Source organism: Octopus sinensis, linkage group LG10, assembly GCF_006345805.1.
Source record: "Octopus sinensis linkage group LG10, ASM634580v1, whole genome shotgun sequence".
In the NCBI taxonomy this organism is placed as follows: Eukaryota; Metazoa; Mollusca; class Cephalopoda; order Octopoda; family Octopodidae; genus Octopus; species Octopus sinensis.
Window position 1 is genome coordinate 45,251,885 of NC_043006.1, and position 72,089 is coordinate 45,323,973.

At 38.9% G+C, this 72,089-nt stretch overlaps 1 protein-coding gene across 1 annotated transcript; it reads right to left on the reverse strand.

Moving 5' to 3' along the window:
* Positions 1-2,921: 2,921 nt before the first annotated feature.
* Positions 2,922-58,858, reverse strand: LOC115216796. Its single transcript, XM_029786376.2, has 10 exons — positions 58,503-58,858; positions 54,992-55,449; positions 53,488-53,726; positions 26,148-26,283; positions 23,370-23,465; positions 16,518-17,026; positions 14,741-14,879; positions 11,741-11,881; positions 9,964-10,127; positions 2,922-4,633 (listed from the first exon to the last, which is right to left on the reverse strand). The coding sequence occupies exons 2-10, from the start codon at positions 55,442-55,444 to the stop codon at positions 4,498-4,500; spliced, it is 2,013 nt and encodes a 670-aa protein (XP_029642236.1). The 5' UTR covers positions 55,445-55,449; positions 58,503-58,858; the 3' UTR covers positions 2,922-4,497.
* Positions 58,859-72,089: the final 13,231 nt, after the last annotated feature.

Sequence of the window (72,089 nt, forward strand, 5' to 3'; positions counted from 1 at the left end):
TAAACACACAGCCATGTCAGCACTTAGATATCTTTTTCTTTTAATGTGTACATAGCACATAATATCAGACTTGATTCTTACTAGGAATCCTTATTTCTAAAAAAAAAAAAAAAAAGTGGGTAGTGATGGTCATATCAACTAGTCCCTTATGCTTAAACATTGACAAATAAGACTTTTTTTTGTTTGTCATTTGACTGCGGCCATATTGGAGCAACGCCTTTAGTCGAACAAATCGATCCCGGGACTTATTCTTTGTCAGCCTAGTACTTATTCTATCGGTTTCCTTTGCCGAACCGCTAAGTTACGGGGACGTAAACACGAACATCGGTTGTCAAGCGATGATGGGAGGGGAACAAACACAGACGCAAACATATATATATATACATACACACAAGTGATCAAGGAGTTCGACCAGGTTTAGACAGGATTTCAAGCAGAGTTGTATGTTTAAAAAGTTTGCTTTGCAACTGGTTTCAGGTTCCGTTTTACTGTGCAATATTTTGGGCAATTGTCTTCTACATCCATTGATGACTCAAGATTGAAGTTTCATACATGGAAACTGTATGAAAATCTATTGAAGGGTCTTCTGTTCTTACAAGATTGACATAATTCTAATTCTTAGAGAACTGGCATCATTGTCTGGTTTAACATTATCTTTTGACCCATGGGTGCCTTTTAGCAGAGTTCATTCTGTTATAAACATTAGGACTAAGCTTCCAGTCTGAAGATGACTTCATTTCTTCCTATCAGTTTCAAGAGCCTTAAAAATAGCTGTAATTGCTAGCCTTCCTTCTGTCATGTGAAAAAAAAAGAGGTTCTCTGTTGCATTGAACAGATCAAATGACTACAGAGATATTTATCACAACTATCACCTTATCTTTGAAATAAGATCTACATATTTTAAATATTAGAACATTATTTCCACAATAAAGATCACATGACAAATAGTTAGGATCACCATTCAAATTCTTTGTATAATTGATTATTGGTCCATATTTACAATTACCCAAGAAGTGATGACCAGGGCTACCCAACAAATACAGTTTAGTAAAGTGAGATTAAACAAGGCATTCAGAACAGAAGGCAGGAATTCTAAGTCTTCAGGGTAGCTTATATATTGAGCACATCTGGCGATAGCAAATCAGATCAAACTGAAGATCTAAACCTTGAACATTTGTATATGCTCTTTTACTTGTTTCAGTGATTTGACTGTGGCCATGTTGAAGCATCGCCTTTAGTCGAGCAAATCGACACCAGGACTTATTCTTTGGAAGCCTAGTACTTATTCTATCAGTCTCTTTTGCCGAACTAAGTTATGGGGACGTAAACACACCAGCATCAGTTGTCAAGCAATGTTGGGGGGACAAACACAGACACACACACATATATATATATACGACCGGTTTCTTTTAGTTTCCGTCTACCAAATCCACTCACAAGATTTTGGTCGGCCCGAGGCTATAGTAGAAGACATTTGCCCAAAGTGCCATGCATTGGGGCCGAACCCGGAACCATGTGGTTGGTAAGCAAGCTACTTACCACACAGCCACTCCAACGTCTATTTGTATATGTTAACTGTAACAAGGTTAAAAAGAACAGGATCTGAGAGGAGAGGGAACAGGGGACACTAAACTAGTTGAATTGGAAACAGAAGTATAAGGAAAGTTAATGGAGCTAATGTAGAACACTTGAAATAGATTCCATACAGTTAGAATTGGTGTCAATATGCTTGCTGATAAAAACTAGTTGGTTGTACATATATACTCATTTCATTTGGTCCTGCACTTTCAAACATGATTCCTTAACACATTGATAAGTTATTTTGGTTGCATCATATATCCAGACATCACCACTTATTACCATATATATTTAAACATGTTCCTTTACAAAACAAATTAAAGCCTGCAATAGTTACAATGTTATCTGGACAAATATAACTAGAGCAGTAAAAAGTTGTTCAGTTTGTCAGATAAATTAAAGTTTTAAATAAAATCCATTAAAAAAAATTTTTTTTTTCTTTTTTTTTTTTTCTTTTTTTGATTAAACCATAAATTCAAAAAAAAGTTTTTGTGAAGCTCAAACAATTCAAAATCTGTTGCAAAGTGAAATTAGTCCATTTCATTGGTAACAAATATCAGGTTTTTATGTAAGGTCTTACTTTTGTATTATTATAAGTTGCTGGTTTATACTAACTGCTGAAAAATATTGATACTCAGAATACTCAGAGAGAGAGATATATATTCAATGTGAACTGCTGCTCAATGAGCAATAGTAATCAATTTTCATTAAATATGAATAAACACTGTATAACAATTTTCTTTTGTCTTTGGTCAGTAAGTGTTATTTCCTATTTGTTTCCATCTAGAAATCAAAAGAAATGGTAACTATTCCCTTCATACTTTGGTTTTGTGATCTGGACATCAATGTTTTAAAATTGACATTTTCCATTACGTTTCAGACATATTGTTAAAGCAAATATTCTGCTCAGTATCACACATTTGCTTGTCGATTGCTTGACCATAACCACTTGAGCATGTCCCTTAGTGGCTGACAGTATATGCATCTCTGACCATGAGCAACAGTGGTGGGGGAGCATTATAGCCATGCATTGGGAGGGATTCTTTGGGGTTTGAATAAATGTAACAAAAGCAAAGTTTAACGGAAACATTAGCCATTTTTCATACCTTCTAGGGGTAAGCAGACAGGAAATAACAGTTGCTACCCAAGGACAAAAATCATGTTACACAGTGTAATGTTTTTGTATTCAGATACCTATATATATTGTTGGAACAATTTTCTCAATTATAAAGTAACAATTACAAAAGATATCTCCAGCAATTCAATTGGTCATACTGTCAAATTTTGGTCATTAACAAATTTAAATATCTTTTTGACTAGAGTTCAAACTCACCAGCATTTTCTCTCTCAGTAAAAAGAAATTATAAAAAAAAACCCAAGAGGTTAACTGTTTGACTTTTTTTGGAATTCAGAGATTAGTCACGAAGGCACCAATTTTAATAATACAAATAAACTGTGATATCAGCCTCCTTTGAAAACTTATGAATGGATGTGAACTCTGCACAGCAAGCTAACAAGCCTTTGTCAATTACCATACTGCATACAGCAGTAGCTTATACTTCCCTATGACACTTATTTATAAAGCAAAGTTCACAATGCACTCCGAGACAATAGCACATGCCTCTCTATTATACTTATTTATACAACAATGTTCATATTGCACTCTGATATACAGTGCCAGTGAGGGAATGAAAATACCATTACTTCACACAATGAACCATCACACTAAAAAATTCAATAAGCTGTTGTGTATTTGTAGCCTGCAATACAAAAAATAAGTTCAGATGTTGCTGTAGCCATTATGCTGTGCTCTTAAGCAAGATAAATATTATTCTTGCTGCAACCAACTTAGCACTCATCCATTATTCCTAGCGACAGGTGAAATGAAGGGTGTCAACTTGGAATGTTATTTACTTCATCAGGTATATAAATAGAAAAGTTGCAGAAAGTCAACACCATTCGTGCTACTGTGGAAATAAAGGTTGTAGAATAGTTTTAAATAAAAAGTTAAGAAAGCAGAGCTCCAGCATGACCACTGTCAAATGACAAACAAACAAAAAAAATACAAACAATATCAAGCATTAGACTAACTGAAATGAAGACCTAGATTATCCCAAAAGTATATTCATACCAACTTTGTTAAATTGTTCCATATGCTATTCTTACCCTTTTTAATATATATCTATGTGCTGAGTTCCTTAACTATTTCATCCTTTTGGTGCTGACCCCCTTAAGACAATCCCAGATTATATAATACAAAACTGTCCATTTTAAAATGTCCACATTTAAATTAAAACCTTCCCTCATAAAATCATTTAAGAACCCTTTTTTGCTATGTTCCAAACACCAACGTAATAAAAGGTAAGTTATTTTAGTGCAACCCCTCCAAATTACAAATAAATTTTATAACTGAAATACATTTTGAATGTTTCATTAGAAATATTGTCACAAAATGGTTAAGTTATTTTCGTTTTATATTTTCAGCACCAATTTCCTGCAACTGCTAGAAAAAAAAAAACTTAACTGATATTACATAACATTTCCAAAAGAATAAACTGCAGCAGACTCTTATCACTGCGAAATATGTACTGTTTTTGCTGTACAGATTACACCTTTACAATAAAGAGCTTGGTCTTGTATCACCTATGATGGACTGTGTGAGAAATATGTTATATTAATTTAGATGAAATAATTCTGTGTTGGGTTCATTTGCTGGAGTTAAGTTCGACTTCTTCTAAGTATGAACTTGTACTACTTATATTGTCCGATTTCACAGATGTTGTTGATGTTTTCATAACTACAGCTTTGGAGAAACTTAAGCTTCAGAAGAATACCATTTCAAATCTCTCTGGCACTATTGATCAATCAATGGAGCTAAAAAAGACTCAACTGTGATGTATACTCTGTCTGGCACACCTTTCAGTCAATGTCTTCAGGAACCTGATCTTCAGCATGTAATAACCAGGTAACCACTATGATTGAGAGAAAAACAGTTGTTGCATACATCAGGGTGTACAAATGGCTGGCCTTTTTCTCAATGGAGAAACCAATGTACCTGAATAATAAAGAACATCAATCATTGAATATAACAAAAGAAAAGAAAATCAAGGAATTTTGAAAACATACAATTCTTGAAAAATTATGCTTGAAAATAAAACATTTAACAACTGCCATCGCACAGATCTATTCAATCAAAGCTAACTGGATTTACTTACTAAAACATCTGCAACAGATAAGTCATTATTCATTTGTTTGAAATGGATGACACTTCATCATCACCATTTAATGTTCCCTTTTCAGGCTGGGTTGGACAGTTTAACAGGAATTGGTATGACTGAGGATCACACCAGGCTGCATTGCCTGTTGCGGCATGGTTTCTAAGGATGGATACTCTTCCTACTATCCATCACTTTACAGGGAGTAAACGTCTCACTTGTATTATACCCTTCATATTCCGAGAAATTGAAAACTGTTTTTCTAGTGAGTCTTTTAAGCAAATGGCTTTCTTTTACCTACAGTCAAGAATGCTTCTCTCACTTTCTGTGTGTTTGTGGTAGAAGTACTTAAACAGTATTGTACTATTTAAGGCGGCGAGCTGGCAGAATCGTTAGCACGCCGGGTGAAATGCTTAGCAGTATTTCGTCTGCTGCTATGTTCTGAGTTCAAATTCCACCGAGGTCGACTTTGCCTTTCATCCTTTCGGGGTTGATTAATTAAGTACCAGTTACGCACTGGGGTTGATATAATTGACTTAATCCGTTTGTCTGTCCTTGTTTGTCCTCTCTGTGTTTAGCCCCTTGTGGGTAGTAAAGAAATAGGTATTTTGTTTGCCGTTACGTTCTGAGTTCAAATTAGAGTAGGGTGGAGCTAATAGGCAGTTAGCTAAGATAAGAGCTTCCTATTCTAGACAAAAGCTTTGTTGCTGTCAATGTCAATAATATTTACTTTCATTAGAATTCTCAAGAGTCAGATAACAGTGTGTGTGTGAGTCCATTAGATCCAGATCTATAAAACCTATTCTGGGCATCACTGAGAATCCGTTTGCACCCGCTCACATCACTTTTAAGGTATTTGAAGTGAGGTTGATTAAGCCAGAATGAGAGATGATTTGACATGACTGACTGGACATTCAGCCAGTTTTTGCAACGGAACTCTTTGATGATGAACCCAAAACACACGCACACACACACACAGAGGAATGTACATATACAGAGAGAGAGAGAGAGAGAGAGTGCAAGGGGAAAAGAGAGACATTACAAATCATTGAACAAGACTGACATAAACACTTTTCCTCTCCACGTACACAGAGAGAGAGAAAGAGAGATAAATATGCTCACACACAGAGAGCAAGGAAAGAATGAGAGAAGCATTAAAACATCTGATGTCAAATAAGTCAGCATCAAATCAGTGATGCCAAATAGGCATCACCACAACAGCTGTGCCAAAACGTCTCGGAACATACCCTAATAAGACAAGATGAGAGAGGGAGAGAGAGAGATAGCTTGCCCCTTCTGGTGCAACAGACAGAGCTGTTAACCACCAACAAAGACAGATGGACAACAGGTCTATGTCAGCACAACATGAAACAGGGGAGAACCAACAGTTCTATAGAGCTGATAACTGCAGTTTGCTATAGAGCAGAGAAGTATGTGGACCATTGCTGGTTCTATGTTAACAGCAGTTTATTAATAGAGCAAGCACAACATGAGTTAGTTGTAGTGGGAAGTTAGAGTGAAATGGATAACAGACATGGATACCATAAAATGGAACATAGGTTTTATGCTAACATAACATCCTGTACACCGAGGCAGCGGAAGACAGATGCTACGGTGGTGGTGGTGGCAGAGGGTGGAAGGTAGGGTGCCAGGAGGGTGGGTGAGGTGAGGGGCACAGCAGAGCTAATTAGGTGATGATAAAACCCAAACATTAAGTTCTCCTGTACTGGTGGGACGAGATAGACACTAAAAGAAAACAACAACAATAAAAACAAAAATTTTTTGACAATAAAATTGCAAAACAAAACAAAACATTAAAACTCAAAACAACAAAAAAAATTTACAATACTGACAGTAGTAGTAGTAGTAGAAATAGTGGTATGTATTGTTAGTGATCACTGTGGTGGTGGAGGTGGTAGTAGCAGCAGCAATATGAATTGTTGCTGCTGATGATGATGGTGGTGGTAGTGGTACAGGTGATGATGGGAGTGTTGTTGTGGTGGTGGTGGTGGCAGCAATACCAACAATATTTTTTGTTGTTGGCAAAGATATATGGGTGCCGGTGATGTTAGTGGAGAGTGGGGGGGACGGATGATGTTGATGAAAGTATCCATGGACATGACAATATTGTTGCTGTTGTTGACAATGGTAACCACGGTGATGATGTTTTTGTTATTGGTGGAGGTATATGTGGCACTGTTGTTGTTCTTGTTGTTGTTGGAGGTTTAAGTGATAATGGTGGTGGTAGTGGTGCTGGTGGAGGTACAGGTAATGGTCTTGTCAATGGTGGTGGTCATGCTATAATCAGTGGTTGTATTTTTGCTACTGTCACTGCTTGCTGGTTGTTTAGCATCAGATACACACTCTAATCAAAAAGCATTCCAACCATGACAATCTCATCTTTTCATACACTTAGAAAGTCATTGACCAATGTCTCCATTTTCATTTTAAGAACAGTAGGGTGTCATTTGAGGGAATTTTGCAGTTAGTTGCTATTTTTAGCATGTTAAACCACCACATAGTGGCACCTCCTTCATTAAACTGTTTGTTGTTGTTGGTGTTGTGATAGTTGTGGTGGTGGTGGTGGTTGTGATTTGTGGTTGGTGGTGATGGTATTGGTTGTGGCAGTATAAGGCGGCGAACTGGCAGAAACATTATCACGCCGGGTGAAATGCTAAGTGGTATTTCGTCTGCCACTACATTCTGAGTTCAAATACCGCCGAGGTCGACTTTGCCTTTCATCCTTTCGGGGTCGATTAAATAAGTACCAGTTATGCACTGGGGTCAATGTAATCGGCTTAATCCGTTTGTCTGTCCTTGTTTGTCCCCTTTGTGTGTAGCCCCTTGTGGGTAGTAAAAAAAGAGGTATTGGTTGTGGCAGTATGGTGGTACTTTTATCATTGGTGTTGTTGTTGTAGTAGGTGTGGTGATATTGGCAGTGGTGGTATTTTGTTGTTGTTGGTGGTGAAATGTTCATTATAGCTTTTGCTGTTGTTGTTGTTGATATTGGTGGTAGTGTTGGTGACAATTATGGTGGAGTGGCAGTATTTATGGAGGTGGAGGAGAGAGCGTTTGTGTAGGAATAATACAGTGGGAAGCAGAGATAGTCGAGAGACTATAAGTAGCAAGGGAGGGGTAGTAATTACAGGAAAGAGAGAAAGAGGGGGAGTAAGGAAAGGAAATAGAGAGAACAGGAAGACAGAGAGAGAAGGGAAGAGGGTGACATAGAGGGCATGAGATAAAGTAAGGATGGAGAGAAATAGAGATATAGATAGAGTGAGAGAGAGGTGAGGAGTAAAAAAAATACTGACAGAAGAAAGGAGAGATGGGGGAAATCAAAGTAGTGAGTGAAGGGGAGAGAGAGAGAGAGAGAGACAAGGAGAGAATGAGCGAAAGAGAGCAGAGACAGATAGAGATGGCAGTAGAGAGAAACAGTGAGTGTGTGGGAGGGAAGAGAGAGAGGAAAATAATGAAACCGTATACAGCAGTGACAAAAACTGAAAAAAGAAGAGTAAGAGAAAGAAATGGATTAACAGCAAAGCGTGTGTGAGTGCAGACAAGACAATAAATATTGGTGAACCCAAAGCTGCATGGTTAAGAAGACCACTTGGCAACCATATAGTTTCAAGTTCAGTCCCACTGTACAGCACCATAAGTAAGTGTCTCTTCTACTATAGCCCCCAGGCTAACCAATGCCATGCCAATGAATTTGATCAACAGAAACTCTGCGAAAACCAATCTCTCTCTCTCTTTCACACACACACACACACCATCCTCCTCATCAATGTCATCATTTAACATCTGCCTTCCATGCTAGCATGGGTGTGACAGTTTCACAAGAGCCGGCCAGGCAGAAGCCTGCACCAGACTTCTGTGATAGTTTGGGCAGGATTTTTACAGCTGGATGCCCTTCCTAACACCAACCACTCAGCAGAGAGGACTTGGTGCTTTTAACGTGGCACAAGCACAGGCGAGGCCAGTTCTGGCAAGATTCTTACAGCTTGATGCCCTTCCTAAAACCAACCACTCAGCAGAGAGGACTTGATGCTTTTAACGTGGCACAAGCACAGACGAGGTCAGTTCTGGCAAGATTCTTACAGCTTGATGCCCTTCCTAAAACCAACCACTCAGCAGAGAGGACTTGGTGCTTTTAACGTGGCACAAGCACAGGTGAGGTCAGTTCTGGCAAGGCTCTTACAGCTTGATGCCCTTCCGAACACCAACCACTTTACAGTGTGGACTGGGTGCTTTTAAGTAGCACCTGCACAGACAGGATCACCAAGTACTTGCAAAAAGATGAAAAGCAAAGTTTCACCTTGGCAGCATTTGAACTCAGAACATAAAAACAGAAAAATTGCTGCTAAGCATTTTGCCCAGCATGCTAACAATTTGGCCAGTTCACCATCTTAATGAAAACAACAACAACACAACTATGATTTCTAAAAACAGCCAGAAGGGAAGGTTTAATAAAATGAAATACTTGGTCATCATCATCATCATCGTTTAACGTCTGCTTTCTATGCTAGCATGAGTTGGATGATTTGACTGAGGACTGGCAAACCAGATGGCTGCACATTTTATAAATCCCTGGAATAATCTGTCAAAATGAGCCGTGGCTTAATTTGACTTTCATTCTTTGACATGTTTAAGTTGTTTGACTGTGGCCATGCTGGAGCACTGCCATGAAGGGTTTTACTCGAACAAATCAACCCCAAGACTTTCTTTTTTTTTTTAAGCCTAGTACTTATTCTATCGGTCACTTTTGCCAAACTGCTAAGTTATGGGGACATAAACAAACCAGCACTGGTTGTCAAGTGGTGATGGAGAGACAAACACAGGCACAAAGACACACACACATAGATACATACATTATATATATATATATACACACACACACACACACATAACAGGCATCTTTCAGTTTTCGTCAACGAAATCCACTCACAAGTCTTTGGTCAGCCTGATGCTATAGTAGGAGACATTTGCCCAAGGTACCACACAGTGGGACTGAAACCAGAACTATGTGGTTGGGAAGCAAGTTTCTTACCACACAGCTACACCTGCACCAAAGAGAGATAAATAATAAAAGGCATTTCAGTTAAGACTCAGCTACACACCGATAACACTAATAAAACAACATGCACCAAACATTGACACTAAAATTACTCACCCCATTTTGCATGTGAGAATTATATCCTTCCATCCATCGTTGTTGAAGTCTCCAATAACCAGTGGAGCGGTTGGATGGCAAGGTGTGGAATGAGATGCAAGGATGGTACCTTCCTTGAGATCAAGCAATGTGAGCCGTTTCCACCCAGCAAATACTAGGGCATCCTGCAGAAAGAAAAACAAAAATTAAGTAAAAGTGAAGGACAATTCAAAAGAAGGCATTACATTTTAGAACTAGAAAAGCACTCGGAGAGCGCGCAGACCTCTGCCAAGCTCATTTTAAGATAGATACGCAAGTAAAATTAAAAATAGGGAAACAAAAATAAACTTTGGAAACAGCAACGCCACCATAGGTTACATGGAAACAATGAACGTGTTTTCAAGGGAGATAATCAAAGAACGCAACATTGTAATACTTCATGTAAAGTAAATACAACAAATGAAAAATCCTTCAAGAATCCATAAAAATTCCTGGATCACTACCAAAATTTCATTATCTGTTCGTTGTGTCATTACCAACTTTTCCTGCAAGTTCCATCAAATACCATTCACAACGTTTTGAGTTATTTTGCACACAGACGGACAAACCAACGCTGATGAAAACATAACCTCCTTCCTTGGCGGAGGTAATTTGTTGCTTAATTACAATGTCAGGTCAGGTTATCCTCAGTGCTATGAGTAACATGTAATCCAGTACAACTTGTTACATTTATGTCAGGTTACTTTGAGAGCCACTAGCAAAATGCAACCAAGTAAAACCTGTCACAAGGTTGGGTTGTTAGTAACTGAACCAGCAACCCTATTAAGCTTGCTTGCTTGTAAGAAGGGTGGTTTTTGTTGGACATACTACAGGATGAACAACAAAACCTGTCAAAATCTGGATGAACTCAGTAAAGCCAACAGCTTTCCAACATCTTACCATGAAAGGCTTCTTGTCTTTGTTTAGACATCTCTCTAAGAGAAGGAATATTCTGATGTAACACTTGCAACTTCATTTGTATTCAAAGATATAGACAAGTCCTTCTTTTTGGACAAATACATTGTTTAGAGAGTGAGATTAGCCCTGTGCAAAGCCTTTCCTTGCTCAAAAAGCTTTAGATACAGACATCACATGATTCCTACCATCTCTATTATATGTTGCACACTATGGTGCGAAAGTGCATGGCTCACTGATTAGCATGTAGGGCTCACAATCATGAGGCAGTGAATTCAATTCCCAGACTGGACTGTGTATTGTGTTCTTGGGCAAGACACTTTATTTCACATTGCCCCAGTTCACTCAGTTGTAGAAATGAGTTGCGACATCACTGGTGCCAAACTGTATCAGCCTTTGCCTTTCCCTTGGATAACATCAGTAGTGTGAAGAGGGGAGGCTGGTATGCATGGGTGGCTGATGGTCTTCATAAACAATCTTGCCTGGACTTGTATCTCAGAGGGTAACTGTCAAGGTGCAATCCCATGGTCATTCATGACCGAAAAGGGTCCTTACTCTTTGTCCTTTTTTTTTTTAATATATATATATATATATATATATATGCATGTTTGTTCACCCCACCACCACCAGCGCTAGCTTGTTTACATTTTACATCCCCATAACTTAGCAGTTCAGCAAAAGAGACCAATAGAATAAGTACAAGCCTTAAAATTAAGTACTGGTATCAATTTGTTCAACTAAATCCTTCTAAGCAGTGCCCCAGCATGGCTGCAGTCCAATGACTGAAACAAGTAAAAGATAAAATATGTACAGAACAGTGAAAAATGTAAACAATATATATCACCTTGGTCCCATAGACTTGCAGAGAGAGGGACTGATAATTTGGTAGGAATGATTTTGTGTAAATCTCCCAGCGCTCTATGTTTGAAACTTTATCCTTTAGTGCAGCACGACCTTCTTCAAACCAAGATGATGAAGTCTGCGTCTGTAAACATCAAGATTTTCATACATATACATATGTTATATAACTATATTTAATACATAAAACATCTTGGGACAGAATCACCCTCAAGCAACTCAATCATCATTGAATGACATTATTCATGATAGTATATATAGGACTAAATATTAAAAAATTATCAAAATTAATACCTTCAATTCTTATTCTAAATCATATACATTACATTATATAGACTACATGCGTTTCATGACAACATACATATATAGATACATACATACTTATATATACATATATGTATGTGGTTGCCTACACGCGCGGAGTGGTTGGCGTTAGGAAGGGCATCCAGCTGTAGAAACACTGCCAGATCAGACTGGAGCCTGGTGCAGCCCCTGGCTTCCCAGACGCCGGTCGTACCGTCCAACCCATGCTAGCGCGGAAAACAGACGTTAAATGATGATAATGATAATATGAGGGAATATTATTCCAAACTTACAGGGAAAAATTCAATTTAGAAATACTAAATCAAATTTGACAAAATATAAAACTGTGGAAGTATGCTGTGCGTGAGAAGACCCGGCAAGACCAGTGAGAACAATCAAAATCAAATCATATATCCGTGTCCGCTGCCAGCCTCATCTGGCACCCGTGTCGATGATACGTAAAAGCACCATTCGCTCGTGGCCGTTTGCCAGCTCTGTCTGGCCCCCGTGTCGGTGGCACGTAAAAGCACCATCCGTACGTGTTTGTTGCCAGCCTCGGCTGGTCCCCGTGCCAGTGACACGTAAAAGCACCGTCCGTTCGTGGCCGTTTGCCAGCTCTGTCTGGCCCCGTGCCGGTGACACGTAAAAGCACCATCCGCTCATGTTCGTTGCCAGCCTCGGCTGGCCCCCGTGCCGGTGACACGTAAAAGCACCATCCGTTCGTGTTCATTGCCAGCCTCGGCTGGCCCCCGTGCCAGTGACACGTAAAAGCACCGTCCGTTCGTGGCCGTTTGCCAGCTCTGTCTGGCCCCGTGTCGGTGACACGTAAAAGCACCATCCGCTCGTGTTCGTTACCAGCCTCGGCTGGCCCCCGTGCCGGTGACATGTAAAAGCACCGTCCGTTTGTGGCCGTTTGCCAGCTCTGTCTGGCCCCGTGTCGGTGGCACGTAAAAGCACCATCCGCTCGTGTTCGTTGCCAGCCTCGGCTGGCCCCGTGCCGGTGACACGTAAAAGCACCATCCGTTCGTGGCCGTTGTGCCAGCTCTGTCTGGCACCTGTGCAGGTGGCACGTAAAAAACACCCACTACACTCGCGGAGTGGTTGGCGTTAGGAAGGGCATCCAGCCGTAGAAACACTGCCAAATCTGACTGGGCCTGATGAAGCCTTCCGGCTTCACAGACCCCAGTTAAACCGTCCAACCCATGCTAGCATGGAAAACGGACGCTAAATGATGATGATGATGATGATGATGATGATATATATATATATATAAATTAGAAAAAAAACACCTTTTATCAATCCAATAATGAAAAATTAAATTATACCATTTAGAAAAATTACATATTATAGAAAGATTAGATATACAATAAAACATATAACAATGATTAAGTAATTGTGCAAAATAATAAATAAAACATATATACTTGGTAGAATAACATAGGCTTTCCATTTAATTCTAGTAATAAAATCTTTAATATTATTAATAAGTTTTAAAATATATTCCTTTCTAGATGGTGTAGGAATATCCTTCAAAGATGAATTCCCAAAAATATAATAGGCATATACACACTATATATATATTATATATCCCAGTGTAGATATGGTAATATATGCTCTCTCTCTCTCTCTCTTTCTCTGCACACATGCAAATGCATGAATGCATTTATTTGGATATATAAAAGATGTCATCTTTTAATATCTTATTGCTTAAGGCCAACTGTTCTCAAACTTTACTTGTGATGCACTTTAGAACAAGCAAACATATTTCACTGTACTTTAGTGATAAAATACAGTAAGCATTTCTATATTTTAGCCTAAGACTATATATAATTAAAATTATTTACTTCATCTTTGCTTCTTCATTAAATAAATGAAGCATAATTATCAAGATTTTTTTCCTATTTTAAATTTTAGTTTGTCTTCACCTTTCTTTTTTTCTGTATATTTAAAAAATTTTTTTACAGTACACCTAGATACAATTATGACACAATGTTTTGGAAACTATATGGTTCAGCCATCCTTACAGATTATCTTAGTACACTGAATTTGTTCAACTACACCCTACAATTCTATATTTAAGAGATGAGGAATTATGTACATTATTTACATTTGACGGATATTTGTCCTCATCTTGTTTGTTGTTAAAACAACGGTTCGGCTGATATATCCTCCAACCTTCATCAGGTGTCTTGGGAAAATTTCAAACCCGAGTTCTCATTCCTAAAGTATTTTTCTATGTTATTATTATTATTATTATTATTATTATTATTATTATTATTAAAGTCACTGCCTGGAATCGAACTCGGAATCTTGGGGTTAGTATAATAATAATAGGCATAGTGATTAAGAGTGTGGGCTACTAACCCCAAGATTCCAAGTTTGATTCCAGGCAGTGGCCTGAATAATAATAAGAAGAATAACAACATAGTAATATACCTTAGGAATGAGAACCCAGGTTCAAAATTTCCCCAAGACACCTGATGAAGGCTGGAGGGTATATCAACTGAAACGTGTTAATAACAAACAAGATGAGGACAAATATCCATGAAATGTAAATAATGTACACCCTACAAAATGGTGCCCAGCATGGCCACATTCCAATGTTTGAAACAAGTAAAATGATAAAAAAAGATACAGAGAATAATCGTTTTAACCATTTTTGCTGTTTGTTGGTTGACCTTACCTGCCATTGGTAGGCTCCATCCGAAGAATGAGAAGTCACTCTCCCAGAACTGGACACAGTCACAATATCATAGGCTACTTTATTGGTCGGTAACCTGTGCCCCATCAAATGCTGAAGAATACCAGATTTTTTGGCCACACTACAAATATAAACAAGTAGTCATAAGTAAGTACACAAGTATAACAAAATAAAAGGTGGACAGGTTCTTGCAAGGCATCGAGTTATTTATAGCATTTTTATACAGAAAAGAATATCAAAATATACAAATTAACAGAAAACCAAGAGAATTCAGAGAGTGGAAGTTCATAACGATTCCTCATAGACAGGTACAAATCCAGGAAGTTCATATATTAAGATTGTTGATGAGAGAGAGAATTTGAATAGTCCTTTCAGTTGGTTCAACTAAGAATTCTAAGAATTATGAGTCAAAATATTGCAAGTAAAGGAGTGGAAAAAATGTAGATAGTTCTTTACAGCTGTTTCTGGGATATGGTGTTTATTAGAAGCACTTATGTGTATTGTGCCTATATATCATCATCATCATCATTGTTGTTTAACGTCCACTTTCCATGCTAGCATGGGTTGGATGATTTGACTAAGGGCTGGTGAACCAGATGGCTCCACCAGGCTTCAATTTTGATCTGGCAAAATTTCTACAGCTGGATGCCCTTCCTAACACCAATATATATACATATATATATATATATATATTTATATATATAAAAGAAGAGTGTTTATGATATGTCCTTTGTAATGCATTATTACATTCCTTTTTAATTATTTAATTTGTTGACTCATATCTGGTATTTTGCTGTGTCTCAATTTACCAGTCTTTTCTCATAAACACTGAGCATGATGTTGGAATTCAGAATTTAAATATGTAGATAGAGGTTGACACATTATTCTTGCTGGTCGGGATTCTTATAAGCCCCAAGGTAAGATTTTGTATCAATTTGTATCTATAGGAATATTCTCCTGAAGAGAGGAATGGAACCATTATCTTGTTTATTTCTGTTATTTTATGATATGGTATATAATATGGTATAATAGGTTCCTAACCTTGAAATTGCAATAGAGAATTAACCTTTTATTTTTAAATTGTGGATTTTATAGGTCATGTCACTCGCAGACAGCTTTATTCTCAGGAGAAATAATATACATACATGTATCATCATCATCATCACCACCATCGTTTAACGTCTGTTTTCCAAGCTAGCATGGGCTGAACGGTTCGACCGGGTCTGGAAGCCAGGAGGCTGCACCAGGCTCCAGTCTGATCTGGCAGTGTTTCTACAGCTGGATACTCTTCCTAACGCCAACCACTCTGTGAGTGTAGTGGGTGCTTTTTACATGCCACCAGCACAGGGGCCAGAAGAGGCTGGCAATGTCCACGATTGGTTGGTGCTTTTTATGTGCCACCGGCACAGATGCCAGTCAAGGCGGCACTAATTATAATATTCATGTTTTAACAATTTATTTTTCAAAATCAGGTGGATCACACTTTTTTTAACTCCTACTCATAACTAATGTAAGTATGCATTATAAATTACTTCTCTCTTAGTAACATTTCTATAGGCAGGGACTTACCCAACCCTTTTTTCTTTTTCTTAGTTTTTGTAATTAACCCATGCAACCACTTTAGGGACAGTATGAACAATAAAGAGTATTTGGGTATCACAAAGTTTGTCTAGCAGGAACATTTCCAAAATGAAACTATGATTCATGGAACTACTAAAGATTCATGGATTATGTTTCTGAAGAAAAAGTTGCTACAGACCTTTTCACCACTATCGGAGCAAGAAATCGGTTAGCATCTTCTTCGTAACTCCAAGAACGGGACCAAAACAGTCTTTTAGTCACGCATACAGCTATCTGATTTATGCTCTCTTTCTCGGGGTAAAATCTGTGGACATCAATATAACATGGGTTACGACCTCCAGCGCCACCAGAAGAAACAGCTTCGATGCTAAAATCACCATCAAAATTCACATAGGTGGCTCCCTCTACTGGCAGAGACAGTCTAGTTATAGGCCGTCCCGATACCAAGTTCAACACTTCAATACCAAACTGGTTGTAGATAATCACAGCATTGGGCTCAGGGATGTGGTCACTGGGGTTGTGTGGACGCTGGCCTCCATGGGCATAACCAGCTAAATGTTCAGATTCAAGAGCACTTCGGATAGGATGAGGCCGGCTCTCAGTGTTGTCCTTGCTTTGATCATCAAGCTGCTTTTCCATCCGTGCTGCAACAAACCTAGTATCTCTAAGGTTGTTCCAAGAATGAGGCTGAAATAATGAACAGAAATCAAATGAGAATAATGATATTCCCTTCAAATACAAACTATAACAACATTAAGAACAACAAACCATAGGTGTAGGAGTGGCTATGTGGTAAGTAGCTTGCTTGTGGAGGCACATGGCCTAGTGGTTAGAGCAGCGAACTCACAGTCGAAGGATCGCTGATTCGAATCTCAGACTGGGTGATGTGTGTGTTTATGAGGGAAACACCTAAGCTCCACGCGGCTCCAGCAGAAGGTAATGGCGAAACTTCTGCTGACTCTTTCGCCACAACTTTCTCTCACTCTTTTCTCCTGCATCTTGCAGCTCACCTGCGACAGACTGGCGTTCCGTCCAGGTGGGGAACCTATACGCCAAGAAATCGGGGAACTGGCCCTTATGAGCCAAGCACGGCTCGAGAAGGAACAGACAAAAAAAAACAAGTAGCTTGCTTACCAGCCACATGGTTCCGGGTTCAGTCCCACTGCATGGCACCTTGGGCAAGTGTCTTCTACTATAGCCTCGGTAGATGGAAACTGAAAGAAGCTAGTCGTATATATGTATATATATATATACATATAACTGCTAGGTTATGGGGACTCAAACAAACCAACACCGGTTGTCAAGTGGTGGTGAAGGGACAAACATAGACACAAAGACATACACACACAAAGATATACATATATATATGACAAACTTCTTTCAGCTTTCATTTACCAAATCCACTCACAAAGCTTTGGTCGGGCCAAGGCTATAGCAAGGTGCCACATACACATTATTTACATTATTTACATTTGACGGGTATTTGTCCTCATCTTGTTTGTTGTTAACACAACATTTCAGCTGATATACTCTCCAGCCTTCATTAAGTGTCTTGGGGAAATTTCAAACCTGGGATCTCATTCCTAAGGTATTTTTCGATGTTGTTGTTGTTGTTATTATTATTATTATTATTATTATTATTATTATTCAGGTCACTGCCTGGAATCGAACTTGAAATCTTGGGGTTAGTAGCCCGCGCTCTTAACCACTACGCCATATGCCCATGGGAATGAGAACCCAGGTTCGAAATTTCCCCAAGACACCTGATGAAGGCTGGAGGGTATATCAGCCGAAACATAGTGTTAAAAACAAACAAGATGAGGACAAATATCCATCAAATTTAAACAATGTAAATAATGTACATAATTCCTCGTCTCTTAAATATAGAACTGTAAGGCACATACATGTATAGAAATATGCACACATACACAAATACATATACAACAGGCCTCTTTCAGTTTCTGCAAACCAAATCCACTGATCCCCTCTCGTGGTTTTGGTTAACCTGGAGTTATAATAGAAGACAAACATTTGGGCAAAGTGACACACAGTGGTGTTGAACCTAAAACCACATGGCTGTGAAGCAAACTTCTTAACCACACGACCATTCCTGCACACACTAATTCACAGGAGAGAGCATAAAACCCTAAAGCCATGTGGAAACAGTTGTGCTCAGTAAGCAGAGGAGTAGTAGATAGAAGTTGCATAGTATGCACCCTATCAAAAAAAAACAGGTGCTGTGTTATTTTCAAGTAGGCAGAGAGAAACAGGATACATACATAACAGATGGAGAAGAAGTTAACAGTAATCCCAGCCAATCACAACCAACCCCGGTGAAATGCAATCTTTAAAATAGCCAGAAGGATTCAGTAAGAATAGTTGTCAGCTTCTTCTAACGAGGTAACCTAATCAGCAACAGTGGGAGTTGACTGTTACAAAAGCATTGGAGGTTAGAGTTGCAACAAGATGAAAAAAAAGAAATATTTGATGAAGTCTTACATCTGCTGGCAACTAAGGATTTCTCCCTCATTACTCTCACCTCTTCCCTCCTCCCTCTCTCTCTCTCTGACTGAGAAGCAGATTATATGATTCTTGTATGCGAAGCAAATGCTATGATGAACAGATGTGGAATCATCATTATCATCATAATGTCTACCTTCCCATACATGGGTCAAATGGAATTTGTTGATGCAGGTTTTCCAAAGCTGGATGCCCTTCCCATCGCCAACCCTCATCCGCTTTATTTCCTATCGTCCCAGCTGATCTCTACCCCTCCCCATCTCTAACTCTCCCCTCACACTCTTATAACCCCACCACACACCCTGCTTTCCCCACTCCTGCTCAACTCCTTGCTCCTTAAGGATTTACTCTGGCACCCCATCACTACCATCGTCTCTTTTCTTCCTAGCTACTCCCATCTACCCTTATATAATTCAGGGTAGCCATATATCTCTTCCATAGGCCTTGTCCTTCTATCATACTTTAACCTCACAACACCTGGTACAAAGCCCTTACTTAGATGAGGCAGGGGGTCCCTTTCTCTTTTCCTAGCTCCCAAGTTATTTTATGACCTTACTAGAGAGCCATAGAAAGCATGCCAAAGCTGACAAAGGAACTTGCTATAGCTCTGTTCACCAGACGCTGTCAAAGCATCCAACCCATGCCAGCACGGAAAACAAATGTTAGATGATGATGATGATGACAAATATCAATGTCAAAGTAGTATCGATGAGAGGACATGCAGATACACAAACACATCTTTCATTCATTTAGTTTACATCTGGTTTTCCATGCTAGCATGGGTTGGATGACTACATCCTCATTTGAGGATTTGTTCTACAGTTGGATGCCCTTCCTCTTGCTAACCCTCACCTTTTTCTTTTAAGTATAGAATTTTTTTTAATCCACCTGTTCTTCAAAAGCAGAGGTAGAGGATGATTTGTTGACAGGGAATGTCAAGAAACATATTCATTTACACACATATGTACAAGCATATATACATACATATATAATCTAAATATATATATATCTTATATAAAATCCATTCTGTCTGTTCTCGGATCTCAGGCATCCTCCATCCAATTGCGCTCAAATTTGATATGTAGATACCGACAGTATCAGGGCATGTATAAGTCTTGAAAAAATTACAGAAATCGATTCCAGGTGAGAATGCGATTGATAAAGCCGTTTTTGTCTTGCTTTCCTTCCATCAACCTGTACATAACTGCTTCTTCCATTTTCTGTTGTTTTTGTACTGCTTAAAGGCACATTTCTTTCCTGCCAAGCTTACTGTTTAAACCATGTTTGTGTTCTCCTAGTCAACAGCCTTATCATTACTGGTACTTTAAACTCTTCGGTTACATATTTGTGTGAATAAAATCGTTTTTCTTTGGAATAGAAAAAAAAGTCTATCTTTATTTCTTCTTTTGCTGGTGTCTCAATTTTAGGTTAAATCAGTGTTTCTCAAAGGGGAGGCCTATGGGACGGTCAGACAAGTTGTTCTGAGAAAATTTGGTTTAAATGTTTGACAACTCAGCACTGTCCATTGGACAGGGGGCATTTTTCTCGTATAAATATATATATTCAACATGAATGCATCATTCAAAATACTGCTTGGATTTGCCTGGAATTATATCTAAGGGCCTATACTTTCATGGAAGTACGGACCAACCTCCATACCTTTTGGAAAAAGATGAACTGTGAACCTTATTCTCCTGTCTGTATTCTTCTATCTACTTTTAATCTTTATTCTTCTATTTTATTCCTTATAATCTGTGAATTTCCCTGTCTAGGACTTTCATACATACTCACCTTGTCTCTGATGACTGAATACTCAGTGTACAGACATGCTAGCCTATCACTTGGGATAACCCAGAAACATCTGTAAGACTTCAAATTCACCTTACCCTAATTAAATTATTATAAAAGACTTGAGATATTCATCCTGCCTTGATTTTTGCTGTCCTTTTCGTCTAATATATACTCTCTTTTACTCTTTTACTTGTTTCAGTCATTTGACTGTGGCCATGCTGACGCACCGCCTTTTAGTCGAGCAAATCAACCCCAGGACTTATTTTTTGGAAGCCTAGTACTTATTCTATCGGTCTCTTTTACTGAACTGCTAAGTATATATATATATATATATATACTACAACGGGCTTCTTTCAGTTTCCGTCTCCCAAATCCATTCACAAGGCTTTGGTTGGCCCGAGGCTATAGTAGAAGACACTTGGTGCCACGGTGCCACGCAGTGGGACTGAACCTGGAACCATGTGGTTGGTAAGCAAGCTACTTACCACACAGCCACTCCTGCGCATATATATATATATATATATATACATGCATATATACATACACTGATGCATGCATATACACATTCATGCATACATACATACACAGATACATACAGCAAGCTTTCATACAGTTCATCAACCAAGGTTAAACTAGAAGATGCAATGCAATAAGATATAACTTGAGACCACACAGTTACAAAACAATCTCCAAATCCATACGTCCATGCCTACATCTTACACACCACACACACACACATACATACAGATACACTCACAAAATTATACATATGCATATGTGTGTGTATATATATATATATATATACACACACACATGATGCATGTATGCAGGCCAATTTATCTGCACAACAAATGCTACAGATATACCAATACAGATAAACAAGACATCCGATAAGTATTTTAATGCATCAACCAAAACACATGCCATGCTTTACAGGGCATTGCCCTATGGTAAATAGAAATAACAAGATAAGAGAGAAGCAGTCGAACAAACAAGAACCTGTCGACATTGAAATACTGAGTAGCTTTTCAAGCATCTGTTTGCAGTGTGGAACTCATCCTTTGAAAATGATGAGTATCTTGACGAAACGTGGAAACAATATTTGGCTAACGTGGTTTAATTATAATAAACTACTAACTCATATAAACAAAATTAGAAGCCAACCTTTTCAAGATTATAGTGTAGAGAACCACAAAATTATCGGTCTAGGTCTCCAAAGTTATAATGGGGTTTTTACAGGTAAATGCAGGTATGGCTGAATGGTTGATAAGTTTGGTTTGCAATCATGAGATATTGGGTTCGATGCTACAGTGTGTCATCTTACAGTAAATGCATTTACTATAGGTTTGTATCCCTATCAAGTATCTATACTCATCTTTGATGGTACAAAGCAGTAGACAATTTGACAGGGAAAATGATATCACTGCTTATAGCTTAGCAACTTTTGGAGAAGCACAAATGTAAACAGTCACACACACACACACACACACACACACACACAAATGCACACACACACACGCACACAAGCATAAACTCATGCATATGAGTACCTATGATGTTCTAGTAGTACCTGTGATAGCAGGTACTAGATCCTGCATTCAGTGGTTATCCTATTTCGAAGAATAAATAATAAATAAATAAATGCGCACTTTTAAAGCCTAGCCAGGCTCGTGGGCCCAGTTTTCCAGTTTCAATAGTGTATAGGTTCCCCAGCTGGATGGGACGCCAGTCCATCGCAGTGTTACTCATTTTTGCCAGCTGAGTGGACTGGAGCAATGTGAAATGAAGTGTTTTGCTCAAGAACACAACGTATCGCCCGGTCCAGGAATTGAAACCACAATCTTACGATCATGATGCTGACATCCTAACCACTAAGCCACGCGCCTCCGCACATTTTGAAGAATAGTCATATCTATAGCCAGAAATGGCTCTGTTGGTTAAGAAGGTTGCTTCCTAATCACATGGTGCCAGGTTCAGTTCCATTGCATGGAACCATGGATAAGTGTCCACTACAGACCTAGGTGGAAATGAATATGCATGGAAACTGAAAGAAGCCTGTCATAAATATGTGTGTGTGTGTGTTAGTAAGTTAATGTCTCCTGTCTTGACATCACATGATTGTTGTTGTAAACAAGTGTTACCATCATACAAGCAGTGATCTTTGTTTCCAATCTTCCATGGAAACATGAGCTCATCATGCTCCAGCGTGGCCACAATCCAACGAGTGAAAGCAGTAAAAAACTGAACAAAGTAAAAGATAGCTGCAAGAGATTACAAAGATAACAATCAATATCATTGTGTTGATGGGGGCGAAAAATATCCAGCGGTGATGGTCAGGATGGCAGGGAGTGTGTTGGGCTTAATCGGTGGATCTCAACCTGGGGCCATATGGCCCTTGGAGGTCCATATAAAATTTTTTGCAACTTGCATGGGGACTTCACAAGTGCTGGTGGCATGAAAAAACGCACCCAGTAAATGCTGTAAAGTGGTTGGCATTAGAAAGGGCATCAAGCCATAGAAACCATGCCAAAAAAACCACCAGAGCACACTGCCATCAAACCATCTGACTCATGCCAGCATGGAACATGGACAATCAGTGATGATGATAATGAAGGTCTTAAAATCAAACCCTCCAGTATGTTAATCACAACATGTCTTGTGAGGTTTTACAATGCAAACTGGACACTAAAAAATAGTTGTATAAACCTGGGGTACTTACCAAATGTTGAATCAAGTCCGTTCTGTAATGGTCCCATCCAAGTTCCCCAATATGCAGACCGTTCTTTCGGAGTGCTAACTTCCAGTGATGTCCTGTCTATAAAGATATTAACCATTATAATTAAAGTCCCAAGCTTTTGGAAATCATTTCATATGACATGAGAAATAAAACACCACATGCACACATAGGTATGAGTGTGTATGTGTGCATACATACACAAATACATACACATACATATATATATTTATGTATATATATGTGTGTGTGTATATACATAGACAAATACACACATACATACATATATATGTGCTTATACATGTGTGCATGCATACATACACAAATACACACACATACATATATATTTCTATGTATATATATATGTGTGTGTGTGTATATACATAGACAAATACACACATACATACATATGTGCTTATACATGTGTGCATGCATACATACACAAACACACACACACACAATATATATATATATATATATATATATATATATATAATATATATGTATGTAACACACACACATACTTTATTATTCTTTTATTCTTTTATTTGTTTCAGTCATTTATTCTTTTATTTGTTTCAGTCACCGCCTTTAGTTGAGCAAATTGACCCTATGACTTATTCTTTGTAAGCCGAGTACTTATTCTATCGGCCTCTCTTGCCAAACTGCTAGGAGACAGAGACATAAACACACCAGCATCGGTTGTCAAGCGATGGTGGGGGAACAAACACAGACACACAAACATATACATACATATATATACGACGGGCTTCTTTCAGTTTCCATCTACCAAATCCACTCACAAGGCTTTGGTCGGCCCAAGGCTACAGTAGAAGACACTTGCCCAAGGTGTCACAAATTAGGAATGAACCCAGAACCATGTGGTTGGTAAGCAAGCTACTTACCACACAGCCATTCCTGCGCCTATACCTATATTATCATCATCATCATCAAATTCCAACATAGTCCAATCTTTACATTTCATTTTAAAATTTTTACATTTTTTATATGTACTTTCATGTTTTAACCTTTTAGTATCCAGATTATCCTGTCAAATGTTTTGAATTAATAATGCATAATTTCACAGCTTCATGATTTCAACAATCTGATTGCTTATGCTTAGAGCGACATTGTAGGGTAGGTGTGAGAGACCAGATCTACTAGCTTGTCAAAACATAAAACAAGTAGAATAATTGGGCCAGTTTAAATGCTAAAGGGTTACAACAAGTTTCAGGTTAATATTTAAATATCAGCATCATTAACAAACAGCTAGTGTGCTTTACATTGTGAAAATACAGATACAACTCACTTTTGCCAGCTGAGTGGACTGGAGCAATTTGAAATAAAGTGTTTTGCTCAAGAACACAAACTGCTGCCAGGAATTGAATTCATGACTTTACAATTGTGAGCCAAATGCCCCAACCATTAAGCTATATGCCTACGTGTAATTGGACCCCGCCTCACACGTGTGCCTACATGTGTGTGTGGGGGGGTCTAATAAAACCATTTCAATCTAGGGTGGTGCATTGGCAGAACTGTAAGAACCTTAGACCAGAAGCCTGTGTCAAGCTGAATCACCCTGAGAACTACGCTAAGGGTACACATGTCTGTGGAGTACTCAGCCACTTGTATGTTAATTTCTGTCGGCAACAGGGCATGGATTTCATTATCGGCAGGACCTAACAGATCAGATTCTTGGCTTTGAACTAGCAGGATGTCATGCAGAGGATCTTGAATACAAGACAATGAATGAAGCCCTAATATTCCTAGTTAGATGGAAACTGCAGGACCACATGGAGCAGTGCCCTGTGACTCCTACAGTATGCGCAACCAAAACCCCTATGGAGGGCATACTATGGGACGACCTAGATGAGAGATGTTCCATTGATCAGATCAACTGGAACACTCGTTGTCATAACCAATGAAGTGCCTGTTATTCTTTTCTACTCTAGGCACAAGGCCTGAAATTTAGGGGGAGGGAGCTAGTCAATTAGATTGATGCCAGTATGCAACTGGTACTTAATTTATCAACCCTGAAAGGATGAAAGGCAAAGTCGACCGTAGCAGAATTTGAACTCAGAACGTAAAGACAGACGAAATACCACTAAGCATTTTACCCAGCATGCTAACGTTTCTTATTTCTTTATTGCCCACAAGGGGCCAAACATAGATGGGACAAACAAGGACAGACAAAGGGATTAAGTCGATTACATCAACCCCAGTGTGTAACTGGTACTTAATTTATTGACCCCCAAAAGCATGAAAGGCAAAGTCGACCTCGGTGGAATTTGAACTCAGAACATAATGGCAGACGAAATACCGCTAAGCATTTTGTCCGCCATGCTAACCACCTTAATGAAATGCCAGTTACTGACCCCTAAATGAGTGAAGAGGGAAGTTGAGCTTAGCAGTACTTGAACTCAAAGTGGTAAGAATCAAAGCCAATATCATGAGACATTCTTTCTGATGCTCTGCCAACTCTATTTTGAATTAATCATGCATTATCTCAAAGCTAAAAGATTGTTTAGTTTTAAAATGACATTGTAGGGCAGATATGAGCAGCTGGAACTGGCAGATTTAAACACTAAAGGGTTAATAATGGTTGACTGAATATACTGAATAATGAGTCAAAATGAAAAACATCTGACCAATCAGAACTGACCAGACAGGCTAAGCACAAAAATCTGACCAATCAGAACTGGTCACACAAGCTACTCACAAAAACCACCGCTGAAACTGCAATATAAATTGTTGATAGCATACCTTTGCCTCTGATCTTTTACCACTGAAATCACCGGGAAGATGGTGCCATCGAATAGCTCCGTCTAAGCCATTCAAAGCAAACGTAGAGAAATGTGTGAGAGTATCTTGCTGTTCTGAAGACTTTGGTTCCGACAAGCTGCAATAACAAATTATTGTAAGGTCATTTGGATGGAAAAACTTAACAAGAATTACATTAGTAATATTGCTTTTTATTTTTAAATTATAATTATTCAGATTATCAAACTTTATCCTTGGAAATAAAAGATTTTGTTTTCTTTCAATATTTGCATTGACCTTACATTTGACCAGGCTTGTCTTTGATAATCATCATCAAGAGTGTTATTCCTGGATGTTCCTATTTATTAGGTTCTCTGAATTTAGTGGTAAATGCTCCTCATTCAAATAAAATCTGGTTCAGTGAATGTACAGAGCAACAAATAAGTGCCCTCATGGTTGTTCCAGATGATCATCGGGGGAGATCCTCTGCGCTACTGAGGCTTACAGGATCGTCTGGGACAATCACGAAGGCACTAGTTGCATCATTTACCTTTTGTTTCAATCATTAGACTGCGTCCATGACAGAGCATCAGCTGGAGGAATTTTAGTCAAATAAATTGATCCCAGTACTTTTTTTATTTAAGCCTGGTACTTATTCTATTGGTCTCTTTTGCCAAACTGCTAAGTTACAAGGACATAAACAAACCAACACTCGTTATTAAGAAATGATAGGGGACACACACACACACACACACACACACAGAAGTATGGTGCAGGCTTCTGCATGGCCAGCTCCTGTCTAACCATCCAACCCATGCCAGCATGGAAGGAGGACATTAAACGATGATGATATATACATATATACTCTTTACTCTCTTTTACTCTTTAACTTGTTTCAGCCATTTGACTGTGGCCATGCTGGAGCACCACCTTTTAGTCGAGCAAGTCAACCCTATTTCCAATATTCTGTGAGAACATGTCTAGCCATAGGGAAGTATTGGCTTGCTTGGAAGCAGATGAAGGTTGGTGACAGGAAGGGCCTCCAGCTATAGGACTTATTCTTTGTAAGCCTAGTACTTATTCTATCGGTCTCTTTTGCAGAACCGCTAAGTTACGGGTACGTAAACACACCAGCATCGGTTGTCAAGCGATGTTGGGGGGACAAACACAGACACACAAACATACATATATATATATATATATCAACCGTCCAACCCATGCTAGCATGGAGAACGGACGTTAAACGATGATGATGATGATATATATATATATATCCATACATATATACAATGGGCTTCTTTCAGTTTCCGTCTACCAAATCCACTCACAAGGCTATAGCAGAAGACACTTGCCAAAGGTGCCACACGATGGGACTGAACCCGGAACCATGTGGTTTGTAAGCAAGCTACTTAACACAGCCACTCCTATGCCTAGCCACTTACCACAGGTGTATTAAATATATATAATACACCTACACACACAAACATGTCAGGCTTCTTTCAGTTTCCATCTACCAAATCCTCTCACAAGGCTGTAGTAGAAAAGGCTTGCCCAAGGTGTTACTGTCATACAAGCAATATCATTTATTTCCAATATTCTGTGAGAACATGTCTAGCCATAGGGAAGTATTGGCTTGCTTGGAAGCAGATGGGGGTTGGTGACAGGAAGGGCATCCAGCTATAGGAAACCTGTCTCAATAAACTCCATCAAATGAACCCAGAACCAAGTGGCTGGGAAGCACACTTCTTACGCACAGTCATACCTGTGCTTGCATACTGCTCATATTTAAGTGGGATGAGATGCAATGATGTTTTCTCGATATGGGTAGTGTTTGTGGATTTTTTTTTTTACCTTTGGTGGTTCAGACAAGACTGGCATGGCTCCATTGGAAGATATTTCTAAGTTCTTTGTTGAAAAGTCTATATTTGATTTTATATCATCATCATTTTGAAGCCTACTTTGTCATATTGGATGGAGCTTATTGAGACAGGTTTCCTATAGCTGGATGCCTTTCCTGTTGCTAACCCTCATCTGCTTCCAAGCAAGCCAATACTTCCCTATGGCTAGACATGTTCTCACAGAATACTGGAAATAAATGATATTGCTTGTATAACAATGACACTCATTTACAACTATCATATGATGACAAGGACACACACACATGCACATAACAGGCTTCTTTCAGTTTCCATCCATCGACCAAATCCACTCATAAGGTTTTGGCCAGTTTGAAGCAATAGTAGAAGACACTTGCCTAAGGTGTGCTACACAGTGGTTGGGCAGCAACCTTTTTTGCACATGGCCACACCTATATCTGTGTCTATCTATTCATACATAGGAGTGGCTGTGTGGTAAGTAGCTTGCTTACCAGCCACATGGTTCTGGGTTCAGTCCCACTTGGGCAAGTGTCTTCTACTATAGCCTTGGGCTGACCAAAGCCTTGTTGAGTGGATTTGGTAGACAGAAACTGAAAGAAGCCTGTCGCATATATATGTGTGTGTGTGTTGTGTGTGTGTGTGTGTGTGTGTGTGTGTGTGTGTGTGTTTGTGTGTGTATGTTTGTGTGTCTGTGTTTGTCCCCCAACATCGCTTGACAACCAATGGTGGTGTGTTTACGTCCTCGTAACTTAGTGGTTCGGCAAAAGAGATCAATAGAATAAGTGCTAGGCTTCCAAAGAATAAGTCCTGGAGTCGATTTGCTCGACTAAAAGTGGTGCTCCAGTATGGCTACAGTCAAATGACTGAAACAAGTAAAAGAGTATATATATATACACACACACACACACCTACACATGCAATTATAAATAGAATGTATTTCCTTTTAATCTGAAGAAATACTAGCCAAAACATCAGAATGATTAAAGTTCAATATAGACTATCACAAGGCTGATATTATATAACAGCATTAACACTGTTGCATAACAGCAGATTGTTATGTAATTCTGCCAAGCAGAACATGGCTCTCTGATACAAATAGCGAAATGGGTGGTTGTGATGCTCATGGCTCTGACAAGAATCAGTTAAATCCAGAAATACTACACTAAAGAGATTACAGTCTCTAAACTGAGACTGTCAGACTTCTAGTATTATTTTTACAGCATTATCTCTCTGTTCAATAAACAAAAAAAGAGATAATAGCAAAATGTGATGAGGAGGAAAACAGTTGTTGATAGTTCAGGAAAAAATTAAATGAAATTCTTTTTTTGTATGTTTGGTATTACATTGGTTTTAGTATTTCTTGAGACAAAACAAAGCAGAACAATGAGGTATAAATAGTTGTTTATTTCACAGATTAATGCAATAATTTGCATAAAATTTGTGACCTTTTGTGTCCGAAATTGTCTGTCAATGAGTGATCAGTCCAGCTACCTACTTAGAAAGTGGTGAAAGGAACTTGTAATGATTTGGTAAAGAGAAACATTTAACATTAAACGTTTGCTCCTTTCACAAACTATAGAGACATATAATTGTTTCTGACGCATAAAAACATACATAAACACAAATAGAAAAAACATGATAACGCACAGAGATGTGCAAACACGAAAATGTAATATAATGACATATCAAAACACACAGACCTATAAAGACAAACAATGCTACAGAGACACAGAAATCACATCACAATGATATATATAAAGCTATGTAATGTTATATCATCATCATCATTTCACAACTATTTTTTCATGCTTGCAGGGGTTGGAGATAACAAAGGGGATCACATTATCATCTCTTTTATGAAGTTCAGCTTCCTGAGATCAACTTTCACCACTTCTTCCCAGTCCCTTCCACTTGGATCATTGGGTACTTCCTTACTCATTTCTCATCCTCCATTTGCATCACATGTACAACTGGTAAACAATTATCTCATTCTAAGGATGTACTGAGGTGATTTGATCAAATAATAGTTCGTTGAGAAATTCATCTTTCTCATACACTAAATATGATTGATGTTAGGAGATAATAATGACCCTAGAGAACAAGTCTATTTCATTTAATGCATGAATCACAGTAGTATCCCAGCTAAACCTAAAAAGTGTTGTAGAAAGAAGGTGATATTGGGTTGTCGGGAAAGTTCGTGCTGATTTTTAAAGGAAAGAAAAAGGTCAATGAATGCTTGCCATTACATTTTTAATCAACCAGATATGAACCATTTTGTTGCACAATGCATCTCCATCTTTCCTTTAACTTGAAAATACCCTCTTCCCAGAATTGAAGTGGTTTCATGACAAAGAATTCATCAAGGTATCTTTTTACATCATCCAAGGAATTGAAATTTTTACCATTAAGACTATTCTGCAGAGACTTGAATAAGTGGAAATCCGAAGGAGCAATATCTGATGGATATGGAGGGTGGGGTAACACATCCCAGCCGAGCTGCAGCAATTTTTGTCTGGTTCCCAAAGCATCAAGTGCCGAAAATGAACTTTCTTATCTTCTATTTTAAAGGGTTACAGAATTAACACAGGTTATAGGAACATAAACCTTCTTCCACGAAAAGATAGCTTAAACTGTGCTCTAAATGGAGGTGTAGTCAAATCCTATTTTATGGACTCAACCATGTTCTAAAACACATCGAAAGGTAAGCTACAATAAATTGGCATGAACTTTCCAGACAACCCAATACTTACTCCTACAAATATTAAGTGAGATTTGTACATAGCAGTACAAGCTTCATTTTTTGTTGATTTCTCCTATATGGTTTTTTTCTCACCTCATTTGTGTTCAGTCACACATGTACGCTAACGTTACATAATCAGTGGAACACACTCCTATTTTTGCCAATCTTCACTTATTCAAGATTGCATCCAAGAATGCTTCACTACCCTGCAATATTGCACTTTATATGAAAGCATTTTAATTTGTTTTTCACCCAGAGAGAGAACCCCTCTGTTGCAGCAGAGATTATAACTCCTAGACATTTTCCACAGGCCACTCTGCTTTTGCAACACCCACCTAACAGAAGAGACCAGCAATTTTATAGAAACCTTCCTATCATTTGAAAAGCATATAATAAGGGTGCTCAGACTGCTAACTTCTTTGCATCTATTACATACATAATAACCCATTTGTGTCAATCTGTCTGTGATCCCACCACATTTCTTGTGAACAAACGCTTCACACCAGATACGCTATATAGAATTTCTACCTTTTCTGCATACTGAGGAAGGCCGTTTCCCAGATGGTGGTTTTATATTTTGTGTTCTTTCTTGCTATGATTTTTATTCTTTGTTAGCTTTACGGAGCTGACAAGGGCTTTTCAACAACAACAATAAAAAGTAATTCTAGTAAAGCCATCTTACAGTGGAATATGAACTCCTAGACTTTGTGATATAAATCCATATGCTAATGATATCTTCTAGACCCCTTGAGAAACCAATGAGGGAGCTCTATGCTAGAAACGGCACCCAAATCTTACTCAAATCAACTATTACCACTCTTATATATATCTTCTTTTATTCTTTTACTTGTTTCAGTCATCTGACTGCAGCCATGCTGGAGCACCGCCTTTAGTTGAACAAATCGACCCCAGGACTTATTCTTTGTAAGCCTAGTACTTATTCTATGAGACTCTTTTGCCAAACCACTTTGTGACGGGGATATAAACACACCAGCATCAGTTGTCAAGTGATGGTGGCGGGGACAAACATGGACACACAAATATATACATGGTTCTAATTCCACTGCAGTAAATTCTGCCACGGAAAATTCCACTAGGTAAATTTCACAAGGTGTATTCCACTACGGTAAATTCCACCCGCTGGCAGAATTTACCTGGTGGAATTTACTGGTCACTTATAAACATACATATATATATTTTTATATATATATATACACAACTGGCTTCTTCCAGTTTCTGTCTACCAAATCCACTCACAAGACTTTGGTCAGCCTGAGGTTATAGTGGAAGACACTTGCCCAAGGTGCCATGCAGTCGGACTGAACCCAGGACCATATGGTTGGGAAGCAAGCTACTTAACACACAGCCACGCCTGCACCTATATACAAAATAACACATTGAATAGGGTAGTCACAGACGTGCAGTTTTCTATTTTCAGACAATGAAGAATCCTTCATTTCACTATCTTACCAATAATGCTATTTTGACAGCTAGTTAGTTCATAGTTTAAATTACACTTCTGAAAATAAAATGGGGAACACATAAGTCAAGTTAATCAAAGCTGACATGGGCAGGTAGAGAGGGTGGTATTGAATAACAACAGTAACAACAACAACACACCCACCCACCCACCCCGCTCCCGTTTGTGTTTGTTTAACTAGGATTAACTTGAAATTAATACTGGATTATTTTCCTGTCCTTCTAGTAGTGGACTTATTTAACTTTCTTTATTTTTCAAAAGGCAGAAATAACTGGTGGTTAATATTCTTTTCGACTCTAGATTGACCCCAGTATGCAACTGGTACTTAATTTATCGACCCTGAAAGGATGAAGACAAAGTCGACCTCAGCGGAATTTGAACTCAGAACGTAACGGCAGACGAAATACCGCTAAGCATTTTACCCAGCGTGCTAACGTTTCTGCTAGCTCACCACCTTATTAGTGGTTAATGTTAATGAAATTGTTAGCACACCGGGCAAAATGCTAAAGTTCAAATTCCACTGAGGTCAACTTTGCCTTTCATCCTAAAATAAGTACCAGTTGAGTACTGGGGGCCAATGTAATCGACTTACCCCCTACCCCAAAATTGCTGGTTTGTGCCAAAATTTGGTACCAATGTTAATGGAATTAATCTATCGTTTACCTTTTACTTGTTTCAGTTATTTGACTGCAGCCATGCTGTAGCACAACCCTGAAGGGTTTTAGTCAAATCAACCACAGTTCTTATTTTTTAAGTCTGGGACTTATTCTATCTGACACTTTTGCTGAACCAATAAGTTATGGGGATGTAAACAAACCAACACCAGTTGTCAAGTAGTGGGGCAGACAAACACAAAGACACACACACACAAAATGACTTCCCATACAGTACCTGTCTGTTAAATTCACTCACAAGACCTTGGTTGACCTGGGGCAGTAGTAGAAAACACTTACCCACGGTACCGTGCAGTGGAACTGAACCCAAAATTACATGGTGCAAAACTGAGCTTGTTAACCACACGACTATGCCTAAACTGAGACTGACTTGCCCTTTGCAATCATGCTAACTCTTTTACATTACCAACAGCTATAAGAAATGCATGAATGTTACACAATCTCATGGTTGTTTATTATGCAAGTATAAATCTGAAGTCAGAATTTGTTGGGTTTGGAGGTTGTTTTATATAAGAAATCAATAGCCTACAAAAAATTATATACTTCCCACATCCTCTCTTGCTCTCCTGGGGCTACTGTAATATCATCTCCACCTTTAGTATCAACAGATGGATGTTTCATTGTCAAAATAAACTCAGCGCAAAACACAAGCTTGTGCTACTAGCATCATCACCATAAACACCACCCAACTGACTTCATTTTTCTCATTATCAACTGAGATATCTATGAGATTCTTTCCTCGTTTCTTTTGCTTGTACTTTTTCTGTTTCAGTAGCATAAAACCACTGAATGAGGACAACTGAATGCTGGGGAAAATTATATAACCAGCACCAACAGCCTTTCCTGCTTTAGAATCTAAACAATAATAGACATAAGTCTGCAAAAAGATAAATAAATAGGCGCAGGAGTGGCTATGTGGTAAGTAGCTTGCTTACCAACCACAAAGTTCTGGGTTCTGTCCCACTGCATGACACCTAGGGCAAGTGTCTTATACTATAGCCTCAGGCAAATCAAAGCCTTGTGAGTGGATTTGGTAGATAGAAACTGAAAGAAGCCCATTGTATCTATTTGTGTGTATATGTTTGTGTGTCTGTGTTTGTCCCCTCAGCATCACTTGACAACCAATGCTGGTGTGTTTATGTCCCTGTAACTTAGCGGTTCAGCAAAAGAGACCAATAGAATAAGTACTAGGCTTACAAAGAATAAGTCCTGGGGTCGATTTGCTCAACTAAAAGCAGTGCTCCAGCATGGCCGCAGTCAAATGACTGAAACAAGTAAAAGAGTAAAGAGTAGCTGCCAATTGTTGTTATTTTACAGTGGTAAGGCAACAAGCTAGCAGAATCGTTACAACACTGGGTAAAATGCTTAATGCCATTTCAACCAACTTTGCGTTCTGAGTTCAAATGACACCAGAATCAACTTTGTCCTTCCAAGAATGATAATATAAGAACCAGTTGAGCACAAGGATTGACGTAATCAACTTAACCTCTCCCCCAAAGTTGCTGGCTTTGTGCTAAAATTTGAAACCATTGTTTTATAGTAGTGAGCTGGTAGGCTCGTTAGAGCATCAGGAAAATATGCTTTACAGTATAAGTTCCAGCTCTCCACATTCTGAGTTCAAATCCCGCCCACAGCAAAAAAATGTTTTGCTGTATATATTTCAGCTATCTACATTCAGACTTCAAATCTTACCAAGGTCAATTTTGCTTTTCATCCTTTCAAGGTCAACAAAGCACTAGATTGAGGTCTGTGGAATCAATTAAGCCGACCCCATTGTGGTCCTTTATACAAATCAAATTACAGAACGGCCAAAGAGTTTCAACATATTAAAAAGCTTAACCATCATGACCTAAACAGCTTGTTCCTAGTCATTTTAGGTGCCTCTGGAGTTAGAGTAAATGAAGACACCTTCTTCATCTTCTCATACATGATGCAGCAGAACACCAATGTTGTGGAAGCTGGAGGGAGACACAGCAGCCCCAACAGCCATCTGGTACACATTTTCAACTAAACACGCTGGAGCAATGCGAAATGAAGTACCAACATAACATGGCAGTCCTGGTTTAGGACTATTGTTGCTGTAATTTAACCCCAAGAGACATCGTCTCCAGCTGGCTATACGACATGATCTGTGTCCTTATATTTAGGAACAAGGGAATCTAGCACACCCACTCAGCTCAAAAAAATATCTGTATTGTGATTTCTGGGTTATTCGAAACTATAAGGACACAGATCGTGTCGTATAGCCAGATGGAGATGATGGGGCTAAATTACAGCAATATTAGTCCTAAACCAGGACTGCCATGTTATGTTGGCAAACAATCTTTACTACAAAGTACTGTTGCTGAATATCTCATGTTGTGAGATTTAAAAATAGTAATGGCCAGATATGTTCTCCAAGAATATTGGAAATGAAGGACACTGCTTGTATGACAGTGATAATCATTTACATCAACCACATGATGTCAAGACAAGGAAACACACACACAGATGGTGGACTCTCTTGTTGTAGGTGACTGATGAGGGTTTCACAACTTATTTCTGAACAACACGCACATGTAATTTGTTTATAGTGATCAAATGTTTGCGCTGTACATTAGTTCACTCTCTCCATCAAATTAACATTACCTGTACAGGTGCACAAGTGTGTCACATGTTGAAGTGATCGCAGAGCGACATGAGATGAACATTTTTTCTCAAGAACACAACACATCGCCCAATCCAGGATTTGAAACCACAATTTTGCAATCATAAGTGCAACACTCTAACCAGTGGGCCATACACTTTCACACATACACACACACCATCATTATTATCATCATTTAATGTCTATTTTCCATGCTGGCATGGGTTGGACGGTTTGACAGGAGCTGGCAAGCCAGAAGACTGTACCAAGCTCCACTGTTTGTTTTGGCATAGTTTTTACAGCTGGGTGCCCTTCCTAATGCCAACCACTTTACAGAGTGGACACATGCATACAAGTACATATAAACACAACGGGTTTCTTTCAGTTTCCATGAATGAAATCCATTTACAATATTTTTGTTTGGCCTGATGCTACAGTAAAAGAGAGTTGCTCAAGGCACCACAGAGTGGGACTGAACCTGAAGCCATGAGGTTGGGAAGCAAACTTCTTAACAACACAGCCACGCCTGCACCTATTATATAAACTTATATGTGAAATTGTTCCATCAAAATCTATCCCATTTCTACTAACACAGAAAAACCAGATGTAGAACAGTAAAAGTGCATTTACACAAACAACACACACACACACAGAAGTCCTTACAGTATATTAAATCTCCTCTTTCATAAGTAGTGCCATTATTTTCCCATATTCTCACCGAGACACTTTCAAACAAAGAATATATCCAACAGAGCTTGTCAATCATTCTAAGATTGATACTTCCAGTCAAATGCCAGCATCACAAGAGGAACAACTCAATGGTTCCGCTCCATTTTAGCTGATATGATACACTTTAACTCACAGAAAATTGCTCTCAAGCATTTCCTACACAGAAAATATGCCATTTTCTTTTAGTTCTTTTACAGATTTCAGTCATTAGACTGTGGCCACGCTGGGGCACCATCTCCATCACATTGGTTGGTTCCCAGTTTTGATCTCAGTCCAATGTTTATTTTATCAATTTCTATTCATCACATAGCTGTAAGCTTTAACTTTTTAGTGCCAAATGGGTGGAATAATGTAGGTTACACACTGTTACACACACACACACACACACACACACACACACACACACATACCATATATATTCTTTTATTTGTTTATTGGTTTCAGTCGTTTGACTGCAGTCATGCTGGAGCACCAGGACTTATTCTTTATAAACCTGGTACCTGGTACTTATTGTATCAGTCTCTTTTGCTGCACCGCTAAGTTACAGGGACATAAACACCCCAACATTGGTTGTCAGGCAATGGTGGTAAGACAAACCACAGATACACAAGCATATATATATATATATATATATATATATATATATAAAGTTAATCCAAACATGAAAACACCAAGAGAAAACACAACAACGCGAGGACGTAGAACAAGTATAGTATTATTGGACGCTCAGGAAAGAAGGAGGGTTTAACGTTTAGAGCGGAGCTCTTCGTCAGAAACAAAGGAAAAGGAAAGATCCAAAGAAGGGAAGACGGAGGAAAAAAAATCGCCAACGGTACACACGCGGTCACAAAACATATTGCATACTTGAGTGCAAGTTATATTTGAGGTGATGAGCTGAAAATAATTTTTACTCGAAATGAAACGGTGGTGCCCCAGTATGGCCACAGTCAAATGATTGAAACAAGTGAAAAATAAAAACAGAAAATAATAAAAGAAGCAAGAGGCATTTACTCTATACTCCTCTGACCAACATTCAATAGTCATTTCTATGCACTCTCCTCCTGTTTTATCCTCTCCTTCTGCCTCCCCAACTGCAACTACATCGACCTCTGTTTCTCTTAAATTCACCAACTTTACACCACACCCACATGAACACACTTCAATGACAATCAGTGACCCCTGTTCCTCCTCCGTAGACTAATTAGACTACCTGCAGGGATGCAGCATAAGTACCTGCCAGGAACTGAACCATAAACTTCTCAGCCAACAGATCAATGCTCACGATGCCTATTAAACAGCAGCTCAATTACATAACATTTTATCTAAAACAATGCTCTAATTAATTCTAATTAATACAGTGCTTAAATTAGTATGACAATTACCAGTACTTCAATTAAAACACTGCTCTAATTAATAATACAATTTCAATTATCACACTGTTTAAATTAATACTAACACAATAATTATACTAATACATTACAATGCATTAATTCATTAATTAAATTACTAGACTGCTTTTTTTTTATTCACAAGCTGTAGATTCACATATTCAGTATCATAACAATAGCCCAGTCCAGACAACGGGAAAATACACAGACACTGTTTAATTTTGAAGTCTTACATTTTTAACCCTTTTGTTACCAACCTGGCTGAAACCGGCTCTGGCTCTGAGTACAAATGTCTAGTTTTTCATAAGTTTTGAATTAAAATCTTCCACCAAACCTTAGTCATAATTGATGTTCCTAACACTAGCTTAATGATAACTAAGTTATTTTACTAAATTCTTTGTTATATTTAAAATAATTGAAAGAAACACAGAGCATCTCAAAAAAAATTTGGTAACAAAAGGGTTAAAATATATAATATAGAAACAATTCTTAACCCTTTTGATACCAACTCGGCTGAAACCAACTCTGGCTCTGTAGTACAAATGTCTAGTTTTTCATAAGTTTTGAATTAAAATCTTCCACCAAACCTTAGTCACAATTTATGTTCCTAACACTAGCTTAATGATAACTAAGTTATTTTACTAAATTCTTTGTTATATTTAAAATAATTGAAAGAAACATAGAGCGTCTCAACAGAAATACAGTAATGAAAGGGTTAATGATTTTTTTTCTTTAACTTGTTTCACTCATTTGACTGTGGCCATGCTGGGGCACTACCTTGAGGAACTTTTAGGCGAATAAATCAACCCCCAGTATTTTTTTTTTAAGTCTAATACTTATTCTTTCAATCTCTTTTATCAAACTGCTAACTTATGGGGACATAAACATACCAACACCTGTTGTCAAGTGGAGGGGAGGGATCTCACACACACACACATATATAGGACCCATCCATGAAGCTGAGTACTAGAAGAGTTGTGTTCCACCCACATGTAACAGCACACTTTTCACCCATTCTACCCTAAGAAATCAAACAACAACTCCTCTTCTAATTGCATCTTTGTCTTCCTCACATTTCCTCCTCATACGTTACGATTATTTTCCAATACCCTTTCTTGCCCTCACTACCATGCTCCCTGTATCACTGCTCAACACCCCACCACCCACACCCTATTTTTCTAACCAGGTTCTACACTCATATTCTTGTTATTTGTGAGTATGCCCCTAGCACTACACCATCTCTCTTCTGCTCTCTCTTACACTTTTGCTGTTTCCTACTCTCTCTATCTCTCTCTTTCCCTTTGGTCACTCACTCTCTCCTTCTCTTGTTTTTCCTCTGATTAGGTAACCAAGTATCACCTTTACATCAGCACACTTGGTTCTGGCCTCTTTCTAACTCTCTATCTCCTCTCACTGGGTAACCATGTACCTCTTCTATAGCAAGACACCTATTTCTGCCTCTCTATTTCTCTGTTACACTCTAACCTCTCATCATCTAATACTGGATCACCTCCTCTAATGCCCCCTCTGTTGTGGAAAGACACCTGCTTCTGTCTCCCTGTCTCTTTGCCACACACTAACTTTCATCCTCTGACACGAATGCCCTGCCCCTCTCATAATTCCTTGTCTTGTGAGTTACTTGGTCATCCTGCGAGTGCTAGTGCCACATTAAAAGCATCCACTCCACACTGTAGTGTGATTGGCATTTGGAAGGGAACCCAGCTGTAAAAATCTTGCCAAAAGTAACTTCACCTATGCTAGTACCAATAGAAAGCACTGAGCCCACTCTGTGGAGTGATTGGTGTTAGGAAGGACATCGAGCTGTAAAATGCCTGCCAAAACAGACACAGTAGCCTTGGGTAGATTTTCTACTTGGCCGGCTCCTGTCAACCATCCTACCCATGCATGCATGGAAGATGGACATTAAACAATGATGATAATTATATATATCATCATCATCATCACTTAACGTCCATTTTCCATGCTGGCATGGGTTGGACGGTTTGACTGAGGTCTGGAAAGCCAGCGACTGCACCAGACTCCAATCTGATCTGGCAGAGTTTCTACAGCTAGATGCCCTTCCTAACACCAACCTCTCTGAGTGAAGTGGGTGCTTTTTACGTGCCACTGGCACAGGAGCCAGTCAGGTGAGCCTGGCATTGATCACGTTTGGATAGTGTTTTTTATGTGCCACTGGCACAGGAACCAGTCTTGGGGCACTGGCATCAGTCACATTTGGATGGAGCTCTTTGCGTGTCACTGGCATAGCAGTCAGTCAGGTGGCCCTGGCATCAATCACATTCAGACAGTACATTTTACATGCCACCAGCACAGGAGCTAGTCAGGAGGCACTGGCATTGGCCATAGTCGGATGGTGCTTTTTACATGTCACTGACACGGGAGCCAGTCTATATATATATATATATATATATATATATATATATATATTATATATATATATATATATAGGTAAAAACGGTAAGATATATATATATATATAGTTAATCCAAACAAGAACAAGCAAGAAAACACAACAACACGAGGACATGGAATAAGTACAGTGTAATGGGACGTTCAGGAAAGGAAAGAAAAGAAAGAGGATTTCACGTTTCGAGCGGAGCTCTTCATCAGAAATATAGAAAAAGTCCAAAGAAGGGAAGACGGAGAGAGAAAATCACCAACGGTACACATGTGGTCACATATTGAATATACACACACACACACACACACACACACACATATACACACACAATAGGTTCCAACACAGTTTCCATGTATCAATTTCGGTCATAAGAGATTAGTTGACCAGGACTAAAGCAGAAGACCCGAGGTGCTGCACAGAGGGAATGAAACCAAAACCATATGATTACAAAACAAGCTTCTTAACCATTCGACCATGTCTGAACTCACAGAAAAGTTTTTAATAAAAAATCATTAATTACTAATTATAGAAGTTTTAATAAACTAACCATTGAAGCAAACCGAGACCATTATATATAATTTCAGTAAAACTGGGGTTTTTCAGAAATAAAAAAAAAAAGAAAAATTGTTAAAATATATTTTTTTCCTCTTTTGTCAGATTAAATCCAATCTCATTTCCCATAATTATATGGCACTATATTTTTTATTTTTTTAGGACGGTGGGGAGGGGAAAATTATTCTCCATTAACCTTTGACCTTTGTATGAAAGCTTTTGAAGTTTTTTTGAGATATTTTTATTCATATTTCATAATAAGCTTAAAGTTGAAGAGTACAGCAGCCGATGATGACAATGACGGTGATGAGCAGGACGATGACAACTATGGCGGTAGATGGAATGATGAGGACAATGATGACAATGATGAGGATGATGATGACAATGATGATTTATAATATCATCATCTTCTGACAATAGCTGAGGTCAAATTCGTTAGATCTTTCTTTCTCAGTCGTTTAAGCAACTGAAATTAGATGACATGGAAAACTAGAGGTGGTGGTCGTGGTAGGGAAAATGATTAGAGTACTTTGAAACAGGGAGGCTCTATGTGGTCGTTCCAATTACTAGAAATAACAATCAAATCTCCTTCAAATTATATCTGAAGACACACTGAGCAGTGTACTTCAGGGTACAGCCATTATCATCATCATCATCGTTTAGCATCTGTAGTGTGCATGGAAAAAAAACGAAAAAGACATAATGGTCACAGCTGGAAAAGATTTTGTTTCTAAGTCAGTTTCATCAAGTGTCATCATCATCATCGTTTTACATCCATTTTCCATGCTGGCATGGGTTGGACGGTTTGACTGGGGTCTGGGAAGCCAGGAGGCTACACCAGGCCCCAATCTGATTTGGCAGTGTTTCTACAGCTGGATACCCTTCCTAATGCCAACCACTCCAAGAGTGTAGTGGGTGCTTTTGACATGCCACCAAGACAAAAGGCCAGAGGAGCTGGCATCGACCACGATCGGAAAGTGCTTTTTTATGTGCCACTAGCACGGAAGCCAGTCAAGGCGGTTCTGGCTTCAGCCACGTTCGGATGGTGCTTTTCACATGCTACCAGCATGGGGCTCATAACTACAATTTCCATTTGATTTGATTTTGATTTTGATATTGCTGTTGATGTTGATGTACTTGACTCAATAGGTCTCCTCAAGCATGGCATATCACCCTAAGGTACTTTGAGTGGGCTGGTTTTGCAACACTGGTGTAGGTTACAGCTGTGTACTCACTTTATTTGCCAGGTCTTCTCGGTCACAGCATACCTCCAGAGGTCTCAGTCTTTTGTCATTGCCTCTGTGAGGCCCAACATTCAAAGGTCATGCTTGAAAAATTGAAAAAAAGAAAAAAACTATTCAACTGCCACCCACAGAAAATGCCTTGCAATTCACTTCAGGTTCTTGAAGTTATCAGCCAGGAAATTGATATGCTAACAGTTTGGTAGATATGGCAATTAAGGGCATGAAAGCAGGAAAAGCCTCCTGGCCCATCAGGAATTAATGCTGAAATGCTTAAAATATCTGACAGAGTGGGATATAGACTAATCAACCATATAATTAATCAGGTTGTACAAGAAGGTATCATACCCAATGACTGGTGTAGCAGCATTAGAGTCAACTGTTACAAGAGTAAAGGTGATGCTTGAGACAGAAGTAATAACAGAGGTTCAAAAATTTCTGGAACAGCTCATGAAAGTCACAGAGTTATAGCTCAATTAATTAGGAACAGAATTAGATAAGATATAGTTTGGTTTTGTACTAGGGAGAAATATTTAGTTAAAAGAAAACCACAGTACTTGGCATTCATCAATCTGGAGAAAGCATTCAACAGAGTCCCTCACTCTATAATATGGCAATCTCTCAGAAAGCTAGTTAGATGAATGGCTTGTGAAAGCTATACAAGTCACGTACTGGGTGCTATCAATAAGGTGATAGTTAATCATGAATACAGTGACAGATTTAGAGAACAGGTAAGTGTTCAGCAGGGTTCAGTTCTCGGCCCCCTTCTATTCATCTTAGTCCTCCAGGCCATAACAAAGGAATTTAAAACTGCTTGCCCTGGAGAACTACTATATTCTGTTGACCTTGTTCTAATAACTGAACCTGTAGTAGAATTAGAAAAGAAATTCTAGGTGCTGAAGCAAAATCTGGGATTGGAAGGCCTTAAAATTAACTTAGCAGAAACCTATATTCTAGAAAGCAAGAAAACAGACAGGACTCCAGTTCCTTTAGTTAAATGACTCTGCTTTGATATATAGGAAAGGTGTAGGCAGAAATTCCATACAGTGAAACCAGTACAAGCTACAGACATACAAAAGGTGGAGTGTAGTGGGATCAAAGGAAGGTTAATGAAGAAAGTAGTCTTTGTATGTGATAGATGTACAGGAGCAATAAACTTTTCTTTAATACATTGGAGGATCCCTAGGGGTGATAGATAGTTACTGTTATATACATGACCAAATTAGCATTGGAGAAGGAGGTTCTGAAAGTATAGTTGCTAGAACAACAATAGGATGGAGAAAGTTCAGACAGCTATCACTACTGTTGGCAACAAAAGGTTGTATGATGTTTGTGAGCAATGTTATATAGTAGTGAGATGTGGACCCTAAATGTAAAGGACATGCACAGACAAGAAAGGAACGAAGCTAGTATACTCTAATGGACATGGAACCTCAGTGTGTAATATAGACAAAGTGCAGATGTGTTGAGGAAATTAGACAGAAGAGGAATCTGACGCAGCATGCAAGAGAGAAAAATGTGCTGTTTGGTCATGTGATGCATACGGATGAGGACAGAAGTATAAAAAGCTACTAGTCACATCATCATTTAATGTCTGTTGTCCATGCTGGCATGGGTTGGATGGTTTGACCGGGCTGGCACCCTGGAAGGCTACACCGGACTCCAGTATGATTTGACATGGTTTTCTACGGCTGGATGCCCTCCTAACATCAACCACTCTGAGAGTGTAATGAGTGCCTTTGCATGCCACCAGTATGTCACAACTACAATTTTGTTCAGCTTGATAGGTCTTGTTCTCAAGCACAACATGATGCCAAAGGTCTTGATCATTGCCTCTGTGAGGCCCAACACTTAAAGCTGAGAAAACTTATGGAAGAGTGAAACCCAAGAAAACATAGGACAAAGTAATGAAGGCTGATCCCAAGATGTTAACCCTTATGGAGGAGAGAACAAAGGACCAAAATGACCAGCAATTTGCTATACTCAAGAGGACTCATATATTTCAAAAGTGAAGTCCTAAAATGCATTATATTTGTGTCTACACACACATAAGCCATATCCTTACACCTAGTCTGCATTCCTCTCATCTCATTCTCTTAACACCCATCCCTCCATCACCCTCCTAACTATGGCACTACTCAGCTGCTTCTCTTGCTATAATCACCTCAGAATTAGTACTTATCTCTTCTCTCCCCTTTTTTACATAACCCTTTATATCTTCCTTCTCTTGAAACCAATTCTACTTTTCTCACCTTCCCTCACTTACAATCATCACACACTGTCAAGGCATGAGTACACACACACACACACACACACGCAACAGGCTTCCTTCAGTTTCCATCTACCAAATCCACTCACAACACTTTGCTGAACCCAGGGCTATAAAAGAAGAAACTTGCCTAAGATACCACACAGTGGAACTGAACCTGAGACCACATGGATGGAAAGTGAGCCCCTCAATGACACACCAAAGCCTGCATTTCATTTTATATATTAACCTTTTGATACCAACCCAGCTGAAACTGCCTCTGGCTCTGTAATACAAATGCATTGTTTTCAAATGTTCTGAATTAAAATCTTCCACCAAACCTTAGTCACAATTTATGTTCCTAATACTAGCTTAATGATAACTAAGTTATTTTACTAAATTCTTTGTTATATTTAAAATAATTGAAAGAAACACAGAGCATCTCAACAGAAATACAGTAATGAAAGGGTTAATACACCCAAAATCTTGCATTTAGATCTCTCTTTATTCTTTTACTTGTTTCAGTCAAATGACTGTGGCCATGCTGGAGCACCACCTTTAGTCAAGCAAATCAATCCCAGGACTTATTCTTTGTAAGCCTAGTACTTATTCTATTGGTCTCTTTTGCTGAACCACTAAGTTATGGGGACGTAAACAAACCAGCATCGGTTGTCAAGCGATGTTGGGGGGACAAATAAAGACCTACAAACATATACACACACACAGAGATACATATATATATATGACAGGCTTCTTTCAGTTTCTGTCTACCAGATCCACTCACAAGGCTTTGGTCTGCCCGAGGCTATAGTAGAAGACACTTGCCCAAGGTGCCATGCAGTGGGAATGAACCCAGAACCATGTGGTTGGTAAGCAAGCTACTTACTACACAGCCACTCCTGTACACAAATACTATGCATTGCTTTTGAATTGTTGTCATAAGTATTGTGCATTGAATTCATAGATAGATAAGGAAATCTGTACCTCAGTACAATTTCCTTCATCAGGTATATAAACTAATTCAATCACTGACAAACCCAGAACTATCACAAATGGTGAGCCAGCAGAACCATTAGCATGCCAAATGAAATGCTTAGCAGCATTTTGTCAGTCTTTATGTTCTAAGTTCAAATTCTGCCAAGGTCAACTTTGCCTTTCATCATCTCGGGGTTGATAAAATAAGTACCAGTCAAGTCCTGTGGTCAATGTAAGGAATTGAGTTCGTCTTTCCCTTAAAACCTACTGACCCTATGCCAAAATTTGAAACCATTATTTGGGGAAAATTATTAATATGTAAGTAATAATATACAACATGCTATTAATAATACATGTGGAGGCACATGGCCTAGTGGTTAGAGCAGCGGGCTCACGATCGAGGGATCACGGGTTTGAATCTTAGACCAGGCGATGTGTGTGCTTATGAGCGAAGCACCTAAGCTCAACGCAGCTCCGGCAGAAGGTAATGGCGAACTTCTGCTGACACTTTCGCCACAACTTTCTCTCACTCTTTCCTCCTGCAACGGACCAGCGTCCCATCCAGGTGCGGAACCTATACATCAAGGAAACCGGGAAACCGGCCCTTATGAGCCGGGCATGGCTCTAGAAGGAACAAACAATTAATAATACATAGCATGCTATTCCTTATAACACTGCCTTGAGGATCTCTTGAAATCATCACAATTCTGAGCTATCTACTTATTAACCATAATGTTTTGAGATTTCCAAGCATTACCGTAAATTCAATTCCCTGATTCTGTGTATGCATATGTACATACACAGTTATGGCTGTCGTTTTCCAAGTAAACTGTATCTTTATTAAATTTATGTATAAAAGAAAAAATAATTGTTGTTTGCATGTTCGTATTTAAACATGTAGGCACAGGCATGACCATGTGGTTAAGAAACTTGCTTTGCAACTATGTGGTTTTGGGTTCAGTCCTGTGGTGACTCCAACACTTGGGCTGTCCAGGCTTAGTCTGAGTATAGATTTAATAAAGTAAGTGTGTATTTGCAAGCTGATTTAATTTCTGCCAACACTGACTTCAAGTATGTCATTGTAGCCCATAACTTGGGCTCTTTTGTATTGAGCCAGGTCGCAGTTCATTTATTTTTGTTCAGCGTCTGGCAGTCGTCTTAGAAATGCTCTGTGTTGAAAAATATCATTCGTAGCTAACATTCTCACAACATTGTTCACACACACCTGACTCAGGCTCAGAAGTTACAGCCCGAGTTGTTATCTATAATCGTAAAAATTAAAAGCAATCCAAATTCAATGTTTTCTTGAAACAATAAATTTCTATAAAGGTTAGGATTTAAATTCCAATCTATGAACAATATCGGTTCTACAATATTCTTAAAGGAATGAAAAATTATCCAGCAACTCAGGCTAATACAAAGGAGCCTGGCAGGTATAAAAGACTAACTGGCATCTCTTGTCAAGAGTACAGATGACAGTCAGATCACTGATGTTTATTGTTATTCTGTGTGTGTCTCTGTGCAAAGATCAGTTGTGTTTTGCAGGGTTGCTTTATTTTCACCCTTAACTTAGAAATGGAGAAAGACATAACGCTAGACATAAAGAATAAGCCATTTGGGGTTAGAAATATTGTGGAAAAACACAAAATTCTTTGAGCAGGCATGTGTCTTATGCAAAATCAGTGATGAGCCTGGCATTGCCTCTGGTTCAGTCCCATTGTAAGGCATCTTAGGCAAGTGTCTTCTACTATAGCCCTGGACAGCCAATGCCTTGTGAGTGAATTTGGTAGATGGGAACAGTGTGGAAGCTTGCTCTCTGTGTGTGTTTGTCTCCCCACCATTGCTTGATGACTAGTGTTGGTTTGTTTACATCCCTGTAACTGAGCAGTTAAGCAAAAGTGACTGATAAAATAAATATCAGAATTAAAATATAAGTACTGGGGAGGAGGGGCAATTTTCTCAACTGAACCCTTCATGCTCCAGCATGACCACAGTCCAATAAATGAAACAAGTAGATAATAAGAAATATAAGAGATGGACACAGCAGGGTTATGACACAACTGAAAGGTTAAGAAGCTCATTACAGAAACACAAGGTTCAGAGTTCAATCCTACTATATTACATGCTATCTTCACTCTGTTACATGGGATTTATTATACTATATGGGATACTTCTACTATATTACAGAGGTCAAGTGTTTTTCACTATAGTTTTATGAATGAACATGGGTAGACAGAAACTATGTAGAATCCTGTTGGATGGAATCATCATCATCATAATCCTCATCATTTAATGTCCATTTTTTATGCTGGCATGGTTGAATGGTTTGACAGGAGCTAGTTGGCTGGACACCTGCCCAGGCTCTAAACATCTGTTTTATCATGGTTTCTTATTTCTTTATTGCCCACAAGGGGCTAAACATAGAGGGGACAAACAAGGACAGACAAAGGAGTTAAGTCGATTACATCAACCCCAGTGCATAACTGGTACTTTATTTATCGACCCCGAAAGGATGAAAGGCAAAGTCAACCCCGGTGGAATTTGAACTCAGAACATAACGGCAGATGAAATACCGCTAAGCATTTTGCCTGGCATGCTAACGTTTCTGCCAGCTCGCTGTTTTAACATGGTTTCTATGGTTGGATGCCCTTCCTAATGCCAACCACTTTACAGAGTCTAAAGGGTGCTTTTTACATGGTGCCAGCACAGGTGCTTTTTACATGGCACTGAAATGGATGTTTTTTTTACATGGAACCAACACCTACGAGCTCACAAGACAAAGGACCTTTCAGCTGAGAGAGGACATAGAAGGGATGGCCATAAAGGACATGGCTGTATGCATGCATGGCCACAATTTTACTTAGCATGACACGTCTCCTCAAGTACAATAAATCACACCAGAGAACTATGTTAAGGGTGCATGTGTTTGTAGAGTAATTAGTCCCTTCACATAAACCTTTTGCCTGTTCTAAGCATTTTCATACATTTGTCCTAAACATCCATTCTCGTTTTTCAGACTTTCAATTAGCCCTTGTTTTATATGTTCTAGATAATATAAAGCTTTCCTCTTATAAGTTCCAAGTTACTCTGGTGGTTGACAAAAACGGGAAATGTGTATCATATACGATGCATGGACGTCAAGGAAATATGTCCTGTGTGTCACACATGATATACCAGACAGGCAAAAGGCTAATTTAATAAGCAGGCAGTTTGGCTAATTAAAACAACTGAATACAATTCATCGACAACATCAAACATCCATTTGCTTTTACGTATTTAAGCATATCATTGATATGATACACTGGATCTTTATAAAGTAAACAATCACAGTGTGATATGTCAATCAGAGCATTAAAAACATTCGAAGCACACACACACCTTAAACAAAAATGCACACACGCAAAAAGTGATCATTAAATGTAATTGTCCTCAAATGTGATCTTTTTATAAGTTAAGAAATCAAGCTACATAGCATAATATTGTAGGAGAAAAAAAAGTTGGAAATTGTCGCAATTATTCCTTTTGCAAAGACATGAATGAGGTAAATAAACTGAAGTTGAGCAGGAATATACGAGTACCTGCTTTTTTGTCCTACGGCAAACATCCTAGAAATTATGAGAATAGCTTGGGTCTTTTATAAAAAAGCATATCTTTACCGGTATAATAAATTGTAAATCAGTTATAGATTCAAGTATTCAAAGTATAGGGAAATGTTTTACAAGGGAGTTAACTTTACCAAGGGAGACAACCTAGTATGACATGATCCTGAAGAGATGTCTAAATCTTACTTAATTTGCACTGGAACATCTTCAACATAGAAATACAGTAATACCTCGCAGTACGAGTTTAATTTGTTCCATGACCGAGCTCGACTTACGATTTACTAGTTTTACAAATCAATTTTCCCCACTGAATTAACCTGTGTCGGTGGCACATAAAAACACCATCCGAGCGTGGCCGTCTGCCAGCTCGTACCTGTGTCGGTGGCACATAAAATCACCCACTACCTCTCGGAGTGGTTGGCGTTAAAGGGCATCCGCTGTAGAACACTCACATCTGACTGGCCTGGTGCAGCCTTCGGGCTTCCCAGACCCCAGTTGAACCGTCCAACCCTGCTAGCATGGAAAGCGGACGTTAAACGATGATGATGATGATGATGATAATTAATCCGTTCCAGCTCCCAAAAAAACCACTCAAAAATGATTTGTGAATAGATTTGGTAGACAGAAACTGAAAGAAGCCTGCCATGTGTGTGTGTGTGTGTGTGTGTGTGTGTGTGTATACACTTGGCCTGACATCTTACGATGGTTGTAGATGAGCATCACCATCATACAAGCAGTGTTGCTGGTTTCCAGTCTTCTGTGAAAAACATGTCAAGCTATGAGAAATATTCTTTTCTACTCCAGGCACAAGGCCCAAAATTTTGGTGGGAGAGGGTAGGCAGTTGATTAGATCGACCCCAGTATGCAGCTGGTACTTAATTCATCGAACCCGAAACGATGAAAGGCAAAGTTGACCTCAGCAGAATTCGAAAAGCTATGAGAAATATTACCATGCTGAGAAACAGGTGAAGGTTGACAACAGGAAGTCTGTAGAAAATCTGCCTTGACAAATTCCACGTAACCCATGCAAACATAAAAGAGTGGATTTTAAATAATAGTGATGACGATGATGACAGTGGTGGTGGTGGTGATGAGGATGATGAAAGACAAGCAAGGTTTCATGTAACGTAAACGTTACTTTTTTCATTCTGTAACACATCATCATCATCATCGTTTAACGTCTGCTTTCCATGCTAGCATGGGTTGGACGATTTGACTGAGGACTGGCGAACCAGATGGCTGCACCAGGTTCCAATCTTGATCTGGCAGAGTTCTACATCTGGATGCCCTTCCTAACGCCAACCACTCCAAGAGTGTAGTGGGTGCTTTTACGTGCCACCAGCACAAGGGCCAGTCAGGCGGTACTGGCAACACAACTGGAAGAAATATTTGACCAACTATTTACTAAGAGCAAACGGATGAATATAAAAGGAAATTGTTCTCTACATCATCTATTCATTGTACAACTGCTTTCCCAGGATACCATGAGTAGGATGTATGGAAGAAACTAATAAAAGGTAATATTCAGCTGCAAAAACTATCACTGAAGTAGGGTGACCCCACCCCCTTCGGTCATGAATGACCATGGGACTGCACCTAGAAGGTTACCCTCCAAGGCACAAGTCCGGTCAAGATTGTTTATGGAAGACCATCAATTGCCCATGCATACCAGTCCGCCCTCTCCATGCCACCGATGTTATCCGAGGGAAAGGCAAAGGCTGATACAGCTTGGCACCAGTGACATAACAAATCATTTCTACAGTTTAGTGAACTGGAGTAATGTGAAATAAGGTATCTTGTTCAAGAACACAACACGCAGCCCGGTCTGGGAATTGAACTCACAACCTCACAATCGTAAGCTCCACACTCTAACCACTGAGCCATGCGCCTTCACATCACTGAAGTAATAATTGTAGAAATCATCATCATCATTTAATGTCGGCTTTCCATGCTGGCATGGGTTGGACGATTTGACAAGAATTGGCAAGCGAGAGAGCTGCGCCAGGTTCCACTGTCTGTTCTGACAAGGTTTCTACTGCTGGATAATTGTCCTAATGCCAACCACTTTACAGAGTGTGCTGGGTACTTTTCACGTGACACCAGCACAAGGTGGCAAAAAAATAACGATAAATTAATCAATTAATTAATAAAGAGTAAAGACCCCCACTTTGGTCATGAATGACCATGGGATTGCACCTAGGAAGTTCCCCTCTGAGGCACAAGTGCAGGTAAGGTTTGTTTATAGAAGACCAGCAGTCGCCCATGCATACCAGCCTCCCTTCTTCACGCCACTGATGTTATTAAAAGGAAGAGGCAAAGGTCGATACAACTTAGCACCAGTGACATCGCAACTCATTTCTACAGCTGAGTAAACTGGAGCAACATGAAATGAAGTGTCTTGTGCAAGAATACAACACAGCCCGGAATTGAACTCACTAACATCATGAGTGTGAGCCCAACGCACTAACCACTGAACCATGCACTTTCACTAATTAATTAAACAGTAGAACCAAAATAATAAACAACTAGCACTATGACCCGGCAACGCCGGCTCATAGTGCTAGTGCATGCATATACAGCTGCGTGCATGCGCACATACACGCGAATACTGTCCAAATCTCCGATCAATCACATACAGCTAGCTGGCATTCAATTGGCATATCAAGTTTCGAGCATTTTGATTGGGTTTTGGATAGAAAATTTTTTTTAAAGTCACTTCTATTGATTTTTTTAATGACCATAGAAAGTGCGAGCCTTCTAACTGAAAAATTGTGGATTTGTATAAAGGACGTGCACACACACACACAGACATTTTGCTGTTTATATATATAGAGAGATAATTGTAGATCTAAACAGTAATCTTATAAAATTGCCTGGCATAACTTACTTCAAGGGAGATAACCTTACTAATACAACTACTGTATTTGGCATAAAAAGACGCACATGCATATTGGATACATCCCAACTTCAACAACAGATTTTTTTTTTCAACGGGGTGGATTGTGCATTAAAGGATGTAATATAGTTCGAATTCCACATACAGGACTCGAAGTTATTTTTTTGTTAAATTATTTTAATAATTTTATGGAAAAAAACTGCGTTTTATATGCCATTACATAAAGTAGTTTAAATACGTTAAGCTATTTCATTACTGCATCCAACACTATTCAACACAAAAGGACTTTAAATATTCTTTTCTGCTCTAGGTACAATGCCCGAAATTTTTGAGGAGGGGGCCAGTTGATTAAATCGACCCCAGTATGTAACTGGTACTTAATTTACTGACCCCGAAAGGATGAAAGGCAAAATTGACCTCGGCAGAATTTGAACTCTGAACATAAAGACAGATGAAATACCGATAAGCATTTTGCCCGCCGTAGTAACACTTCTCCCAACTTGCTGCTTTAAGGACTTTAAATAAGGGGTGCTGCAGTTCCACAGGGTCTATACACGAGCTGCCACTGCTCAGAAAATAGTATTATTAAATACTTAATATTATTGATGCTGTACTTTCTATAATTGTAATAATAATAATGGTTTCATATTCAGGCACAAGACCAGCAATTTCGGGGGAGGGAGTAAATCATTTACATTGACCCCAGTGTTCAAGTGGTACTTATTTTATTGACCCCAAAAACTATGAAAAGCCAAGTCAACCTTGACAGAATTTGAACTCAAAATGTAAAGACAAACAAAATGACGCTAAGCTTTTTGTCCGGCTTGCTAACGATTCTGCCAGCTTGCTGCCTTTATTGTTACTATAATATTGCTACTCAGCTGTGTGATTAGGTAGTTTGCTTCCCAACCACATGGTTTCAGGTTCAGTCCCACTGAGTAGCACCTTGGGCAAGTCCCTTTTACTATAGACATGGTCACACAAAGCATTGTGAGTCATTTGGAAGATGGAAACTGACTCATCGTATACTCTTTTACTTGTTTCAGTCATTTGACTGTGGCCATGCTGGAGCACCGCCTTTAGTCCAGCAAATCAACCCCAGGACTTATTCTTTGTAAGCCTAGTACTTATTCTATCGGTCTCTTTTGCCGAACTGCTAAGTTACGGGGACGTAAACACACCTGCATCAGTTGTCAAGCGATGTTGGGGGGACAAGCACAGACACACAAACATATACACACACATACATATCTATATATATATATATATATATATATATATATATATAATATATATATATATATATATATATACATACATACATACAACGGGCTTCTTTCAGTTTCTGTCTACCAAATCCACTCACAAGGCTTTGGTCGGCCCGAGACTATAGTAGAAGATACTTTCCCAAGGTGCCATGTAGGGGGAATGAACCCGGAACCATGTGGTTCATAAGCAAGCTACTTACCACACAGCCACTCCTATGTAAACAAATATACGATATAAGGTGTGTATGTGGTGCGTGTGTGTGTGTATCTTGTCCTGACATCACATGATAGTCGTAAATGAGTGTCATTGTCATACAAGCGGTGTCATTCATTTCCAATACTCTGCAAAACATGTCTGGCCATAGGAAATATGACCCTCCCTGCCTGGAAAAGGTGAAGCTTGGCAACAGGAAGAGCATCCAGCCAGAGAAAATCTTCCTCAATAAACTCATCCAGCCCATGCAAGCAAGTGGGCATAAAAACAATGATGACCATGATGACAAACTCTGTTGTGGTATGAATTCAGAATATAAATATACACAACTAAAATCACAGGACATTTAGCTCAGCACTCTTCCACCTCAGCCATTTCAACACTCTTCCGATATATAATTATAATACTCACGTTTCGTTCTTGTCTGTATGTTCGTCCTTGTGAACTTTGTGTCCATAGCTACCACCGACGATGATCATTCCTGTGTCAGACTTCTTCACAGAGAACGGCAACACCAAAACCGACATAGACTTCATGTAGAACTGTGAGTGGGCCGTGCCAGACATGTTACGCAGTTGTTGTGTCCAAAGCAGTTGCAAGTTTTCATCAAAACACAAAACCTGCCAGTGATCAGTTACTACGACAATAACCTAAAAGTAACAGCAATAAGAACATTGGAGATATTACGGGAATATTCCTGATTCAAGAATGATACAGGAATCATTATCATCATCATCATCATTGTTGTCGTTTAACATCCACTTTCCATGCTGGCATGGGTTGGACGGTTTGACTGAGGACTAGCAAGCCAGGAGGCTGCACCAAGCTCCAATCCGATCCAGATGTAGAAACCTTGCCAGATCAGATTGGAGCCTGGTGCAGCCTCCTGGCTTGCCAGTCCTGAGTCACACCGTCCTGAGTCGGACCGTCCAACCCATGTCAACGATGATGATGATGATGGTGATGATGATGATTTTGTGAATCTTCCTTGTTTCAAAATTCAAATTTATGTATTTGTGAGATATCCTATAGCAGTAACACTTAAGATGCTGAGTTCAATCTCTACTAGTGTTAATGATTTGTGCTATTTAAAACAAAAAAAAAAGCAAGACATACACCTCTACTTACATAAGAAAGCTAGGCACGAGACATTCCGGCCTGGCCATTTTGGTGCCACATATTTGGTGTCGCTGATTCTACATTGACTTATTATTTGACAGTGAAGGCACATGAAGGTTAAGGTATTCAATCCACAATCATAAAGTCATGAGTTCAATTCCTGGCTACACATTGTGTCCTTGAGCAAGACTCTTTATTTCATGTTGCTCCAGTTTGCTCAGCTGGCAAAAATAAGTTGTACCTGTAGTTCAAAGGTCCTGCCATGTCACGTTCTGTGCCACGTTGAATATCCCTGAGAACTACATTAAGCGTGCATGTGTCTGTGGAGTGGTCAGCCACTCACACATTAATTTCACGAGCAGGCTGTTCTGTTGATTGGCACCTTGGGCAAGTGTCTTCTACTATAGCTTCGGGCCGACCAAAGCCTTGTGAGTGGATTTGATAGACAGAAACTGAAAGAAACCCCTCATATATATGCATATATGCATATATGTATATGTATGTGTGCGTGTGTATGTTTGTGTGTCTGTGTTTGTCTTCCCAACATCGCTTGACAACCAATGCTGGTGTTTACGTCTCCGTAACTTACCGGTTTGGCAAAAGACACCAATAGAATAAGTCCTGGGGTCAATTTGCTCAACTAAAGGCGGTGCTCCAGCATGGCCACAGTCAAATGACTGAAACAAGTAAAAGAGTATTGAACCCATAACCTAACTACTTAGTCATGTACCTTCAAACACACGTACTAAACAGACTCTATGAAAGAATTAAATGCATCAAAAAACATGACACTCACCTGTTTCCTGACTTGGACCATCGACTTATAAGGAAGCAAGTAACCAGTTGTCATGGCAACGGGCCAGCCTAACTGCTCAGACTTGGGGCTCAACATAGTCTTGCATTTGACAATGACGTGAGGAAGGATTTTGTCTTCTTCGTCTCTGTTATCAACGTCTGGTAAAACAAGGATGCTGAGTTTCATGTCATTTGAGAGCAGGATGATTTCATTGGTGCCATCACTGTCGAGATCGGTCACAATGGGTGATGGTAATGCTTCATTTTCTAAAGGATATTTCCCATTGGCATAGAGGTGAGTGTCAGCCCGCTTTCTCCACATTGGCTGCAGGTTGTAGATATCATCAGCACGGAAGAGATACACGATGAGGAACAGAAGGACTATAACAGAAATGTGGTTGGCTGAAATACTTTCAGCTTTTACCTTTAGTTTTTCCACAATTTCAAAAGTCATGGTTTCTACAAAAAGAAATATCAGAAAAAAAAAAAACAGATTTGAGTTAGAAAAATGAATAAAAGGAGAAATAAGGAAAGCTTGTAACAATGCAGAAAGTCTTTTAAAAATATCTTTATATTTTGGAGTTAAAGGCCTTGTGTCAGTGCCTTGTCAAAAGCACCCAGCTCACTGTGTAAAGTGGTTGGCATAAGGAGGGGCATCCAGTCTTAGAAACCAAGCCAAATCAGATTGGAGCTTGATGCAGCCTTCCAGCTTGCCAGCTCTGGTCAAACTGTCCAACCCATGCCAGCATGGACAACGGACATTAAATGATGATGATGATGATAATATGTCTATCTTCAGAAGAATACAGTCAAGGAAATGTGTATTTACATGGATCTTCCCAATTTGAATAATCTGGTGCTTGTGCTAGTTGCGGAAGCTCCCCAAATGCTGGTGCAGTTGGCGCTGTAGAGGTCACATTGGGGATGGTGGTTCTGGGGATGGTGGTGCTGTGGATGGTGGAGCTGGGGATGGTGAAGACTGGTTGTAGGTTGGCAGCAGTGGCAGTGAAGGTGGTTGACTATGGTGAATGCCGTTGGAGTAGTTGGTGATGGTGGTATCTACATTGGTTTAGTGGGTAATGGTGGTAGGAGTAGGTGGTGACACTGGTGGTGTATGTTTTTATAGAAGTCATTTCGGCTCAGGAACACTTGAGAAAGGTAAGATTCATTTAACAAGAAAAGTAATACTCGTAAACCACATGCCAAACTTGAACTGATTCCATAAACAAAGAACTCAAGAGCATCCTCCAGTAAGGCCATGCCAAATTTGTCTCTTTTTACCAGCAAAAAGTTTCAAGCACTCTTCATATCATGCAAACATCAATGCAACACATCTCTAAAATATGCAAAACTCAGCTAGAGTCCTCATAGTCGCTCCAAATGCTGGGCCTCACTATCACCAAGGATTTCTCCTGACAGAAGCACATTCTTAGCATAGTCAGAACCACATTCCAAAGACTAGGCCTTCTCTTTAGAATCAGAAGATATTTCAATCTCTGAATAAAAATTGACAGAGATGATCAGACCGATTTTTGCAAATATAAAATTATGACAATGATAATAATGACAACATTTAAATACACACACACACACACACAGTGTCTCATACACATAATATAAAAAAGTTAACCAAGATTATCCTCACAAGACAAAAACTCCCTCTAGTGGTGTTTAAATCTAAAAAGAACAAGCAAGGTTAATAACTCCAACAATATGAACCAATTTTGTAAAATAGAGATGATGGAATTAGGGATTATGTTAACCAACAATGAGGCAGAGGGAAAGTATGTACGTGTGTGTCATCATCGTTTAACGTCCACTTTTCCATGTTTGCATGGGTTAAACAGAATTTGTTGAGGCAGATTTTCTACAGCTAGATGCCCTTCTCATTGCCAACCCTCACCTGTTTTCAAGGAAGGTAATATTTTCACATAGTTGGATGTGCTTTCCATGGAAGACTGGAGATGAGTACTTGTATGACAATGATGTTCACTTACAACCATCACATAATGTGAAGACAAAGGTACACACACATGGTTTCCTCCGTTTCTGTTAACCAAATCCACTCACAAGGCTTTAGTTGACCCGGAACTATATATAGAAGAAGACACTTGCCCGAGATACTGTGCAGTGAGGCCGAACCTGAGACCATGTGAATGGGAAGCAAACTTCATATCATACAACCATGCCTACACACACAAATACACACACTAGCGGAGAGAATATCTAATAGCTAAACATACCCAATACACGCTTGTTGTAAAGTGTATAGATCCTGTTCTATGTGACATAGATAACTATTTAATTAAACCCATATCTTATGATTCAGCTTAGGCGAATGAGTGGAGAACAACCTTTCTACAGTGTATGTGAAGTAGAATTGGGGATTTGCCACCACTCTTATTGTTTACTCTCTACTTCACAATGCACAGAAGAGGATTGCTAGTGTCCATTTGGATACCTGCGTGAAACAACTGTACATAACTCAATTATACACGTACGTACGTAGGTATGCATGCACAAACACTGAAATGAAAATGTCCCATAACCCTTAATGAAACGTTGGATCACCACTGGAAGTTTCGACTTTATTTAGTGTACTTGATAAAAAAATTATTCCTCTGGCTGGAAACGGCAGGTTTGAAAGTGACCGGTAAGTCGATAACATCGACTCCAGTGCGTAACTGGTACTTAATTTATCGACCCCGAAAGGATGAAAGGTAAAGTCGACCTCGGCGGAATTTGAACTCATTTCGTCTGCCGTTACGTTGTGAGTTCAAATTCCGCCGAGGTCGACTTTACCTTTCAACCTTTCGGGGTCGATAAATTAAGTACCAGTTACGCACTGGAGTCGATGTAATCGACTTAATACCTATGTCTGTCCTTGTTTGTCCTCTCTGTGTTTAGCCCCTTGTGGGTAGTAAAGAAATAGTTAAATAAAGTCACAATTTTGGCTAGGAGAAAAAAAGTCACAATTTATGGTGGCCGGTAATAAAGTCACAATTAATTTATGGGATCCGCACAAAACACCCCTAGGACAAAACCTCCTCGGACCCCACCCCCGGACAAAACCCTTATGATTTTTTTTTGATTTTTTTCCTGTGACTGTTTTTACCTCGATTCGGTCTGAAGTAAACATGCGGCGGATAGACTCAACCAGGAATTGAAACTGTGCCCCAAAAGCTAACTTTAACTGGATTACTGAGAGCTTAATTTAGAACGTGTGGTGGTTGTGGTGAAGGTGATGGTCTTTGTAGTGTCTGTGTGTGTCTAATAGTTAAATTCTTAATCCAACTGTAAGTTATCGACATCTCAAGAATCGTGAGAGCAATGCATTTTGAAACATATTGCTGTTATTGTTGTTTTGTCCTATACCAGTTCTGGGCGAGTATACCCATATTCGAAGGCATCCCAGCTGTGTCCATTTAAAAAAAAAAGGTAACATTTTGGCCTCAAGCTGTTAAAACACACAATTTCGTAAACTTCATGGAAAACATAATTTTCAGACCTACCTTCACCGAGATCGAAATTTAAATGATGTGAGACGAATAAATATGATTTGTTTGGTGATAGCAATCTTTCTATAGTTTAAACATGTTCACTGAAATATTCCTTCAGTAGTTTATTGCTTTTAATTTAAATCATAAACGAAACTAAGTTACACAATCTCTGTGAGATAGCATGGATGCGGCCATAATTAAACGGTGTCAGGTGAAAACATTTCTCTTCTTCAAACATATTCCAGGCTTTATGTCAGCGATCTTCAGTGTAATCGTTCAACCTGCGAAAAATAACAACCATCTCTCCCTCAGGTCACATTTAACCGCTTAAAAAGTTAGAAAGAACGTTATATAATGTAGTTCTATATGCAGTATTTCGTGGAAACGAGACAATAATCTGGGTTTAACCACTAAAACAAACGATTAGCTTTTTTTTTTTTGCATGTCATAGAATATTTAATTCTTCGTGCTATCTAAAGTCATTAAAAGATGCTTGAGCGTCAGTCTCACTGTTCATTTAAAAACGTGTTATAAGAAGTGTGGAGGCGCAATGGCCCAGTGGTTAGGGCAGCGGACTCGCGGTCGTAGGATCGTAGGATCGTGGTTTCGATTCCCAGACCGGGCGTTGTGAGTGTTTATTGAGCGAAAACACCTAAAGCTCCACGAGGCTCCGGCAGGGATGGTGGTGATCCCTGCTGTACTCTTTCGCCACAACTTTCTCTCACTCTTACTTCCTGTTTCTGTTGTACCTGTATTTCAAAGGGCCGGCCTTGTCACTCTCTGTGTCACGCTGAATATCCACGAGAACTACGTTAAGGGTACACGTGTCTGTGGAGTGCTCAGCCACTTACACGTTAATTTCACGAGCAGGCTGTTCTGTTGATCAGATCAACCGGAACCCTCGTCGTCGTAACCGACGGAGTGCTTCCATCCATTATAAGAAGTCAACTACGCATGCATGTATACATACATGTAAGTAAGTGGACATACAAGTAAGTGGACAAACGAAAGGAAATGGCACTCAACATATTTGATAGGGAGTACATATATTTTTAATGAGTGTAGGACAAAAGCCCCCTAGGACGAAAGCCTCTCGGACAAAAGCCCCATAGTTAAAGTGTGCAAGTGGACAAAAGCCCCACGGTTATATTTTTCGATTTTTTTCCTTCGTTTTAGTGGATATACTGCGGCCATGCTGGGGCACCACCTGGAAGAATTTTTAGTCGAATGTAACGACACCAGAATTTTTAAGAAGTTAAGCCTAAAGGTATCTCCACATGCTAGAAATAACAGCAAAATCACTTGAAAGTTTTTTATAACCCTCTCGGTTTTTTTATTTTCTAAAAATCTTTTTACTTGTTTCATTTACTGGACTACGGCCATGCTGGAGCGCCAGCTTGAAGAATTTTTAGTCACAGAAAAATCAGCATTTTAAAATATATATTTAAAGTCTTTTGTTTTCTTCTCTCAGCAATTACAGATTAATGAGAATAAGTTGACCTTTTGAACTTTTTCCGGCCGTTGAATGTCTAACAGAAGGCTAGTCATTCAAACGTATTTTTTATAGTTTGCCTAAATAGGGAGATGGGTGTTTCTGCATAAAAATGACAAATTTTGGTTTTTGTGAAGAAAAAACAAGTCAGAGACATGTGTCACGTACGCTTGAGGGAAATTCCTCTCTCTCTCTCTCTCTCTTTCTGTTATATATACACAAATACGGACGTAGTAGATAACAGCTAGCCTTTGGACCCTGTTGTGTCCACTACTCTGATTGGTTGGTATTGGTGCAATTTGTCTCTTGCTCTATTGCACGCCAATGTGCAACCCAACCAATCACAGTCTTCTGATAAGGTCACGCGAGACAATCTCTTCTAAACTTCAGTTTGAGCCGACTGCTCACTGTAAAGCTCTAGCTTCACATCAGGCTGATGTCTTTCGGTTCCAGACCTTTTAATGTCTAACCACTGACCACGCAGGACACAGCCAGTTCCAGTGACAACACAACAGCAGTCACATGGTCACTCATCCAACAGCATACGGCAATCTCTTTCTGCATCGCCTCCATCATCTTCTTAATGTCGTCAACATCATCTCTCTGTTTAAGAAGAAAATAATATTTTAGACATCTATACATTTACATATATATATATATATATATAAAGTTAATCCAAACAAGAACGCACAAAAAAACACAACAACGTGAGGACGTGGAACAAATATAGTATTATTGGACGCTCAGGAAAGAAGGAGGGTTTAACGTTTCGAGCGGAGCTCTTCATCGGAAACATAGGAGAAGGAAAGATCCAGAGAAGGGAAGACAGAAGGAAAAAAATCGCCAACGGTACACATGAGGTCAACATTCCTGTCACAACCTGGGACCTTGAAGACTGCTAAAATGCAAGAAAGTATACTAGTCTCTTAATATTTTATATTCAATATTTCATCTATTCAATAAGACAATCAATACTTCATTTCATTTTACTATATATACTATATATTCTATATTCTTACTTAATATTATAAAGAATATAAATAAAACATAAAAAACAGAGTTGGAATTCCTTTGAATAATATATATCCCTCTATACACAATCATACAAACTCCTTTTTATTTATATATATGTGTGTGTGTGTGTGCCACAAAAAAAGGACCCATACCTGAGCCACATAAAGATCAACCATGGTGACACCACGTAAAAACCACCCATGCAAGCACCACATAAAAGCACCATGTACATACTGTAAAGTGCCCTTCTTAAAGAAGGACATCCAGCTGTAGAAGCCATGTCAGAACAGACACCTGAGGCTTGGTCTCGCCCTCCAGATTGCCAGCTCCTGTCAAATCATCCAAACCATGTCAGCATGGAAAACAGATCTTAAATGACAACAACGATGACGGCGGCGACAGCAGCAGTGACAATGCTGCCACTGACAACATCGTCATGTTCAGAACTGAGAGTAACATGTACTTCAACAACAGAAACAATTACAGGCGTATCAAATGCCATATAACGTAACTTCTTAATTTATTATAATTATCTGTGTGTCTGGAAGATGTGTCTTAATTACCGAATGGCAGTTAAGACCACCAACAGTTGAGAAGAGAAAATACTCTCAAGAATGAAGAATTCTCCAAAATTGGCATTCCATTAAGGAGAAGGATAGGTTTATTGTCTGGAGATAAAAGGACAGTTGCAAACACTTGTTTCCAGCTCAGTGGCCATCATCAACATGCTAATCATCCAGACCTGTCTTCAGTAGCCAATATACTTAAAAATGAAATAAATACGCCCTTTTATAAAACCTAGCCAGGCTCATGGGCCCGGTTTCTATGGCGTATGTGTTCCCCAGCTGGATGGGATGCCAGTCCATTGCAGCGTTACTCATTTTTGCCAGCTGAGTGGACTGGAGCAATGTGAAAAGAAATGTCTTGCTCAAGAACACAATACATCGCCCGGTCCAGGAATCGAAACCACAATCTTACGATCATGATGCTGACACCCTAACCACTAAGCCACGTGCCTCCACCACCATCATCATCATCATCATCATCGCTTAACGTTCACCTTCCATGCTAGCATGGGTTGGACGATTTTAACTGAGGGCTCGTGAACCAGATGGCTGCACCAGGCTCCAATCTTGATTTGGCAGAGTTTCTACAACTGGATGCCCTTCCTAACGCCAACCACTCTGAGAGTGTAGCCAACCACTCCGACACTAATATACTTAAACTCATACAAAAAGAGCTTAACACATTTATGGCCTAAACAATTTGCACAATAAGAATGGAAGGTGTTATCTATGCACTTATTTCCAAAGCATAATTTTGTGTATGTCTCAGAATGCTTATCAACAATTCTGAACAGGGGATAAAGCATTCCTAACACTGTCCCTCTTAGAGACCTGCATAGTTTTACACATGCATCTAACAAACTACACAGTTTACCACAAATCAAATCAAATCAAATTTATTGGCAGGAGAGCAGTGTGCTTAAGCCATGTAAAAAAAGAAGAAAAAAAACAGTTATTGTTATTCTTTTCTTTCTTTTCTTTTATTCTTTTACTAGTTTCAGTCATTTGCCTGCGGCCATGCTGGAGCACTGCCTTTAGTTGAACAAATCCTTGTGAGTGGATTTGGTAGATGGAAACTGAAAGAAGCCTGTCGTATATATGTATGTGTGTATATATATATATATATATATATATATATATATATATATATATGCATGTATGTGTGTGTATGTGTTTGTCCCCCCAACATCGCTTGACAACCGATGCTGGTGTGTTTACGCCCCCGTAACTTAGCGGTTCGGCAAAAGAGACCGATAGAATAAGTACTAGGCTTACAAAGAATAAGTCCTGGGGTGGATTTGCTCAACTAAAGGCAGTGCTCCAGCATGGCCACAGTCAAATGACTGAAACAAGTAAAAGAGTATATGATTATTTTGTCCACTTCAAATAAACAGTTAATCATACAGAAACACATTACATTTAACTGTTAGAAGAGTTTAGGAGGAAACACTCATGTCCCCTTGTAGGATATTTAATTGAGGGAGTGGACATGCCGCTTTAATTTTAGTTTTTTATTGATTTATTTTTTAACTATTAACTAAATTTTTTTAATAAATAATGGTCAGCAGGTTGTGAGGAATATTTGCCATCTCAATATGGCTAACCACTAAGGGTGGGTGTTACTGTAGCTTGTAGCCCCAGGAGAACATTGCCTAAAGCCAGCTGGAGACGATGTTCTCCTGGGGCTACAAGCTACAGTAACACCCACCCTTAGTGGTTAGCCATATTGAGATGGCAAATATCCCTCACATTGTCGTGCAGTTACTGTTTATACCTCGTTCAGAGAGTTATTATTGGTCAGCAGGTTATTTGACAGCAATCTTAGACTAGATAGCAAAGCTATATACACTGTAATATTCTGCTTCATATGGTCTTCTGCATCATTATTGTTATCATTATGGTCACCATTGACGCTGGTAATCATATTTAAATCATGTTTCTTGTAGAGTGAAACTGCTTTTTTTTAAATATAATAATGCACTCAGGGGTGCACCACATCCTGTCAAAAGTGCATATAAAGCATATGCAGTAATGTACAATTATCTGGGAAGCGAACAGTGTATGAGTCAGATACATGCTTGCATGTGTATGGAGGGGAGAAAATCAGGAGTAGTGTTTGCGAATCTCAGAAAGCATGGAAGTTTTGAAGGATGCAGGGCTCCAACAACTAACAACTGATGCTGGTAGTTTGTTCCTTACTTCAGCAACTCTTAACTGTTACAAGAGTATAGAAGGAAGAGTTTTGACTGGGATTGTGTGGTTAAGAAGTTTGCTTCCCAACCACATGGTTTTGGGTTCTATCCCACTGAGTGGCACCTTGGGCAAATGTCTTCTATTATAAACCCCAGGCTGACAAAAACCTTGTGAGTGGATTTAGAAGATATGTTTCTTTATTACCCACAAGGGGCTAAACATAGAGGGGACAAACAAGGACAGACAAAGGGATTAAGTCGATTACATCGACCCCAGTGCGTAACTGGAACTTAATTTATCGACCCCCAAAAGGATGAAAGGCAAAGTTGACCTCGGCGGAATTTGAACTCAGAACGTAACGGCAGACGATTTAGAAGATAGAAACTGGAGGAAGTTCGTCGTATACACAGATACACACACACGTCTGTGTTCATGTGTATTGGGAGAGTGTTCGTGTGTGTATGTGTGTGTGGGCGCGTGTGTGTTTGTGTCTCCTTATCTTAACATCGCATCATAGTCGTCATACAAGCAGTGACATCCATCTCTAATATTCTGCTAAAACATATCTGTCCATGGAGAAATATTTCTTTGCTTGGAAACAGGAAGGGCGTCTGGTTGTAGAAAATCAGTCTCAAAAAGCTCCGTCCGACCCATGCAAGCATGGAAAAGTAGACAAAAATAATGATGGCGATGATTGATGTGGACGAGCGTGAAAAAGAACATGATTTACAAAAGAAAAAAAAAACGAGGAAGGAAATAAATAATAATGATGAAATTATTGTATACAATGCTCAGGTGCACCACAATTTGTCAAAAGTGCATATAAAGAATATGCAGTAATGTAGAAATGTCTGGAAAGTGAACAGTGTATGAGTCAGATACATGCTTGCGTGTGTATGGAGGGGAGAAAATGAGGTGTAGTGTTGGTGAATCTCAGGAAGCATGGAAGTATCGAAGGATGCAGCGCTCCGACAACTAACAACTGATGCCGGCAGTCTGTTCCATGCTTCAGCAACTCTTAGCGTGGAAAAATGTTTCCGAAAGTCATGGGAGCTGTGCTGTTTTCTGACTTTGTAAACATGTCCATTAAAGACAAACAATTATTAATATCATAACAAATAAATCAATCATTTGCCTGGCATTCTATTAATTCTATAATCCACAGTTCAAAACTGGATATTGTGTTTATTTCTAACAGAGGCAACCGTATAAAAAGTTTCTAATTTGAGAAAATTTCTTATGTGGTGTGTTCATTAAATGAAAAATAATTTTCTTTAAATGAAAAAATTAATTCAATTTCAAAGGTTTTTTTTTTTTTTTGAAACTTTGCATATTATAAAATTCGCTTTGACTTCGACAAATCAAAATGTATTTTATAACAAATTTCGTTCTACTTTTAGCTTTAATTATTCTTCAATCTTTGTCTTTCTTGAAAAAATTGCTTCAAAATAATTTTTAAGCTAAACCTTGGTTATTTCCCCTTAGTCATTTGCAATTCATAAAATTACAAGAGTTGCTTCCCTTGACATAACAACTTTCTATTAATTTCAGTTTATCAATTTATTTTTCGTGTATCAATTATTTGTTGAATTATCTAAAAGTTAGAATTTCCGATCATCTCTGTAGACAATATTATGAATAAGTTTTCTGTGATATATAGAATCGATGAAAATTATAAGACAAAAGTATAGCTAAACTTGATAGAAATATCTGAAGAAATCTTCCAAACGTTGGTTAATTTGATTGGAGATAAGGTGTGAGATATTGAGGTGAAATTACTTCCTGTGGATTCTAAAGACTCCGCCGGTTACGACGACGAGGGTCCCAGCTGATACGATCAACGGAACAGCTTGCTCGTGAAATTAACGTGCAAATGGCTGAGCATTCCACAGACACGTGTACCCTTAACGTAGTTCTCGGGGATAATCAGCGTGACACAGAGAGTGACAAGGCTGACCCTTTGAAATACAAGTACAACTCATTTTTGCCAGCTGAGTGGACTGGAGCAACGTGAAATAAAGTGTCTTGCTCAAGGACACAACGCGTCGCCGGGAATCGAACTCACAACCTTACGATCATGAGCCGAATGCCCTAACCACTAAGCCACGCGCCCTCACTTCCTGTGGATTAGTATCCTATCGAAAGACAAGGAGAAACAAAAACGAGAATTCATAGTTTTCGTCAGTAGATAATTTGTAAAAGAAGATTTAAGTTGATGTGTCACGAGGAGAGTTTGGTTCTGAGGTTTCAAGTTGTGACCTTTTTGTCATCTCACAGCACACGAACTTAGTGTCTTTTCTGAGTTTTACTATGTTGGCGAAAATATTTATATTTCATTCATACAACTCCTGACACCAGCTACAGAAACCTAAGTTAAGAAATAGCTTCTGGAGAAAAGCAATTTGTAAGGTTCCCGGAATAAAGTCATAATTTTAACCAGGAAAGAAGTCCTGTTTAATGTAAATACTATAAATAAAGAATAAAACAAACATATTTTTAATTAGCTTTTAATTGACAGTACGTGACTTCCACGAAATTTACATACGATGGCATTACACATATGTAAAAAGCACCATTTATTCAATTTTTAAAGCAAAGTAGGCCTTTATTGACAATACATCAATTCATGACACGTACAGATCGAAAACACCTTACAATAGTATCGCGGCATTACCTGTATATTTAGTAATTTTAATGGTGATGACTAAAACGAATATCCCGACCGATGCCACGAAGAAACTTTGCCATATTCTTGCGGTTTTCTCGTTGAGCAACTCACAACTTATTAAGATGTTCTTGTTGCAACACATAGTGTTGAATAACTCTTCCTTGATATTTTTCTGCGACTTTTGTTCCCCTGAATTAATTTGTAAAAGTACTAAAAAATAGTTTCTGTATTTATGCGTGTATAAAAGTCACACTATTTTATACTTGATTTTTAAGTGTTAAAAAAAAAAGATTGCGACTACAAGTAGAACAAAGTTAAATCTAGGAAGGGAAAAAAATTGTCAAGATTTAGCACTAAATCAAGGATGAGGCTTTTATACGAACAACTACAGTACTTTTTACTGTTAGAAGAGATGACCTGTAACACATAATGTTGACGAAAAGGGCGGGCGACAATGATAACGGTGAATAGGATAATTATAAGGGAGATTTTAGTGTGTAGATAGATATTATACGGTTTACTACTTGTTGCATTTTATGTATTACTAAGAACTTGTGTTATACTTTTTACCGCAAGAACGTGTGTGTGTGTGTGTATTCACCTTCAATTTTATGTATACTTTCAACGCTGGCAGGAATTAAGAGGGTCATCACGATCCAAGTCAGCCCCTATTTGAAGCCACTATCCTCATAGATTGGTTTCGGCGAAGGTAGAGACTACGTACACCACCCGTTTTGGGCGTAATAAATACCCTAACCCTAAGCCCTAACACTAACCACCCCGTGTGCGTATTCTTTACTTTCGCCCAGGTTTCAATACTGGATGCTCTTCCCATTACAAACTACTTGATAAATATGGAGGTAAGCCTTTCTAACGGGACTTTTTGTAGCAACATAAACACAACTGTTTTCGAGCTTTTTAATATTTCAGTGATTTTTTGGAGAATATCGAAAAGTCACACAAATAGCAGCTGTCAATATTTTGCAAATCAAAGAACAAAGAGAAAGAATTTCTGTGATATTGAGATTATAATTCTTCATCTTATCATACGAACACTATGGTGTATTCAATCTCTGAATTGAAAAAAAAAAAAAACATTGGAGATGACAGGATAGCAAATTAATGAAAATATAATGTAAAAATATAAATATTGGCATGTGGAGGCAGTGGCACAGCTGCATGGAGATGCTGAATGGTTAAGCAGTTCACTTTGCACTTATGTTGTTTTGGGTTCAGTTCCACCATGTGGTACCTTAGGTAATCGTCTTTAACTATAGCTCCAGGCTGACCAATGACTTGTGAGTGAGTGTGTTTGTGTGTGTGTGGCTTTGTGCTTGTCATTCCAACCACTTCACAACCGGTGTTGGTTTGTTTATGTAAAGAGTTTTGCTGAGGCTGCAGAGGTGAAGAAAAGGGAGGTGGACCTAGCCAGACTGAAGGAGCTATGTAAGATGACACAGAAGGTGGGCGGTGATGTAAAAGTTATTACCCCCGAAAAGGGTCATGGAAAATATGGAAAAGAAGACCATTACCTACAAGGTGTACTCAGTGGAGAGTAGGAAGGTGGAGCGGATGGAGATGGAAAAAGTAGAAAAATATTGAAGGGGCTTTCGAAGGAAGTGACATGCATAGCAAAAGGAAATGGATATGGGAAGGTGGTTGTCCAGTTTAGGACAGCGGAGGAGGTAAAGGGGCTGGCGAGTACAAAGGTGAGAATGGAGGAAGTAGTACTTCTGCCCATGTACCTTGGAAGAAAGACATCACCTGATATAGAAGTGGTTTGGGTTGCAGCAGCCGTCCTTGTTGGTAGTGAGGAGGAGGTGGCTGCCCTCCAAGCCACAGAGATGGAGGAAGGAGGATATAAAGGAAAAACATTGGAAATCATCATACAAGCAGAGGTGAAGCAGCTGAAAAATTTGGCAGAGACGGTGACGTTGGGAGAAATAGTATTGACAGTATGGGTAGAGGGAAGAGTTCCATGATGCTTTAAATATGGCCAAAAAAGGCCACATTAGAGCTAACTGCCCTCTACAGAGGAAAGCGACAGAAGAAGTGGTGCTGGAGACGGAGGAGAAAAAGAAGAAGTACAGATAGATGGAAGGAATAAGAAGGATGAATGGTCAGTGCTAGAGAATAAAAGGAACAAGAGGAAGAACAGTCCGTGTGATGTGGGACCCCAGAGCAACTCCATCCCACCCAAGACCACTCAGACCCATCCTCCCCATACAGACACCAAACCCACCCAGTCCCTTTTCCCACAGGAGCCCTCCCCTGGTGAAAAAGGTTACGTGTACATGGAGGAGAGAGTGTTGTCACTCAGTGAAAACGGTAAACAAAAGACTTGATCAAAGACTAAAGAGGACTCAGGACTCAGAGGTCATGAGTAGTGTTACTCAGTGTGGAATGAGTAACACACTTTTCATATTCTCATTTCTCAAGTTATCATTCATGTATCATTATTTTAATATTTTGATTTTAATGTTTTTCATGTGTCATTCATAGCATCATATTTTAATTTTAATTGTTATATGTCCCCACATGTGTTGTAGTGTCCCCCTCTATATAAAGCCCTTATGGCAATTTAAAAGAAATAAAGAAGCTTACTTCCCAACCACATGGTTCCCAGTTCAGTTCCACAGCATGGCACCTCTTCTACTATATCCTTGGGACGACCAAAGCTTTGTGAGTAGATTTGGTAGACGGAAACTGAAAGAAGCCCACCGTATGTGTGTGTGTGTGTGTGCGTGTGTGTATGTATTTGTGGTGTCTGATTTTGTTGCCCCACCATCACTTGACATCCGATGTTGGTGTATTTACGTCCCCCTAACTTCGCAGTTCATCAGAAGAGACTGATAGAATAAGTACTAGGCTTACAAAGAATAAGTCCTGGAGTCAAATTGTTCGACTAAAGGCAGTGCTCCAGCAAAAGACTGAAACAAGTAAAAGAATAAAAGAATATATATATATATATATATATATATATATATATATATACATATTGTATTTGGGGATGGTCATGTTGCCAGTTTAGCCAATTATAACACACACACTATATATTTGGTGTTCATTTGCTTCAGCTTTATTTTATATTAATCGTATTTCAGCCAGAGTTCTTTCGTCACACTTCTGTGACCTCATCAGTGGTCCTTTGCTTTCTTCTTTCTTTTTTGTGTGTCTTTCCTTACTGATGATCAGCCATTTTGTATTCCTCTTGTATGTGTCTTTATTTACACATGCATATACCCCTATGTGTGTGTCTATGTTTAGTAAGTAGGGGGGGAGAATGTGCCTGTATTATCAGTATCCCCTGTTTATACACATTCGTTTAATTTGTTTTTATTTATTTTGTTCATGTCTTTATACCTACTTAATTTTCTATTCTTTCCTTCTTATTTGTATTTAATTTGATTTAATTTATTTTGTTAATGTATATAGTTATTTAATTCCATTTGTTTATCTGTGTATTGTATTATATTATGTTCATATTGTTATCAGTTTATGGGGATCTTATTCTGTCATATGTTGTGGTGTGTTTGCTAGTGTTCCATTCCAGTTTCCTATTCAGGCTAGGTTTATCTTCTATTATGCGTACATGTATATATATAAATGTGTAAAGCTATATAGTACACATACATATAAACATGGCAGATTTAAATAGTTCTCCACAGATTGGAAAAAAAGACCCCTCCCCCAGTGAAAAGGTTACGTGTACATGGAGCAGAGAGTGTTGTCACTCAGCAATGGGGAAAATGGTAAACGAAAGACTAGATCAAAGACTAAGGAGGACTCAGGACTCAGAGGTGACGAGAGGTGTTACTTAGTGTGGGGTGAGTAACACCTTAGGCAATTTTTTTAATCCTTATTGGGCTTTCATCACTTGACCAATCCCAGAGGAACAAGCAGCCAAACTGATTATATACACAACAGAACCAATAGCTACAGAGAATTAGAGCTACTAATTTGCAAAGGCAGGCTTCCTCACAGTTTCCAACTACCTATGTCACCCACAAAAAAATAAGGCATTAAATGGCCTTGAGCTATAGTAGAAGACACTTGTTCAAGGTTCCGTGAAGTAGGACTGAACCCAAAACCCACATGGTTGCAAAACAAGCTTCTTAACCACACATCCATGTCTGCATATTCTTCATATCTTTGCAGAAAATTTCTAAAAACAGAAGTCTATGATGTTTAATGGCACTCAAAGTAAAGCCTTATGGGAATTAACTGATGTTATTGTCAAGAATCCAAATCTTATGGGAATCAACCAATGTTACTGTCTGGAATCTATCTCTTGTGGGAATTGACCAACACTATTGTCAGGAATGTCAATGAATCCAAAGATTAAAATGTTAATTTAATCCTCTTTTTTTGTGATTTTATTTATTTATATGTTTCTTTTAGTTTTATTTGGTTTTGCTTGGTTCAGCCATGTAACCATTTTACCGTTCTTGCATATATTGAAATCTTTTTCTGTTTTATTTTTACCAAGCTAATATAATTGATAGGTTGGATGGATGAAGCAAGTTTTAACGATTTCCTGTAAACTTGCAGAAAAATGTGACATTCATACATTTATGAAAAGATGTTTGAAATGCAAGTGAAATATTTCCCCCCTGGGAATTCTCAAAAGGTTATGGAATGGCTGTTACAACATCATGCAGTAATTTAAACCAGAAAGATTCCTTTCTGTGGGAAAGAGTTAGGGGACCACTGAACTAGACACAGTCAATAAAATAACAAAATCATTATATATAGCCAAGTATCTCCACTAAATCAAGATACTTGTCTCTATCCCCCTATTATACTTTAATCTCTCGACTGACACGAAGCTACCTCTCTCGCTGTGCTGCTCATCCCTCCAAGTCAGGGGTCTTTGTCTTGCAAGTTACTCGGTGATCCCACTGATGATGGTGCCACATAAAAAAGAAACATTGGTGCTGGTGCCGTGTAAATAGCATGTAGTACAATCTGTAAAGTGTTTAGTGTTAGGAAGGGTATCCGGCTGTAGAAACCATACCAAAACAAACAATGGAGGCTGATGCAGCTCTCTAGATTGCCAGTTCTTGTCAAAACGTCCAATCCCTGCCAAGGAAAATGAACATTGAATAATGATGGTGGTGATGATGGTGGTGGTGGTGGTGGTGGTGGTGGTGGTGGTGATGATGACGACGATGATGATATTTTAGCAATAGATTGTTAAAAAAATAATAATCGTTTGAACATATTAAGATATTCCGTTTAAGAATTTGCACTTAAAATGCAAGCTGACTTACATTTAAATTCTACAAGGTAAAAAAAAAACTTGATAAGAAATTTAAATCTTTTCATACCTAATTAGCTACAGACGCTGGGCTGTGGCCATGCTAGAGCACTATATTCAAGCAGTTTAGTTGATCATATCAACCCCACAATTACTTTTCGGCTGGGACTTATTTTAGCAATCTCTATTTATAGAACCATTAAGTCGCACACACATATATGCATGCACCCTCTCTCTCCCCCTCTCTCTCTCTCTCAGAAGGGGCCATACCAATTCTTTAACCAGTGCCCCATGAACTCACTAAGAAAAAAAGAATTTAATCCAAGTCGTTTACAAAAATTTATTTAAGTTTGTTGCACAAACGTATAGCGTCTTTGATTTTTTATTATTATTTTAATGGTTTATT

Bases quoted from the DNA above. Each gene is read 5' to 3' on its own strand.
- LOC115216796 (XM_029786376.2), bottom strand. From the start codon at position 55,444: ATGACTTTTGAAATTGTGGAAAAACTAAAGGTAAAAGCTGAAAGTATT. The intron at 11,882-14,740 runs GTAAGGTCAACC...TGATGTTTACAG, and splicing joins ATGGAGCCTACCAATGGCAG to ACGCAGACTTCATCATCTTG. The intron at 10,128-11,740 runs GTGATATATATT...TTCTTTCTGCAG, and splicing joins TGCAAGTCTATGGGACCAAG to GATGCCCTAGTATTTGCTGG.